General features: G+C 35.4%; 2 protein-coding genes across 2 annotated transcripts in view; both read left to right on the forward strand.

The window, feature by feature from the left end:
- LOC108722574 (tyrosine-protein kinase Drl) overlaps positions 1–5290 on the forward strand; it is a 37401-nt gene extending 32111 nt beyond the window's left edge. Inside the window, exon 3 of the mRNA XM_018447752.1 lies at positions 5192–5290. Within this exon, the coding sequence (XP_018303254.1) occupies positions 5192–5290 (99 nt within the window). The remainder of the gene's footprint in view (positions 1–5191) is intronic.
- A 15599-nt stretch (positions 5291–20889) lies between these two features.
- Positions 20890–46059, forward strand: LOC108722603 (tyrosine-protein kinase RYK-like). The gene is made up of 8 exons (XM_018447787.1): positions 20890–20932; positions 22094–22364; positions 29514–29688; positions 34495–34699; positions 42775–42931; positions 43617–43884; positions 44314–44500; positions 44996–46059. The coding sequence occupies exons 2-8, from the start codon at positions 22106–22108 to the stop codon at positions 45242–45244; spliced, it is 1500 nt and encodes a 499-aa protein (XP_018303289.1). The 5' UTR covers positions 20890–20932; positions 22094–22105; the 3' UTR covers positions 45245–46059.
- The last annotated feature ends 26030 nt before the right edge of the window (positions 46060–72089 follow it).

Raw genomic sequence — 72089 nt, forward strand, 5'->3', positions numbered from 1 at the left:
ATAGTTTTGCATTTGTCAAAAAAATTATTGCAAAAGTTATATCTTCATAAATGAATTACTATTATGATTTGTTTTATATAATATTCTAAAATCTTCAACGCAATATTTAATTTAATAAACATTTAAATAAAATCTTAAAAAGCAGGTATCTAAATGGCTACTAAATGAAAATTCACACGAATTTTATTGAAAAATGTGGTTTAATGGAAAATTGTGTCCCCGGATATTAATGTTATGACTCTGATCCGGATATTAATGTTATGACATCAAAACTAAATATCGTTAACGCATTAAGCTTCTGTTCAAATTCTCGTGAGAATCAGATCAATCCAATATTCGTCTAGGAACATATCCCATAACTACTAAATACCAATTTGCGATGTACTCGGCGGACGTTCGCTTTGTCGAATGACGCGTCCACGTACCATCGAATTCCGGCCACTTCCGTTAATTAATGAAATCCGAGCTGCGGCTCATTCATCACAGGCGATCGTACGCGTCCGCATCGGAACGGGCCGTATCTCGTCGCGAGCGTTCCGATATGTATGCATGGTGTAAACGACGCGCGTCCGTACGCCTTTATGGTGCGATGATGACGGCAATTTCGAATTAATTGCAAATTCACTGAGATCACGCTGGTTGGCTGACGCGGGGGTGATTAATGTCTCTGTGCTAATCCGGAGACCGGCTTAAAAAAAAAGGTCCATCCGCTGGTCGCCCTCCGTCTCGTTCTTCCGGCCATCACAGCGCTTACGTATGGTAAGTACTGTGGGATAACAATCTCGTGTTTCGGATAACAGGGAATATCACCCACGGGGACACCCGACACCCGTCTCTGCCGTCGTCGCGGTAGCCGTGACAAACGCACTCACCGCGGATTATACGACATAATCGCTGGAAACCCGAGCCCCCGACGAACGTGCGGTAATTTTCCTGAAATATTCACGGAAGATTTCGGTGTCGAAGAACGCCCGCGTTTGCGGCCGTGTAACGGGAGACAATGACAGAGGGACGGTTGTGTTGGATTTAACGATGGTAGATTACACCGTGACATTCTACCGTGCGGTGATTTCGGTAGACATTCAGATGAACTTTATAAACGAAATTGAATGGGACATCGCTTTTCCATTTTCCGTCAATATCTTGACAAGTTGAAACCAACTCGTTAAACAGTTAAAATTGTCCAATATTATTGAAGGATAATACAAGAAGTGTTGTGTTATGTCACAAAAATTAGATTTTCTAGATACAATTATTTGTTTGTTTAATTATAAATTTTTATTACCTTTTCTATTTTCTGAAATTCATTTCTAATATATTTATGAACAATAATATTAAAAATACGAAAGGCTCTTGCATGAATTAATCGATTAAATACGTTGATGTAAAAGGAATTGCCAAATGTGAGCCGACATCAGTTGTTCGTGTGTAGTCCAATGTGTATATTGAAAAAAATGTGATACAAACGTTTCAACCCTGGTATTGGGTCCTCTTTAGTGTAGAATATGTATTTAAAATAATTTCATGAAGTCAAATTAGATCAATATACTTATTAATATCTATATTATATATTTGTAATATATACACGCAGAAAAATATCATTTTGTTGCTAAGAAAAGTGATTATTCAATTTATATTCTTCCTTTTAAGTAACGATTATCTTTAACAAAGAATATCTTCTTGATAATACTCTTAAAATATACTTATTATGAAATTTTAGAAAAACTCATTATTATTATATATATTGTACTATCTATTTCTAACATAATATACACAAAATGTATTGCAAAACGACAAATATCTCATTTATATAAAAATCGCAACGTGTCTTTAGATCTGCCGCATGAGGCGTTCGGTGTTTCTGTGAAAAATATGTTCGATGGCGAAATATCTTTTTTATCGAATGCAGAAACCTTGTCAGGGAATATCCGTGCATATCTATGATATAAAATATTCAAAAAGGAATCCCATATGGAGTCATCGTATACTATAACGCTTTGCATTGTTGAAGCGAGAAAACGATGTAGACCGTTTATTGCCCCATAGGATTACTCAAGAGCCGATAAAAAATTTACTGGCATCCACACCGGATCTTCGCTAAAACACATAAACGTGTCTAGCAAAGTTTGTCATGTTAATCCTTACAGAATCCAGTATTAAATCAAACATATTCATTTGCAAGAAGTTATTCTCACGCATGTATATTGTTATTTGTTTAAATAGTATACAACAAATTTTTAATATTTAATATTTATACTTTAGCAATTACATTGCACAATTCTAAATTTTTTTACTGTGATAATTTATTTCGATGAAAACATATTGTTGCATAGTTATACAATATTACATAAATTATTTAAATTATATTTAAATTAGACAAGTTGAGTTTTCTTTTTCCTAACATTTATGTTATATCTATTGTTCGCTCGCTTGACGTTTCGAGAAAAAAGAGAGGAAACCACTTTTTTCTCGTAACTTTTTGTAATATAGAACAGCTTGATCGATAGAAAGTTAACTGATTTACGTTCGCGAATGAATAATAGCACGTTATAGAGTTAGGTAATATTCCATGGCATATCCTGTGAAGTGCATATTGTCGATTTAGTAAATCGTCTCGGAGCTCAACTTAACTTTTGCGAATGGAACGTGGAGTTTCGGAACTCTCGAATGTCCGCGAACAAGACGTTAAGGCCCGAAACGTGGGTCGCGTTTAAACTGGAAATTTTGTATATACTGCATAATACGACCTTATTATGTTAAGGTATACGGTAGACTGCGACGCTCGCGTGGGCTCCGCAGAGGGGTGAATGCATAATACAGTGCAACCCGGAATACTTGTTTGATAGTGTAGGTGGGGAGATTTGAGTTCGTATCCGATGGAAGAAGGAAGCAAAGTAAAGGAGTAGAGTTGTTGCTTGGTCGATTTAGTCCTGGAGCCCGGTACGGTATCGATATTCACGATTCGACAACGATCATATTTTTTCTTGACTGCGGTATTATTGTTGCAACAGGAAATAATAAAAATGCCTCTGGAAATGTCGTTTTCATTTGTATGAGCTTATGTATAGATCGGAACAATTGATATGCAATTATTTAATATTTTTCTAGTTTTATTTTGTTTTTATGCATAATTGCATACACATGAACAGTTATAAATATGAAATATATTTCGGAAAAAAATTTCATATTTATTATCAGTAGTACAGAAACTAAAAAACTATTAATAAATCGCGAAAGACCGTAATAATTGTGACAAGTAAGAATTACGTCTGATAATGTATTGCTTATTTTAAAGCTATATATTATCCGACAAATGTTAAATGTTGTACGCGATTAATAAAATTTCAAGAAAAAGAACAATTTCGTAAATGAAAAATAGCGTACGATATTTAAGAATTTTTTAATTATATTTAAAATATGTTGTTTTAACCCTCCGCCGGTAACTGAGGTCTTAAAAGTTTAAAGGTATCATCGACATTTTGATTGTGAATTTTTATAAATTTAAATTCTCAAAAAATAAATAAAATACAATCCGATTTCTATGATGATAAAAAGTCGTTATTCGAGCTTTGACAAATATATCAGAATTTATTCAGATTTTTATATAATCTAGAATAATATAAAAAAATTTGTTCTATTTCTCGACCATTATTGCTGATGAGAAAGAGTTAAAATTTATGTTGCCAGCGGAAGGTTAATGACACTGAAGAGTTTTTTAATGAATGCGAGACGTTCTGAACGTAGGAAACAGCTTATGCTCTCTTTTCAACGTTATATTATATAAATGGCATATTCGAATGCGCCGTATTCACAGCCGAATTTGTGAGAAAGAACTTTAGCAACGGGTTACTAGTGCAAGTAAGAAGGTAAGCCAAATGACGCGTATGTATTAATTTTCTCCCTCGCGCTTGGCGACGTTGGTAACGGCTTTCATCGTCAGATATACATGGCGTTGACGTTTTAATAATTTCATTCGCTGCGTCAAGAGCCCCATTTCCCCGGCGCCATCGCGAGGCATTTTCCGCGAGAGGATCGAATCTGCTCCCTTTCTCTTCGGGGTAGATTCAATTCTAACTTGCAGAATTGCATGTACCCGCCGGCGTCGACGACGACGACGACGGCGGCGATGGTGTTGCGGACCCGGCGTGACGCGAGGCAACGTAATTCCGTGCGATTCTTCGAGAAACTCGTTAATTCCTGCGAGAATAAGACTTTTCAATGGTGGTGGAGCGCGCGGAACGCGATGTCGTACGGAAAGTTCGTAATGGGGATGCACGTCGCGGAGGTGGGTAGATAAATAAGGTGAACCGATCAAGAGAGGGAGAGAAAATCACGCGTCGTCGAAGAGCTTCGAAATACCGCCTCTCAGGAGCGATGAGCTTGGCCAATGAAGCAACTCTGAGTTCCGAAACATTGAAGTTCTATTAGATTCATTAATCTTTAAGTAGGTAAGTGAAGTGCTCAGACAAACCTCAAAAATTTTATAGTTATATTTTTTAATATTATATACAGAGTTGAATTTACATTACTTGTAGCCTTACGAGATAGAGGAATATAAAAATAATGAACTTTAAGATTTCTGGGCAATACTTTTTATTTTTCTTTTTCAGAAGATTTTTAAGAGTGTGTAGGGATAGGTGGCCACCTATCTACTTAAAGGTTAAATTTATTAGATGAGATAAAATCAATATGATCGAATGATATCATTCACATAAGACTTTCTTCAACACGACATTTTTTTATTGAAGCATCATATTTACTTTTATTTAACCATGATTCGTTTTAAATTTAATTGTCAAGTAACTATAAGAATGCAATTCTTAATCTTCTTATTTTTTAGTTAAATATCCCTCATATTTTGTCGGAGCATGAAATGTACCGCTAAAAGAATTTAGCGCATAAATCATCGTTATCACTTCAACGATGCCTCGTTTATCGACAAAAGATTCGCTACGTCATTCGCCACACGTGAAGCACGCCGCCAATTTAAGCGCGAGAGCTCCGTCGAACGAAAACACGATAACGGCCCGATGTCCATCCCCGCGTCGAACGCCGCCGAAACCCATTGTCGCCGTTTTCCTCGCGCCTCATCTCACCCTCGTGAATTTGTTCTATCCAACGGCCCTGAGGATCCGACGGTAAAAGTTGCCTATAGAAAACTCTTGGATTTCGTCATTAATTTTCCCAGTAGATGCAGGAGGAAGGAGGCGGACGGGCTATAGTGAAGATAGTAGCGTCGGTGCTGCTGGCATTGAGCGATCATCTCATCTACTCGGAGAAAGTTAGATGAGGAAATTTGTCCTTGCGATAGGTTCACTCATAGTTCACAAACTTCGGTAGAAGGCCACGCTAGCTACATCGTATCCGGTATACGTGTGGACGTGCGTACGTGTGCGCGGGCACACCCATGTCCACACTCGCGTCAGTCATGTACGTGAGGCGCTTCCGTCACTGTGGCGACACCCGCTAGATCGAATCATCCCCCTGTCGTGGACCACCCAGCCATGGAGATTCCAGAGAGCGACTACCCGAGAAAAGGAATTGACTAAACCCCTTGAGAATTAATATCTCAGTGGGGAGCAAACGATCTAAGTGCTTCAATAACCGTCAGAACGGTTAAGGGTAGAAGATAAAATCATTCCCGTTCATGGTGGTGGCGTACAATCATTCGTAATAGTAACTAGTCGTTATATTTTTATTACATTATCCCTACAGTAAAAATACATCTCTATATATATTATATTATCAATTCTTGTTATTCGGATAAATACAAATTTAGTCATAGTTATTAATTTAAAAACTACGGTGAGACTCTATTAATACGATATTATTACCAGAATATAAAAAAAGTTTATACCGGTCATTTCACGTATCAATTTACGATATTATTGAAGTATTTATAATCCGTCTTTTTATTTTAAAATAGTCTTAAATAATGTCTCAAGATGCTAATACGGCTCTTTGCAAGGGGATAATCATTAGCTGAAATATTATCTCACAGATTACATGATTTCATATGATTTCATCTGATCACAATTTTTTTTCACTACACGTGAAGTTATTTGGTAAAATATACGATTTTATTTAATATTATACAATGATTTCTCGTGGTTGCATATGTAATTATCGGATTATACATAGAGATTTCGAATAAATATAATGAATCGAAGACTCTGTCCCACGATTACATTAAGTGGTTACCCCCTCGGCTCTTTGATGGATTCATGATATTTTAAGACTATCCTTAAATAAAGAATCGCCTATGAATACCAACCATCGACTCATCTTTTCGCACCGTTACTCTTAATCTTAAAATAAAATATGATGTAAAATAAATGAGACAATATGTAGAGGGTGCGTCATGATAAAAGTAAAGTATGAGAAACTCATCTAAAGATGCCCGCTCAAAAAGGCGCCTTCTGCTTTATAGAAAACTTGGGATCAAGCGCTCGTTTATCAAAACCGAGAATTACGGACATCTGTCCGCTTTGGAACCACGCCAAATTGAGCGAGCGTCCGCCTTTCACCGGCGGGCGAGTACTTGAGAATCGATAGAATATTACGTCCATACCTGCCTCAGTCTTCGTTTGATTAACGACGATTAAAACTATAAGGGATCCTCGCGTTAACGCGATTCAAGACGATCAGACTGATCCGAAGTCTCCCTTGATTTATATAATGAGTCTTTTAATTAAAACAATTCAGATAAATACTGAAGGTTGTTATAAACTGAATAATCATCCCTCGAAAAGAGAAATATTAATGTAGCAGACTAGATTTATATTTATAGTTGTATATCCTTTATTTATATCGTACATATTTCTTTACAAAAAATTTTTATGTTTAAGACAGATATTATAAATATTTGAAATACTTTTCCCATGAAAACTTTTATCCGCTTAATTAAATAGATACACTGAATTTCAAGAATAAGTAATTTTTAGATTAAGGTACATATTATTTAATTGATACGGTTTTTTTTTAAGAATACATAAAGATACATAAAGAATGCATATTCATGTCAAGATAATGAATAAATTACTGTGCACACAGTGCGTAACAAATCGCTCCCGCAAGAGTACTTTCGAAATGAACAAGTTATTACCACGGACGTGCAAATTCGATATGAAAATTTGATTCGGAGTGGACAATATGCGAGGTAGTTTACGCACGTGATCCCACGAGAGACGTCCCTTGACGGGCTGGCGGATATCGTGACGGCGTATACACGTAGGTAACGTAAATGTAATTATCGTTAGGTCTGCGGAGGCCAAGGATCTAATTACACGGTCGTCCAGATTCTGGGACTCAATGACGCGAGTCCATCGAGGCGTAAGCGCGTACGATGTGCGAGACGGGGGGATGAACGAGGGGTACGACTTAAGCGAACTGTACGAGGACGCGGGCTAGCAGAGGGCGGCCAGTGGATGCTTGTGTAAGGTAGAAGGTCGGGATCAGGGGCTCGTTTATCAACCTCGGGATTCCAGACGTCTGTCCCGTGTCCCACGGGATGAATTTATCGGTTTTATAATTAAGCGTGGCTCCGCAATACCGACGAGTAACTTGCACAATAATTTATATATCTGTATGCTAGCTTTTTCCCTCTTTTTCTTTCTCCCCCTCCTCTCTCTTTTCTCTGCCTACATTTTTCTTTTTTTTTCAGCGACGCGATCTCGAAATAGGTGGGCGTGCTTCGTTAACTCTCTTAATTCTCTTTCTTTCTCCCGCTTCTCTTTCGATACCATCTCTTTCGTTCCGAAACACTACGTGTTTCGCACGCAAACATTTTTCGGTCATCTAGTTGTTGTAGGGGATAACGAACGAGACGAGATAGTGAAAAGATCGCCGGTTGCGCGCGAAGAATTTAATTCTGGGTCGCTCATACTCCGATATCCAACGCGTTTAAATGGTCTAATACATAGGCGCCGACTTGCGAAAAATATTGGGGGGGCACCGAGAAATATTAGGGGGGAACACAACAATATCCACTTTTTTGTGGTGCTACTGATAAAAATAAATCGCTAAAATCTATCGAATTAGTGAAAATTTTAACGATTTATTTCCATCAAAGAACATCGCAAAAAAATGGATAATGTTGTGTAGTTGACATCCACTTCTTCAGAAAATTACTATAGTGCACAAGGTATTTTGCGGTTACAGGAAAAAGGCACTCATGTCCTCTCTCAGGTTTCTCTCTGGTACATGTATATGTGCAGGTACACTAGGGATTCCTTCTAGGGGCATGTTCGGATTCCCACTTGGGTGTTTCCAGGTTGTCATGTCATCCTTGTTGTTTAACAAATGTTAAACAAGGATGAAATGACATCCGAGGAGCACTCTAATGAAAATCAAAACACACCTCAACAAGCGACTCACAATCAGTACAACACAATAATCATCTCATCCTTGTTTAACATTGGCGAACAACAAGAATGTAATGATACACTGTGTCACACCGTGTCGTTACACCATCTCTTGTTGGAAGGCACTCTAGGACAGCAGACGACGTGCCAGAGCGAGCATCGCCACTTTTAATTCGCCGCGTCTCTCAATGTTATGTATAATCATATATATCGTGTGGTCGATATTTTCTCATAGTTTTGATCGCAGAAATTATTTGCAATTGTTAAAACACCGTTTGTTAAAAAACCAAAAGATAAAAATTATTGAGAAGGCATTGCCCCCCTCCCCCTGTAGTCGGCGCCTATGGTCTAATACTCGAATGGACGACTGGTTGAAGAGCGTTTTGATAAAGAAAATATATATCTACGAGAATGGTATAAAGTTTATTTTATAGTACATGAAATTTTACTCTGATTTTATTAAAGATAATTTAGCAAATAAGATACATTTTTAATAACACGAAAAAGAGGTTTTGTTGAAATATTTAAAAATGTAACTAAATACCGATCTGAAAATAATTTTGTTGGACCGAAATAATTACGTAGGATGCTCAAACTATAATGTCAAAACGTTTTGTATAATAATGTTTAAGTTTCCTACGTAATTATTTTGATGATCTAACAAAATTATTTTCAGATTTGTACGTAGCTAACTTTTTAGATACTTAAGCAAATTGTTCTTTTCTTTTGTGAACAGAATGTAAAACTATTAGTTAAAACAAAAGTATAGTTGCTCTACATAGCAAAATGTGATCTAACATTCAATATTCAATATATATATATATATAATATCCATTGGATGCATGTTTAAGCGACAGTAAATATATAGTGAATGTAACAAATATTCGTACAACGAAATTTTTTATAAAAAAAAGCTTTATTTGTAAAAGATCATTAATTAGCAATTTTATACAATGAATACTTTCTGTTCTAACATAAACAAACAAGCTTCGTAAATATTTTTTGAGCGTCCAAATAATAAAATTCTTAACTCTTGCTTATTTTTAAGATGATATTTCCTGTAATTAATACATATCTTTTTGGTATACCTAATTCTGAGAAACATACAATCTATTTTATTCTTTATGAATAAACTATTAATTACCCTGCAAAAAATAACCATCAATTAGGTCGAATCGACGTCGAATTGAAATATCGAAATTATCTTATCGATATCGATTCAACATCAATTCGATGAGCTATTTTTCGGATAATGTTTACTTTTTAAAAATAAGATTTTTTTAAAATATTTTTTCTCTGTACGAATACTTTTTGCATTCACTGTATTTATAATATAGTTATGTATGTGTAAATAAATACTATAAAACGTATGTCATTAGTATAGATACATTTGCTTCACAAATATTTTGAGTTTCGACTAAAGTGTGCATTTTTATTTACTAAAAACAGGCAAATGAAAAATTAAATATTCATAAGTGAGATTAGATACTTTGGTGAGCAATCTTAGCTCTAACTAGTACTCTATGTATGAAGTGAGTGATGGAAGCTTGATTTCATCACGAGATGAAACTGCGGCATCTCGTTAGTAAGCTCTTTCTTTTCTTCGCTCTTTTGTTGTTGTTGTTGTTGTTGTTGTAATTTTTCAATCTCGACAGGCACTAAAGCGACCTACTATATGATCATAGAGTATAAAATATTCGTCCGCGTGGAATTTCGTGGAATTCGATTCAATCGGCGGACGCGAATGCACGTTGCGGTCAATAATGAGAAGCTATGGACGCGCAAATGACGAGAATTAGAAACGCAATTTTCGAGCACGTCGAATATTTACATACGAGAATAATGACGGCATCGGCGAGTTCGTTATTTTGCAATGAACTTTCCTCATTTATAGTGTGCTTAATTTAAAACATTTCGCAAATAACGAGACGTATTCTCTGCATTCAATTTACATAGAGATTACTGCGCGATAGCGTGATAGCATCATTAGCGCTATCATACGTGAGAGAGACAGATTTATGTCTCTGCAACGGACACTTTATAAGAGTCCTGGGTTCCTAACATTTATCATATGAAATTGTTATAAAACTTAACATCTTCTGGCGAGTTGCCATCCGCGTGAGAAATGATAGGATCAAACAAAATAAAAGAAATCTGAATACTTTCTTTCTCAATCCTGAGATTTTTATTCTGAGATATATTTGAAAAAAAAAAAAGATTATAATGGTACATAAATTCGTCGTGTCAGAAGCCATTTTGCGGTGGCTCGTATATGGCGCTTTACGAATTATGCTCGGTACAGAGATGAACGATGATACGAATCCCATTGCATGCGAACTACTCTCAGCGATGTAGTAATTCGCATTGCAGCCACGGCTGTGAGACTCACAGTTGGACGTATTATGGCACGTCAGAAAGCCATGTGCCGGAGGTTTCTCTGCCGGTCGCAGGCCATAAACTAAATGACGAGCTTCGAGCTCTTGGGACTCGCACACTGCGAAACATACGAGAAGAGGACTGCAATGTTATTGTTGCTAGCCAACTCGCGCAGAGACGTTAGTGTAGGCTACAACGCGCTAACAAGCAGGTAATTACAACGAAACGATTGAGCCGTCACTGCCTGTACAGGAGAAATCCAGGTAGTTATCGCAACTGTTGAAATCCCGGAGTACCGTTCGCGGATTTGAGTTGGGAACGCCTTGAAAGAGAGGGATGGGCAATGAAAGACGGATGCGATATGCGAGGAGCCGCAGAAAGACGGATAGCAAGGAAGAGAGAAAGAGACTGGGAAAACGAGAGAACGCGAGATGGGGGAAGGAGGATACGAAGAGAAAGGCAAAGCGGAAAGGAGTGAGAGAGAATGGATACGAGCCTAGTATGGAGTTTGAGGCTTGTTTGAACAGGCTGCAGCTTCCAGAGAGGGTGGACTGGGGGTACTGGGGGGAGGGGGGTTGCTATGACGATCACGCCCCATCGAATTACGCGAAAATTGCCCTACGTACCCTCGACCCCTCATCCATCCCCCTTCCACCATCGGTACTCTCCCTCTCCCCGTCATACCTCATCCACCCTTCATCAGGACTTCAGTCATTCCAATCTCCTCTCCCGTCCCCTCGTCGCGTTGCGAATGTGAGTGAGGATAAACGGCTCGCCGAATTGTGCTTCTCGATGAACCTCCTCGAGCTTGCGATACCTTTCGTTGAGAGGAATGGCGCTTGAAGTAAGTGGAGTCTTAAGTCAATGTTAAGAGTAGACAGGTTTTTTCCACCTAGTGTTTGTCTTAATCACCATGTTACTGAAAATATGGTACACTTGGTTACTTAACGCAATCGATCTGCGATCTGTAATCGTCCACAGGAAGGACGATTTTGTTGAAATAAGTTAAAAATTTAACTAGATACACACACAAATCTGAAAATAATTTTTTATCAAACGTCCAAACTGGTTGCTAGAGTGTCAAAACTTTTTATCGCTCATCATGCTTGAGATTCCTACATATTAATTATTTTAATGATACAATAAAATTATTTTCAGCTCTATATCTAGCTGAATTTTTAAATACTTAAAAAAATCGTTCTTTTCATGTCGAAATATAATTACATCGTGGAACAGCTTAATCAAATATATTAAATTAATGATTTTAATAACAAGCTTTTTAGCTTAAATTTATATAAAATTATAAAATGTTAAAGAGAGTACGTATAGGTGTAACAATGAGTTTATGTAAATTCATGGCAGTTGGCATATCAGAAAGTTTATTTCGTTCGTAAGAACGGCGCAAATTTGGGAAAATAATTCGCAGAATCCGAACATCGATCGGCGGCACAGCCGCTCTCACCCGTCAAAGAAACTAATTTCTCCGTGCGGTTCAGATTTCCATTATCGTGCACGAGAGCGTTTTCATTTCCTTACAGAAGCGTCTGCCGTGTAAACAGCGCATAATGGAATATATTGGAGTCGAGAATATAGTTTGGAAGTGTATTGTGGAGGAGGGACTAAAACGCTCACCAATAATCGAAGTAAAGGATAAAATAACAAAATCTTCTGCATACAAATATCTAGCAATAATACTTATGTCAGTAATTATAGTATAATTGTTTATAAAATTATTACCAATTTTAAAGAAATCCTAATCAATATTTAATATATATATAATTATATAATTCACATTAAGTATATGTATAATTCACATTTGAATTATTTAAAAAGCAAATTAAGATCTAGCTTCGACCGGCATTAGGCCTTTATTTTATATTTTAGTGAGTTCACGCATCGGTTCTATGAGATTTAAATTTCAATACTTATATCATTTTGTATAAAATTTTGCAAAGAATATATAGCAGTTAGTTCAAATCTTCTTATATCGCTGTCAACTGCTATGAAAGCGTTAACAATATGTCAAAGGATTTATATTCTACTATAATAAGCCTGTCCAATTTGAGCCAAAACACAAAGCCATGACGCAAAAAAATGTAAGATTTCAGGGACTGTAAAGTGTTGATAAGCGTGATTGCTCAGACGTATATCGATACTTTACAGTCCCCGAAATCTTATCCATATTGATTTTTTTGCGTCGATGGTTTTGCATTTTGGCTCCGGAGCTGAAATTGGACAGGCCTGTTAACTATAATTTGCAGTGTAATATTTTATTATGCAATTAAGTAATACTTCGTAATTAATTTAATATTGTAACTACCGTTAAAGCGTTAACAATATTGAATAATTTCATTCATGCGACTTTGTAAATACGTCACGTCACAAATAGGGCACAATGGCAACGCCGTGAGCTAAATAATGGAAGCCTTACGCGCGCGTGATAGTAACCGTTCTCCAACTTCGACTCCTAATCGCTCGCAGACTTCGCGGGGCCATCGGATTCGGTTAGAACTTCGCAGCGAGCTGCTGTTCCGCGAAGTTCACGTCCGACCGGTAACCGCACCGTTAAGCCGCCCCGATCTCCGCCGAGATTTCCGTCGTGCAGATTTAAAAGGTCGTTACGTCTCCGCCGTGGTCGCTGATCGTATTTCTTTTTTGATCCGTTTGGCAATAAGCCGTCCGCGGGATTAAAAGATTACGACGTCCAATATCGGCGTAGAGGATTGGTCGGGTTCCGAATAAGCACGGGCATAGACGTTGCACGAGATTCCTGCGGGAATTCCGGCAATCCTTTACGTGACTACCTTCCGACCTCGTCCCTTGCTACGTGAGTACCAAGGGGAAGCAATGTTTTCGCATTAGGGATAAACTGCCTCACGTCCCGACGGTCGGTCGGCGAGCGAGTGTCGCCAAGCCGCTGCAATTTATACGCTCCTGGCGCCAATTAACTGGACTTCCGCGTAATAAAATTAGTCTCGTGCGATTTGACCCTGTCGTCGCGACGTGGTTAACTCCATGGAAGAGCACCGGAATATTGCGTTGGCGATCCCCGTGCGTTGCTGAACGAATTTTATAAAGTGGACAAAATAAGAATCTGTGGAAATAAAATATCTTACTTTTTGTCAGAGGATAGATATTGGCGAAATTAAATCATTATTCGATGATTTTCTTGTTCAAACATATTTACAGTAGTGTAACGCAGAAGCGTTATGAAGTGCAGGATAACAGAATGGGATGAGGATTGAAAAACCTCATTAAAACTTGTATTAAAAATTGTTCATTTATTTCAACTTATTCTAAAGATTTTCTTGATCACTAACAAATAGTCATTATATTATTCCGAGCCATTATATTAGAGGCATGTATTTGAAATACTTTTATTTAAAATACATTTGCAATACAAGGGTATTTTGTACTTTGTATTTCAGCAGAGTACATGAAAGTATTTTGTATTTAAATCGAAAGATTGAAAGTTTTTTATTTTATAATTCAAATAATAAGATTGATTGTTAACCTTAATATTTGAAATACAAAATACAAGACACAATTGTTTTACAAATACTATATTTTCTAATAAAAGTACTCGTATTTTAAATACATGCCCAGCCCCGATTATACTTTACTTGAGATATAAATTATTATTTCACATATGCATGATACACATTCATTTACTGTTCTTATTGTGTTATCATTACTGTAACTTTTCCTTTGACGTTTTCATGAATCATATTTCTCATTGTCTTTAATGCAAGTCAGAGAACGAGTGTAGAAAAGATACATGTACGTATAAAATCCACTACGTAAAATATTCCGTTAAAATTAAGAAATAAAGAATAACGCCATGAACACACTAGGGGAAAAATGGATAGGTAGCGAAAGTAAAGGAGTATGGAAGCAGACGGCACGTTATAGAGGCAAGAGATTCCATATTTCATAGAGATAACGAAGACAAGTGATGCCTGGGAATATGAAGCTCAAGAAAATGAATAAGGGACTGGCGCGGTGATATGTAGCGCGACAAAAGTGTCAAAATTATAATCGTACATAACGCATTTAATGTTATCATAAATTGTGCATTATGGCGGAATAGAAAAAACAAAGAAATAAGAGAAATAGAAATAAAAAGTAAAAATATCAATTTTAAAAGATTAGATTAAACTAATACGCTAGAAATATGTTGAATAAATACATGCTTTTAAATTACGTGAGAGCGCGTTAATTAAATACAGCTGTATTTATTTCTAGCAGCATCCAAGCAAATAATTTATTTTAGTAGTTACAAAAAGCACGTATCATTAACGACGAAGAAGAATAAAGGAAGGGGAGAACTGGCCCTAGGCACTAGCTGTGAGTTTATAAGGGAAAATGGATGCACGTGGACAGACAGCCCGCAGACGGGCAACGCTCGTGTACACATGCTAAGTGCATCGCGCCCTAGAGCGAGTATATTGCGTTAACACCGAGGGTGCAAACAGCCCTTGCTTCGCTTACACCCTTTGTACGACGTTCTTGTTCTCTTCGCGACTATACAGTCGGGCTAATTATTATTAAAGCGTTAAAACCGCTCGTTAAGTCGTCATTTACGTCGCGGTAGCATAGTTTCGAAGATTAATACAGAAATCATCTTTTGACAAAATTAAGCAAATTGCAAAGGACATGGAATTTTGCTAAAATAACTTCTATGTATAAATGATATTATTAAAGAGATGCTTCATAATGCAGTCTTTAAATTCCAAAATAGTTTTCGCAAAGAAATTTTAGGTATATAATAATATCATTCACATAATTATTTTACGATTAGAATTTTCAATCATAAAAGGAGAGCAAGTTGAGATGAAATGATCGAACTATATATACATCATGGAGTGAAAAGAAAGGAAAGCACAAAGAATCTTACTTCAAATTCTTTAATTATTTAATTCTTTAATCTACAGTCCTTCCGCAAATTTTTATTCATTCCCGCGTTTTACCGTTTCTTTGAATTTAAGAAAATACTCGTTTATTCGCAATAGGAGTATAAATCAATTATATATATACATGTCTTTTATATATGTCTGTTATCTTTAATTAATTTCATGTACTGGCAATGTCATTGCACCTCCCGGTACGTAAATGTTAACGGTTTCCGCGAAGGAGGTTTCTTCGCTCCGTTCTCCCTTGTTGTTAATTCATTTGCCTACGAAGCAACTAGTCTAGGGAGGGGCAGTCAAAGGCGGCTGGAATGAAGGTGATTAATTCATCGTGTCGTCGGAAGTGGCATTAAGACGCCTTCATATAAACGTTGTCCAAAAGGAAGTGGCACCGCCTCGCTTCACCTCTCGGGCAACCAGTCTATCTACGTATAAAAGCATTAACGGCTATATACGTATATATGCGATTGAGATATTATGGAGAGACTAAGCGTCCTTTGCGTGCCTCTAAAGAGCGACCTGCGAGTAGATGCCGAGAGGGATGTTAAGGGGTTTCCGTTCGCATGCACGCGATGCTCGACGTTGCCTGCGACTTATAGCTGCTTTTCGTATTCTTTCTATCAAAATTTTTAATTCCGTCCATATTTAACTTTTTTTTATTTCTAATTATTTAATTATAACTGTTTAGAATCAATAAGTGAATATTATGAATAAAATAAATCGATGGACGTCTCACTTCTCTCAAAAATTTTTCGACTTTTTCATTTTGTGATCGATCGAAGCTATGTTAGATTTTTTATTTTATTCGTTTGATGAAACAAAAAATGTGAGTCGCGTCTTGACATATTCCTGAAAGCAATTTGAAGATTCGTCTATGCGTTACCTATTGAGAAATTCTCGACATACCGCGAATCTCCTATGCTATTTCTGTCAAAGGCTCCGATTTAATTTCTTGTGGTTAAAGGCCATCGGTCAAAGAAAAGGGAACCGAATCAAAGCGTAAACTCGAAACTTTCGTCCATCGCAGTTCAAGTGCGAGGGTTTTCAACAGCGATACGGAGGGTGGACACGCAAAAAGACCAATGGCATTTCGTTATTGCACGCTGAAAGTAAGAAGGAAACCATAGAAGGAATCTCGTAAGGCATCGCTAACTTGTTATACGCTATGTTTTTTTCTCGAATGTTTCTCGACCTGTTTGTAGATATATTTTTGGAAACATTATTTAAATCTAATTCACATTTGCTCGCCATGATTTTTATAATTTATCTGATAAATAAAAATCTCGGTATTGATAAATATCGAGATTTTTATTTATCATAAGAGATTATAATAAGATAAATAAAAATCTCGATATTGTATAAATTATTGTATCTCGAATACCCGATGGGATATAAAATTTTATATTTTGCCGAGTATCCAAAATAATTTAATTAAAGAAGAAATTAACAAAATTTATTTTATTATAATAATATCGAGTTTTTTCTTTCAGATAAATTATAAAAAACATGAGTTAGCTTATTAAAATATTACATTTATAATTGCGATCTTATAAAATTTTATGATTTGATCAGATTTCATATGGATGAAAATTGTCATCATTGTCATGATCTGAAATGAATGAGATTTTAATTTATAATTTAGAACTGCATGATTAACGAAAAATACTGCTGCTCTACTGTATTTAAATTTAAAATGAAAGCAGATGCATTTATATATGGGAAACGACTCAAAAATGCGCTGTTTTAATCGACCGTTCGATACGATACGAGAGAAAATCGTACGAGTTCAATCGTGTAAAAGATCGATCGAAAAATTCCCATAAAAATTACACGATCGTTGCTTCGAGTGCTTAGCGACACGTGACTAATTTCGTGGCTTATGCACCAATGGATATCGGTTGGAGCCGTGTACTTTTAGTTATGCGGAAATGTATGCGACGTAACTACGTTTCAGTATATTTACTTAACGTGTTTTCTCCCAATTTAAAAATAATATTCGATACGTGCGTGCAGTAAATCCGCTATTATGATAATTGAAGTAACGTTGTTGCCCTCTAAAATCGGACGAATTTTCGATATGATCAAAGAACGAACGCTTTTAACAACAATAAATTGCTTGAACACAGATTAAAATCGAAAGTAGCTTATTTTAATTAAATTTATTTAAAATGAATAAAAAATTCAATTGATTTTATCTTTTTATTAAATGTAGAATTTTATATAGTTGCTAAAATTGTTATTTCAGCTTGCTTATATTCATCATTATATCGCATGAGTAATGGAAGTGTTTAATACTCTCTCTCTCTCTCTCTCTCTCTCTCTCTCTCTCTCTCTCGCTCTATACATTATATATAACTTTCAAACAAAACGTAGCAGCGCGTGTCAAGGATCGATAAGAAATATCATGTCTAAACTTATTAGAGCTCACGACATACGCTCGACTGATCCACGATATTGAAACCTATCTCGAAAATTCTGGCGCCACGATTAATCACCGAAGCCGCGATCGGCGGCGTTGACCCTTTTCTGTACGCTTCATGCCGCGTTTATCATCGTACTTTTCGCATGGCCGCACATTTTTCATCGCTCACGCGCATCCAGCCGAATCAACCAGCGGGCTCACTCACTGGAATAACACAAGGACGCGAATAATACGAGCCCAGAATAATTCCGGGGATAAATCAGCCTGCCTTCGTCCTTTAATATTCTCCCCGGTACTGTCCGATAATACAAAATCGCGGCATAATTTCGGTATAAATCGAGGGCGGGGGAGACCACGCGGATGGGCGGAAAACACTCTCGTCCCTTTAAAAGCCACGGGCGTTTCCTTCCTGGTGTCGGACGATAGGATTCCCCCGTGTTATACGACTTCCTTTTCATCGACAGCAACAATGGTGGTGGTGCACGTCGTCTCTCGTCGTCTCTTCAGAATCGAAGTTTGCTCTTTGTACACAGAAACACACGCGTACGCTCAGCTCACATGTGCACTCTTGTACACTCCCTTGCACGAGACACACGGAAAATACGGAAGAAGGTTGATGGATCGCAATTCACGCGATCTCTCGCGCTCATGGGCGTCGCAGAGAAGCACGATGGGATGCACTGCATCCCCTTCACTGTTTCAGACTGGAGGATCAAGTCAGCGTGAAAAATTTAACGGAGAAACTTGTAACCTATAGCCTTAGGAATGCAAACTACCTGATAAACTCATTAGGAAAGCACACCGAAGGGGTTGATGGTGAACCCCGCGAAGTCATTTTAATGAGTAAAGTACGGAAATTCATTGGGAAATAAAACATGTATGTCGAAAGTTAATATTGCTTATAGTATCTTACAATGTCTCTTTAATTGATAAATATAAGTAGAAAAGTTTCTAAGTTTCTTCTAAGAAAAGTTTTCTCATACGCCACTCTCGCTGAAACCATGTCGGCGCCCATGATTCTGTTCTTTCTGGATTCGAGAAGGGCGCACGACGAGAGAAGCAGACGCCTCTTGAGCAAACATTTTTACACTATTACGGGAATCCGAGACTAGATATTAAGCAAACGCTTACAGCTGCAGGAAATCACTCGACTCTCACCCTACGCTATTCTGTCATTCTTTCTCTCTCTTTCGAACGCTATTGAACGAGGATGATCAACGTCTGCGATTTATTCCGCGAATTTTCATCGAAAAACATGTAATACAGACGCCAGTATAAGTGACAATGCTAAATTCGATCGATATGACGCGGAATAAAATTCTCTTTTAAAAAATTGTATTGTATTTTCATACTGAAAAAAAAATGCTAAATTTTAATATTTGTTTGAATAATACTAACCAAATATTTACTGTAATTAATATTTACTGTAATTAAATGTAAATATATATATTTGGTAAGAACTATTGATTCAAGTATCATTTTTTTTGTTGAATATATATTTATTTATTGCAAATAAATGTTTCGTTAGTACTTTTTAAATAAATATTAATTAAAATTTATTATTTTTTTTTCAGTGCTGGACAAAGAATATATTTACTATTTTTTTGTTACTATTTTGTGAAATGTAGTAATGTTACAAAAGAAATATATTATTTCTCCTGTAATTAAATTAATTGATTACTACATGAGGAAGAAAAAGAAGAAAAAGAAATTTTATTACTTCAGCTTTATTGATTGCTACACGACTATTTTTATGATTTGTTTGAATTGACGTTATTGATACTTTCTGTTTTAATTCTACTCTTGCCTCGCCATAACTCTTGTCTCGCGTCATAAAATACATTTGCAGCACACCACAAATTAATCTAGATTTGTTTAGCGATATCGACCGTTTCTCTCTACCGGACGAGAGTTCGAAGAGCAATTCTGAGAGACGTGAACGCGTTTAGCCCGGACGCAGTTGATTTATCGTGGGAGAAAAGGGCGGCGCGGCAGTGAAAGAAAAGGGTAGCTTTTCGACGAGAGAACGAGGCACTTCTGTCAATTACTATCCGTCGCGTAGGTAGAACGGTGAAAACACGTTTTATTCCCTGGCAGGTCGTACGCGACGGATAGATGTCATCGCCACCCTCGAGAAGCGATTACGAGGCAAACGGCGTCCCGTCTCGGCAGCGTCCTCACCACCCTCGACAGCGCGTCCTCGATTCAACCGCATCGTCATTAAGTTACCGTCAATTAGAACAAATGCCAGGGCGAGAGCGTTCAGTATGAAAAAGCTCGCGTGCCTGTTGAAGAAAATCGGAAATGCCATTCGTCATTTGTCTACCCTTCCAAGAGAGCTTTAATTGCCCCCGCATTTACGACAGAAAGTTTGTTGAATAGATTCTTTAAAAAAAAGTTGTTACATGCACTGCAATTGATTCTATACAAAAAGTATCAAATTAATTACGTAAAAATAAATTCGCATTGATTGTTTACATTCGTTGGTACGTAAAAAAATTATTTAGCACAAATATCTAACTATAATTAAATTACAGTAATAGAATTTGTTAAAGATAACTCGAAGCTATAATTCTCTCACGATCTCTTTCTATCGCGGCATCAACGACTGTGAATAATTACTCGCGTGATACCTTTACAATCCTTGAATCAAAATAAATCGTCCACCGTAAATTGAGCCACTTTCTGTAATTAAAGGGAAAGGCCCGACTGTGTGTGAAATCTAAAAGATCTAAAAGTTATTTGACAGCCTTGATACAAACGGGAGGAGGGATATACGCGGTATCTTATGCACGGATATTCCACGGGGAGTGTCGTGACACGCGTGCACGGTCCATTCGTCTCGTTGACGATGTCCGCGTGTACGTGTGATTTACGAAGAATAGAAAAAATAATAATAAATACTAAGAGGGAGCGAGAAGAAAAAGAAAGAGAGGTACGCGATTTCTAGTACGCCATGGGGGTACGATAGGCAGGTGTCACGCCACCGCGACCCCCCAGTGCGACGATTACGACGATTACCGGAGAGTCGGCAGCTCGCGCGGGAGGGTGGAGTCGCCTTTCCGTTGACACCGCATCACGAAGCACTAACCAGGTTATTTATGCCACCTCGTAAAACTTGTGGCGTGTCTGAACACACTAGTCGCCACCACCCCGTCTCGTCCTTTCCTCGTCGCACGGGGACCAATCTCGAATGACAGAATGGGGGTGGTGCAGTCGTGCCTTCCAGGATCGCGACTGCCTGACGATGTGGACTAAGCTCGACTCGGGCTCAAAGGTTACGAGATAGGCGGCAGTAAATACGGATAGACCGACGTGTGGGATTTAATGTGAAATATCGCATGCCGACCGATACGGCGGCGATATATATTCATATATCTATAACGTTAATATGCGCAATCGTATATGCGGTGACCGCGAGAAGGGACTGCGAGTCTGGCATTTTCATGAGTTATGAGCGCCGCGCGCTATTTTTATTACGTGACGGCATATCGTCCGGTGGACGATAACCGGAATACTTTTCCAGTACGAAATATCGGTGCGCGAGAGAGAAGTTTGCGTTGAAACAACGAGCGTAAATGATTTTTTAAGAATTTGCCTATGTTAATTTTTTGAATTCTTTCGAGTGAAATCTCACGAGTGGCTTAATTTTCAATTTTTAAGAATGAGATTTCACTCTTCAGAGTAAGACTCTAAAAATTTTAAGTCCACTTTAAAGATCTATAATTTACGACCAAATTCGGAACAGAGTTCTATTTTGCGTGTCGTGTAACATAGAAAAAACATTTAAAAAGAAATAAAATTCACATGTATACAAAATATATATCAGGATACACATTTATATTTAGGATATGCGATACATAAAATTATAAGTAGAATTTTTCTTGAATTTGATCGCGAATTATGAATCGTCTGAAATGCATTTTAGAGAGAAGAATTATATCTACGAAGGGATGCAATGTACGCATATAAGATTCCTGTTTGCTGAATAGTCAAATTATTTGAGGGATCTTCTTTTTCAGTTACGATATTCGATGGAACTGGATTATGATGTGGTGGGCGTACCAGGTGGACCATCTTCTGGGATGATGGCGTTGCTACCACCGAGGGTAAACGTGTCTGCCCAAGGCGAGGTACCGGTCACTCTGCAAGTTTTCAGGATCAGATTACCGTGCTCGGGTGTCGTTAGCGCTGAAATTCCTTTAGCGCTTAGATTGAACGTCACGGCGCCGCCCGGCACTAGATACAACGACACCATCTTAGTCTTCAAGAGGAACAAGATCTGCTTGAAAGGTACGTGCAGGTGCATCTATCTATCGACACCAACTATCGGCGGTAGCATTCCGCGCGTGACGATTATGCGTGCTTGCAAACAATCGCTATGATAATTTTTAAAAATATTCACAAGGCTAATCGCGCTTTATTATTCTCGGACATGAGAAAAAGCGGGACCCTTATTTCATAATTCTTACTGCATGGAATTTTTTACCATAGTACGATCTGAAATCCTGCGTTTCTCATGGCAGCCGCGCATTAACCGACAACTAGATCCGGATCCTGGATATGATTTTTTTTTTCTATTGAAGGAACGCATTTTCTTCCGGTTGTTTTATTCAGAATCCATGAAAAGATCATAACGACGCGCGCTGTTTGTCTCACTTAAAATATGAAAATGCTAAAGTGTGAATTATTTAACTCTTCCGCTTAGTGGCGTTTTACTGGCGTAATTAACATTGTAACTCCTCTCTTCAATTCTGAATAATGTTTATGCGATTTTTTTTCCCTCCTTCCTCTTTCTCTCTCTCTCGCTCTTTCAGATTTATATTTATTTAATAACCGTAACCTCATCCCCCTTAATTAATCAATAAATTTTGTTATAATACAATATCCAAAATTGTATAAATTAAATAAATTTTTTAATAATTCATGAAACACGTTAATTAATGATTACAATATCACGCTGGCCTGGGGATTTCTGTGCCTTGTTATTTTCAATGGCGATATTGATCTACAGTGTATTATACGAAGATCCATTTCAAAGGGTAATTCTATTTAAGCTTTGTAATCTATTATATAACATACGTTACTCGTTTGTGAATGTCCTGCAATGCAAGCAGTTCGCGATGAAACTCGCTTTTGTTTATCTATACTTTAACGCCATTGCAGTGTGTTGATAATTATTTCGTTTACGTAATCTCGGATTTAATTAGCAGGTTCGCGAACCGGTTGAATATCTTCGTTACGACGAGACAGTTTCGACGCGGTCGCGATTAAAACAGAAACGCGCATTCATTTCGCGTCATGCGCAAACTCAATTTATCCACGCGATTTATAAACTCTGCTCTGAACTGATAACTTTGACGTCGTGATGTTAAACGTTTATAATGCGAATGAAAAGAATAACAATAACATTTTTCGGAATGCAAAATAAAGCAGCTGCAAGCTAATCACGTTGATATAACGATGTATTATTGAAAAGCAGTTCACATTCGGTTGTTGTTGATACGATATGAAATATGCGATGTTTTTATTAATATCATGGAGTACAATTGGTGATTACAATTTCAAAGTAGTAATTTATTTTGTAGCAAACGGCAATTAACTCGAAATATGTCGATTTTTGAGTCTTTCCTAAATAAATGTCATTTAATCGTATTATAAATGCAATTGCAAATTACGGTCGTTTAAGTAATTATGTTTAAATAATGAAATTATATATACTATGTATATGTTCAGTTTACGTTATGCGGGAGAAATGGAAATAACGGACCCGAGCGAGAGTACAAACGTAATTTCCGCGCCACTTCCGACAAGGGTGTTCGTAAGCTTGTACTCATGGTACTTCACAGGCAGCTCTCTCGTCTCCGCAAACCTCATGCGACCTCGAAAATGTATGTTTCCTGAAAAAACAAGCCACGCTGCAGCGATGAATGCAATCTGGCAAATAACCTTGATTTTCGTTTCTCTCACGCCATAATAGTTTGTCAATACTCCATACAGATTTTGTGTAATTATTAAAGCGAATTTTTCATGCAGCTTTCGAAAGAAGTTCCGCGTGATCTAAATTAGAATAATGGCGCAAGATAGTAGGTACTATTTTTTTACTTTTATTTTCTTTTTTAAATGTGAAGAAAACTAATATTGATTTCCGATAAAAAACGTGATAAAAGAGATATGAAAGAAATGCATTTTGAAATTGAAAATAATTTTTTGTATTTTATTTTATAAATTGTAAAAAGTATTGGATAGATATGGAACCAAAAATCAAATAGAGGTTTTTAAATTAATTACTTTTATTATTGTTATGTTACTACATTAATTATATATACGTTACATACGTTATCTTAAAACTTGGCGAACATTCAAGCAACTACACACCATAGTGTAATTGAATATTGCTCGTGTCGGAAAATACATGCATTTACGCGATACACAGAAAACAACCCGACGCCAGAGAATAGCGACAATAAAGAGAAAGAAACGAAGAGAAGAAAAAGAAATAGAAAAGAAAGAGCAAAGAAGAGAGAGAGAGAGAGAAAGCAGCGCAGATCCGGATCCGGTTACCGAAGCAGGCGACGGTACAACAAAAAGCAATCCGCCGAGTAAAATTGAATCTCGCCGGGGGTCGGTGTATTTAATGAAAGAGAAGAGAAGGCAGAGGATCCCACCCTCGCCGAAGATCAAGAGGGTCGGCCGCGTAGAAAAACGAAGTAGATGGACAGAGGTGCGCAGAAAGGCAGGAAGAAGGAAAATAAGTAAGCGCCTCCGCGGTGAGGACCTTAGTCGCGTCCCGAAGAGCAGATTTCCTGCTTTGTCGAATTTGCTTCTTCCTCGTTCGCTCCCGCATCGCCAAAGTACTATCCAAGCTCTGACGAGTCCTTTGGCGATCGTTTCGAGCTCGAGAGGTCCTGCTGCAATTTGAAAGCACCTCGAGATCACTCGAAAATAATCGAATTTTCTATATGGAGACTCTATACTCGATCTTCGTGTAGAATTCCATATATTGGAGAATCTGCTGTCACAAATCGAAAATAAAAGATTCAGTAATCCACACTGATTCTCTTAATCCTCAACTTCTAGCTACTTTAATATCTACAATTTTAGTCTTCGACGATTTCAATGGACTGAAAGCGTATTTAAGTTTTTTTTTTTCCATGTATTGGAACGACGATGTATATCGTTTTCAATACGTGACATTTTCTATTTTTCAGATTTTTATGCTGTTTTTAAATATTCAAATTATTTTACATCTCAAATATATTCGAAAAATGTTGACGTTTTGAATTATCGAGTATTTTTGCAAGTTTTGCAAGCGTGAGCGTGTACTATGTGAAAAAGTATCGAAAAAAAATTTCAAACGAAAGTGACGCTAGTAAAAAATTTTATCTGACGTAATCCTGGATTTACAATATTCAACATACGTGAGCGCAAAGTTTTCTTTATCTAAATTGTTCTTGATATTGAAGCGTTTTATTTCGCAGTATAAAATAAGCATATATATATATATATATATATACCAGAGCGCGGTGCACAAAAGACATAATTCTGTGATTTACGTAAGCCTCTCAGCATGACCAAATTTGTTTCTAAAGTCCACAGAGCTCGCGGCGAATAAGGGAATGCGATTCGTAGAGGGTCATCCTGTTAATCCTCCGGAGACTTAATTCTGGGCCTCCGTAAATCTCGGTTAAGGTCTGTTTGATGGTAGCAGATAGCATAGCTCGCCCGGATTTAATTGAGATACGCAGTCGCTCTTAACACGTCTTCCTGACTCCGTAGTCGCTCTTAAGTCCCGAAGTTTCGGAGGCGCGTCTCGCTTGCGCTAAGTTACGTCGATAGGTACTCCACCGTTCTTCGAGTGCTGTGAGCAACATGATCGATTACTTATCCTTGTTACGATAGCTTCGAACCATCGCATAAGATGAAGATTATGTTATCTGCTACATGATTTTTAGATGATATATTGCACAAGTGATACAAAAATCGTAATGTAGCTGGAACCAAAGAAGCAATCCTAATTCCTTGAGTTAAATAACATTTTATTATTTTTAACTTTTATATGTATGTCAAAATGTAAATCAATCCATTTCTGTGGTTGAATTGGTTATTGTTAGTTGTAAAATAAACAACATCCATATTAATGTATGCATTTAGTAAATAATAAATTAAATTGGGGAGTCAAATTCAATACATTTCTTCAGTTAAATTGTTCAACTCCATTGTTTTAATTGAATTACATATTGAGTAGGAACAATGACGATCTATAGAATTAATTAAAAATGATTTAAATTGGGTATAATTTGACGTTATAAATTTAGCAGTGTAAGCGATAAAAACGTAATGGGTACAGCAATATCATACAATAATATGTAATCTTACATAATAGATTACAAGTTGTAAGACAAAACCGAGTTGTAACTACAATGCGCGTTCAGAAAAGCTAGTAATATTACAGGAAGTATCAAGAAATATATATATTGCGAAATCTGACGTAGTTATATAATTTTAGAATTCTTTCGCAGAAATTGTGGAAATCTCTCAAAGATACTTGTTTGTATTTCGGACGCGTCGTAGCGTGTGAGAGGAACATTTTAGGAAGATGGAAGGACTCCGTGCAAAGGAACGATGCGAGTTTTGCCCCTGAGAAACTGCAGTACAGCCGCCGAAGACTGCTACGATTTATTTAACTTTTTCTTCCTGCTGCTTCCTGCGCACGTCTCATCGCGCTCGAGCAAACTCCTTCTCGTCTTGCTCGTCTTCGTAACTCGTGTTCGCGATGCTCTACTTCGACTATCACGCAACCTGCTCGGTTTACGTTATCTTGGCAAAGGCAAGAAGCCTGTTTCCTTCCTTTATGAAACGAGGAAATGAGCGAGGGAGAAAAAATAAGTTAAATGTTGTGCTTTATTGCAACCAGTAACGCATTTATTAAAAAACTGCGTTTACAATTTTTATAAAAGCGTGAAAAAGCAATGCAACAGTAAGACAAATAAAATGCAAATTGAAAAGAATATCTATTGCACAATTATTTAAACATTTGAACATCAGTTACTTCTACGATATCGTAAAGTAATTAAAAAGCATAGGAATTTAAAACATGTAATGTACAAATTCTCCAGCTGTATATGGACGGAATTATAATCGAAAGCTTCAATTAAAACAAAGATTTTTATGATAACAATGAAAGTTTCAAAGATGATATTTTTTGAAACGTGGTACATATTAATAATAATTCAATATAGCATCGATATATGATATAGCATCAATAAATAATCGATGTAATCCTTGACGGTTAACTGTTTTCTTATTTGTAGAAAGAAGAATTTCACGATAACTGTGTATTATGTCACGTCTTAATTTTCGAGGTGGAATTTTCTCACGCCGCAAGCAATGTGTATTTTTAATGCACTACGACCTACAGCTTAACGAACATTTCTGAGAGTACGTCGCAGCATTTTTTTTTTTTATTTCTGTAACCAACGTTACTTACTCGAATGAGATTGCTCTGCAACAAAAAGCTGCGGCTTTCAAATAACAATAGAGGAAAAATGTACGAGTGTTTGCTGTTAGGTCTTAAAAACATGTACTTAACTTTGATTATTGAAAGAATGCAATTAAAAAAAGTTCTGCGTTAACATTTCTCAAAATTTAAAGACATTTTACATTTCAACCTTCATTCAGCAAACGGAAGACAGCGAGAATACTATGACTTTCAAGTTAAGACTCGTAATTAAAGTTTCTATTAAATTGAAAGAGGAAAGTAACTAGGAATTTGTATAAAGAGATATGACAGTTCTGTGATGTCTTGTGTATAAGAAATAATTATTTACGCGCGAATTGTAAACGAGGAGAGAAATAGAATGTGATAATGGCGACCTTACTCGCTTATGGTATACGTAAGAAAATAAGTTGGCTGAGAATGAAGAGTTGTTTTAGATTTCAGGCAGGTAATGCCGATGAAGGAATGCATTTAGGGATTATACGACACTATAATCTCGGGGATGAGTTAAGAGTTGATGGAGTTTACTTAATTTTATCATGACGCTCCGAAAGGATGCGTCCCTTTCGTCGGCATATCCTAGTCGGGGCTGACGTGCTTGGTTCTTGAAAGCTTTTGAGCCCTCGCGCTAAAGTTCCTCCGTCTAGGCCACGTTATTTACCTTTATAAGAGACGACAAGGCGCCGCCCGTTCGATCCGAGTCTTTTCTTCTCGCAACGTGCACAAAAGGATAGAGAGAAAAGAAATATCAGAAAGCGAGGTACTGGCAGGAAAATGTAAACGCGTGATGCAACGAAGGAAAAGTCTCGACAAACTTGTCCTTTTAGACTTTCCCGCGAGAAACGAGAGAAACGCCAACTGAGTTTGACTAATTCGTCAAGATTTCTAATGAGACGTGTATTTTAATAAAGCAACATCACCATGAAAATTGCATCACAATGTAATTCGTGAAATCCGAGTGACGAGTAATGTAAAAATACTTGAAAAAATATTCTATGGATTTTACGGTCAAAATAAATTAAAAAATTCGGGGTTTTAGGTATAAAATAATAAAATATTAAATAGGAAGGATTTCAAATATATTACATTTAAATGTTATTTGTAGTTTAAGCAATTTGTGATAAAGAATAATAATCTAACGATAAGATGGTTTAATACTTATGGCACGTGGCCGTCATAGCGCGTGAGAAATCGCTATGCGAGATAAAAGTAAATTGAACGAAATTGCAATGGTGGCTATACTTGCCGGAAAATTCGTGGTTTGTGGGCAACGATTCGCCATCAAAGTGAGAGCTCTTTGAGCATTTTCCATACTTCGTTGATATTCCCGTTCAATAGTACTGCGATACGTATAAACAATGGCTCGATCAGTGTCCAAGGGTCTTCCCTCGATAGATTCGAATCTCGAGCACGTGGTTTGAGTGGAAATGCTCCAATTGACAAAATGGATTGCCGATACTATAATGGCGGTCATGCGAGTTTTGCAGATCGAATATGAATATAAAAACCTAACCGTTCAACGAAATGTGAAGAGGGTATACGCGAATTGCGTATCAATTATTTTTTTATTAAAAATAAAATTAAATTAAAGACAAATTAAATTACGTATTGACGTTGTTTATATCATATATATTATTTACTCGATATACTTCTTGTATATATAAGCTTGACGCTCGACACGCTGGAAAATTTATTTTCGGAAAAATGAAATCAATATTCTTTTTTTTTATAAATTGATTCAATTATCTTCAATTTATTTATACAATAATTGAAATTCGTTGAACGAAGCAATACTTCGTCCATTTTATTCTTATTAATAAAACTGCGTAAGATACAAAATACTGATAAAAAATATTTAATGATGTCTATATATAGACATCATTAAAAATAACTCAAATTGGGTATAAATTGACATTATAAACAGTATCGATTTATATTTACAGGTGTCGAGACTCCTCCCAGCAATGATTCGGTGCGTTTGGAACCCGATCCGCTGGCGAATGGTGCCGGTGCGCTCTACGTCGCTGCTACTTGTGCTTGCGCCTTAATTTTGGTCGTCGGCAGTGTTGCCAGCGCGTTATACATTCGCAACAGTAAGGCACGTGTTCAAGAATCACAGTAAGTAAAATTATATCAGTGAATATTATATTTGATAAGATTTAAGCAGCATTTAATAGAATACCGTGCATTTAATATTGTTGCATCTCCCATTTTCGCATTTAAACAGTCCAGATTAAAAAGATGGGGAAGTCTAAGAAATTCTAAAAGAATAAAAGATTTTTTAAATGTAAGCCAGCGGTGAATGGCTCAGTTCCGTAAATTCCTCGTCTTAATCTTTGCTTCGTTAGAATTAACAAAATGCACATTATTAAAAACGCGGTGGTAAAATAAGTAACGAGATAGTAATAAATTCGCAAAAATACATTACCAGTGAAAAGCGGTTTTTCGACGTCCGCGACAGAAAGAAAGCGACATAGCGGAATAACATGGACGCCATCCGGCTTCTCGTTCTGCCGCTTATTAAATTCACGTTTCTAAAGATCGCGCTCGGTCGCACACAAAAATAAATGCTCGAGGAAAAGATTTTCATTACGTAAGACGTCGACGTAAGACGTCGTAAATGCGGCTTTTCCACCTACCGCGGCGCTCTCATTTTTGGCGAAATCATTCGAGCGAAAAGTATCGCGGGCGCGAGTTTCGCGACGTCGTGAATTTTCTGCCGAGCATGAGAGATATACCCGACGCTACGACCGCAAAACCAGTCGAGGGGGTGCAAAGGGAGAGCGTCAGAAAGATTTCCGCACCCCCGCGGGAAATTCGCGTGGATAAGCTGGATAGGAGGAACTCGTCCGAATGAAATATCCTTTCAATAAGCCGCCAGTGATCCGTCGGTCGCTTGGCACGGCAGCCGACATTTTATTGCATAGCTATGTGCACCCCTTTTCTCGTATCCGGGATCTTCTGCGGGAGAGAATGTAAGGAGGATGTTAGAGGGGTCGAGAGGATCCGCTTTTACCTCTCTTCCCATATTCGTTGTTTTCTTTTTTGCTCGTCGACCGCTCTTTACCGCGTACATGCACAAGTCGAATCTCAAGTAGACTTAATGGTACCATTTTTTCAAATTAATAACGTATTCGATTTTCCTTCAGATTAAATTAATGTGTTTGTTCGATTTTTTTTTGAGATCACGTTGATTATTATAACACTGTTAAATAAAACTATATAGTGTCAATTTGACATTATATAACGTCAAATTGATACTATATATAGTGTCAAGTTTAATCATTGTTTTAGTATAAAATAATAATATATTGAGTAGGACCGTTGGCGACTTAAATTGGATTAAATTTGACACTATAGATTTAACAGTGCAATATTCGTAAAAATCCAGTCTTTGTTTCGTTACATTTTCATTCATATAGTCTTTTTCTTATTTTATACTTATATAGTATATATAGTATGAATTTTCATTACGATAAAATAGAATAACCTTTATGCGTGTTTCTAATTTTTTCCGTGTTTAAATACTTTAAATCCTTTTTCATCCTTTAATAGGATTGCCCCTCGTTTTCCCGTCTACTGATTGTCTTTGCCCGAATATATTGAGCCCTCTGAAAATCCTCATCATGAATTTTTCTCGTTAAACGAGCGGATCGCCATTCTAGCGCTATTCCCCTCATTAACGATGAATATTATGCGAAAACTTCTATCCGCCTCCCTTTAAAGTTCGATCATTACTTTCACTGTAATTATTTTATACTTTAGCACATCGAGTGTTCCATTCCAGTGCCTCTATTTCGAGGTGCATAACCGAGGAACTTGAATGAGATAGAAACCATGCTGCCAGGGAGTTAGGATAGAAACAAAGCTACTCTTGCTTCACTTTACTGCCATTTCCTTCCCTTCCCCTATTGTTTGTCTCAAAGAGGGAGAATTGTCTTTTACCCGGATATTTATTAGCTCTTTTGATGTTCTCCGTTGTGAATTTTTCTCGTTAAATGGTAAGGAGAGGGATTTGTTCTTTCTACGAACTTTGCTAGTATTGTTATACATTTATATCATATTTATATAAAATACTTATTGCATATCCTTTCTTTCATGATAATTAACATCATTATTTAAAAAATGTAATTATCATCGTAGAGAGAAAACTTTTCGATATACAGGTAAAGAAATAGAAAAGAATGTTTTTATTATACATAAATACTCGATAAAATTATAATTGTTTTTAAAGGACAAAAGGATCTGACTCTTATTGTTCTAATCGATCTCTATATCGGACTACGCGAAAACGCAATGCATAGGAAAATATATTACGTTGACTCCAGCGTTATTTTTCGCGAGATTGAAATATTATACACAGCGATCTGTCGCAGAATTGAAATCAATATCCCACCATGGCACTGACCGTAGCATACGAAAAAGAAAGCAACAGATGTTCGTTCGAACAAACAACACGCAATTGGTCGGTGCGTGATGCGAATGCGATCGAAAGCGATCATCCGTAACAATGTGATCTCGCATCGGAAGACATCAAATATTTATCGCATAGCAAAGTGGCCTTTATAAGGAATTCACGGGAGGGACGCACCCTTATTTTATATCATCTTTCGCTCTTCTTTCCTCCCATAGGCCAATTGTTTCTCCCAGAGTCCCGGGATATATTAGCTCTTTTGAGGCTCCCCACCCTGATAACACGCAAAGAAACGACGGGTCTTTGCTTTTCTTGATTTCTTTCTTTCTCTCTCTGCCTCTCTTTCTCCTAGCTCTCCTTACGTCTCTACGTTTCACGTACACCCTCGCCGGCGAATAAAACTGCAGATTTTACATCCGTACGCTCGAACGAACACGGCCACCCTCGTCTCTCGTAAGCCCTCCTTACTGTATCGAACTGCACGATGTACGAAAGGTGCCTTCGAGATTCGGCAAGCAGCGAAAAGTTTTCTCAGGAGTTACGCCACTCGCGAAACTCACGTCGAGACTTTGCTGCAGTCTTCCAACTTTTCGATTTCCTCCGATAAGATGTTTATTTTTTGTGCTTCGGTATTGACTCGATTAGCTTTTCCGTAATAAATATCAGATTCAGAATATACATCTACATACGTATAACATAAAGATATTCAAGATATTCGCGTACACCGTTATCTTTTACAGCTTATATTAAAAGTTAGCTCTGCTTCGAGCTGATAATATTGCGGTGAACACGTCATCGGTTTCGCCATAAATTTTCAATCGATGAAAATTTCAATGCAAATACTTGCTCGCGAGTTACAAAAGTGATATTACTTTCCGAACGACACTTTAACGTTTCTGTTCCTGGCGAGGCGAGGGCTCGCTTTCACAGGCACAGACGGATTCGTCGGAAGTCGATCTGGCCGCGAAACGTTTCCGTAAGGGTCGCGTAAAAATAAATGGGTACGAACGAGCGAACGGAGGATATTTGAAATCGATGGCTGTACGCGTTTTTCTGTCGTTCGTCTTTTTAGCGAATACGTTCGCCGGCAGATTTACATGCACAAAATGGCCAATAAATCTCTAAAAATATCCTCTTCTATTTCTCGCTGGTATTTTTCAGTCGTCATTCCATCTTTTCTTTTTTTCTTTTTCTTTTCTTCTGTGTGTTTCTGGAAACACACACATATGGTCCTTATTCTAATAAAACTGTCTGCATAAAAAATTCTTTTCTATTGCTAATATTATACATATTTAAGTCTACCATCTATTTTATTTTTTATATCTTATTTTATTTCATTTTATTTTAATTAATTTAAATGATATTTTTGTTTTTATAGAAATAATTAAAAGCTATTATATTTATATCTAAATAATCAACCCTGCATTATAAAAGAAAAGATAAGACAAAATGAATACAATTGAAAAAATAAATCAATAAAATAAAATAGAAATATAATATGAATTTAAATGTCAATCAATTAATCAAAAATATAAGAACAGTTCTTTAAGGTAAAATGGAATTGATATATGTCTTCTCGCAGAAGATCCGTTGACGGTACGAAAGAGAGAAAGACAGAGAAAGAGAGGATCATTTAGAGCTTTTCGAGAGCTCATCCGGGTCGAGATGTAAATCCTCCTAGCTAAAGATAGAGAGTGAATACTCGAGGAACTTCTTGTCGAAGATAATTCCTCGTTGACGGTTATGTAAGGGCGCAGAATGGAGTACTCTGAAATATGATAATGCACCGTTCTCCTTCCCACTTATGCCCTTCTATCTTTTGATGAGAGAAATGTATACGTCGGACTTTATAAAGTGACCGTCTATCTTATAAACGATGTTGTAATTTGAATTGCGTTTATCTCGACATATTGCTGCCTGAGTAGCCTCTCGGGGGAAAAGCTTGCTAAAAGAGCCTATTACGCGGTGATCCCCAGGCGAAATTAAAGCAGTTAAATTAGCGGTTACGGTGTAGATTTTGTGATCCTGTAACAATGAAACCTTATACACGTTTCTGAAGCATCGAATGTGTTATATTCAACAATACAATTATAACAGACTTGAATCGTACGTGGCATTTTTTTAAATGGGATAATTCTTACAATTATAACTGGACTCTATAAAATCATATAATTATTGTCGGATGGTTGAGTATAACGTAAAAGGAGATAATATTATGAATCTGAAAAATAATCTTAATTTTCCACTTGAAAACACATTACGAAGATCATCGACTAAAATAATCCTCTCGGCGACGCGACGACCAAAATTGAGGGCGAATTCCTGGATTTGTAGACTTTGCGCAGCGTTAAAATTTGTTTCAGCAAAATCGTCTCATTGTGGCGGAATCTGGAGTTTCCACAATTATACCAGCTCCCGCTTTTACGGGGCAACGCGTCTCGCGCCATTGTAACGATAATTAACCCGGGTGTAACAATCGTGCTGCTACAGAGATCCTTTCGTCCTTTCAGGAAAACTCTGCCCTGCTGCAGTTACTCCGCGGCCGACACCGGTGGCCTGGCCAGGAGTTCCGTTTTAGTTAGAGTCGACCCACGACCCGGAAGTGCGAATTCCGGAAGTTACGCTACTATCGCCGACCTCGAGCCGCTCTATGCAAGGCCATGCGGTTCCAGAGCTAGTTACTACGCGGCGAGCCACGTGACACATCTCAGCCAGGTATGCGATAATACGATTTGACAAGTAATAAGACAAATCGTCGGTTCGAAGCTATAAAACGTATACGAAATGTCAAAACTGTTATTTTCTTTTTATTATTTTTATTATACTTTTTATTATTCACATAAAATTATCGTCGTTATCTTTTAACATTATTTCATCATTATATATATTATCTTGTATAAATGAGACCTAGATTTTTAGTTTCGAAGCATTTTTTAATTAATCTAAAGCCAATTTCTTTTAAATCAATATGATCAGAATATCGATATTCTTTGAATATATTAAAATTCAAATGAGTTTTAGTTTGCTAGAGATTATAATTGAAGATTAACTAAAGATTCAATTCTTAAGATAATAAATAATAAATCACAAGGGTGCGATCACAAAACTTGAATAATTATTCAAAAATTTATGGTTTATCACTACCGTATATTATATTCCTTTCTCTTTCTTTTCGACAAAATATTAAAATTTTGTTTGTTATTTCTTTTCGCGCATACTCACGCTTCAAGATTTTTTTAATCGCAAGGAAACAGCCCGTGAAACAGACTCGACGACGGACGCGTAACTCGTATTGCGCATCAGGAAATCCGATTTTATCCCGGTCGTTCCTTCCACTTCACTATCGCGAACTCCGCGTCTGCCATCGACTACCGGAAGCGGAAGCAGCGCGAGACGACTCCTCCTCCTGTCTCATCCCGCATCCCGTCCTGTACCGTCTCGTCTCGTCCCGTATACACAACGAGTGCCGCGCCTCGCAACTTTATCGAATTTGCGGCCGAGCGAGCCGCTTTCCACGGACAACTTTGGCGCCCAACCCTTTCCAACCCTTCGGCTCTTTATTCAGCGATTCTAAACCCACCGACTTACAATTCTCATCCCTCCTTTCTGAGACATAAGGGAAAAGGTCTACGCGTGTAGTGCCTTTTTCGCTTCTCCTTCCATCTTTTGGAGCATGCTAGTCGATTTCTTTCGTTACAAGCGAACGAAATCTCTTTCTTTCCTTGCTTGCTTCTATCGTTGCTTTGACACAACTACTGATCGCGTCTTTGATCTCTTTCATATCTTTGAGTTCGCATTTGGGAAAACGAAATGTTTGGCGCATCAAGCGCTTCGTTGGTTCCGTTTCTTCAAGAAATGCCATATAATTCTTTTCGATAAAACTGGAGTTTTTAAAGGTTGTTGAAGGCTTCTGGCTAGTTATTTCGCGTTTGATTTATCAATATTAAATTAATCAAAATAGGAATGCACTTTATAAAAATTAGATTTATATATTTTATATTTTTCATATACTTAAGATACTATAATAAAAATTTCATAATTATGTTACAGACATCATGCGTCCATGAAAATATATATCATATCTTTGCGAAATTTATTATATTTATAAGACATGATTTTTATAGTCTACATAAAATAATATTTTCTGTTCAGTCAAAAAAGTACCTAGACAAATGGCTCATCGAAGAAACAAGCTGATAATTTATAGGACTATCTTTATGGGTAGATAAAGCAATTCACAGATAATTTTCGCCCGTAACGCGGCGTTTATATACACTGCGGCATTTACGAGCAAAACGCAAGTGGTAAAGGTCGATTTCAATAACCGACTACACACGCAATCGCTACGTGTCATAGTTCACCACTTCGTTTTAACTACCGTTTTGAAGCACGTGCTATTACCCGCCGCCATCCTCCAAAGAGTATCTTCCTGTAAAGTGCGCAGTCAAAGACTGGAACGAGGGTCGCGTGAAAATGTCGAATAAATATGAGATCGCGTTGCCGGAGCGCTGCTCGCGCTATTCTCCTTCGGAACAAGCGTTTTGCATTAATTTCCCCGGGAAAAGAACCGCTGGTTCTGGATACCACCTAGACTTTGTCGGGCGTGAAAGACAGAGAGAGGGAGAATGCATCTGCAGGCAGGTTACACACACACGCATGCACACACACGCGCGCGCGCGCGCGGTGGGGGGTTACAGCAGCCTCCAACGTTAACGACACTCGTCCTCCTCAGACGTGGTGCGTACCGAAAGGAGGAGGATGCGAGAGGGTGAGGTTCGGCAGCGAAGGAAACAGCAGAGAGAGAGAGAGAGAGCGGGAGGAGGAGAGAGAAGGAGTGGTTGGAAGTGGGTCCTGTGATTGTTTCGGCTTTGATCTTGGATCAATTTACCGGGTACACGCGCGTATGTGCCTGAACCCTCCACAGAGGCGACCTCAGGGTGCGCATACCGCCTACAGTTTACGCTCACGTACGTACGTCGAGCACGTACGCACGTACACCGACCGATTGATGTAGCCATGAACCTTCGTGAAAACCTTACCCTCTTCGCGTCCCCAGCCATCCCGGGGGCGTCTCACGAACCGACCGACCGACTGACGTAATCCAGCGACAGCGTCTTACCCCACCCTGTAAAACGATACGCTTGAGATCCCATTGCTGGGGAAGCCATTACCTGACGCTGTCTATCAGAGAAAACGATCTTCAGCACGAAGACAAACACACGTTCTCTTTCCTCCTGGATCTAACGTCGTGGATTTCCACGCGAGAGAGTCGGGCGCAACGAAATGGCGGAATGGCCTGACGATCCGGTATTTTCCACATGGCCTGCGCAGGGACACCAATACTCGGGGTTTTTTTTTCCTCGTAACAGTTGCGAGTACTTCCCTTGAGATAATCGCGATCGAGATAACCGGCCCGCGTGTTTGTGGTATTTTGTTTGATCTTCCCATTTTGTACTCGTAATAGCGAACAGTTATAATATTTATCTAATAACTTATTTCATCCTTTTTAATTCTTTATAGAACTAAAAAAGAATGAAAAGTTAATTAAACCAACATTAAAATTAATTACATTGATAAAAACGGGATTAAGATGCCAGTTAATTTATGATTAGGTTTAACCTAATAATAACATAAAATTTTTTTTTCTATCTATGATTAATCACTAAACTAATGGTTTTGTAGTGAATAACTTTCAAAGTTACCACTACAAAACCATTAATTTAGTGATTAATCGTAACTAGAAAATCACTTTTACAAATGAAATCAGTTTTTACATTATCAAGTTTGTAAGTCTAAACCACAAATTAACTAGATAATAAAAAACCGGGCCTAAGAAGTCTAATTCTCTACGTATAATTTGACTACTGCATTATTTTTCTACGAAGGAAGTTTTGTTCGAATTACATAGATCTATTCGTTGCTTGCACTTTTTGCATTCAACCTCTTCGTTTTTTTTCTTGAACGTCTGAATATATATTTATCTCATTTTAAATGCAAAAATTTGTGAGGACTTTAAACCACGCAAACAGACCTACTGTTTTAAAAATATTACAAAAAAAGATATAATACATAAATAAAAAAAATAAATTTCTAAAAGAATTTTATATTCAAAATTTTGTTTTCCTATTAACGCGTCCAACAGCTAAGTTGGTGTTGAATGCAACAGTTACCTTACAAAAAAAACTAGCATCTAACACTAGGCCTGTTCTTTTTGGCTGAACTTTTGCACCAGTTCATCTTTCTTCCTTTTCTCTCCAGGAGGAAAGAAGAGGAAGAAAGATGAACTGGCACAAAAGTTCAACCAAAAAGAACAAGCCTATTGTTAAATTTATGGTATCAAATTTAACCTAACGTGAGTCGCCGCTGCTTCTATTCAATCACGTTGTTATTTTAGACTAAAACAATGGTAATAGTTGACACTATACAGTGTCAATTTGACACTGTATAGTGTCAAACTTAACTATTACTTTGGTAAAAAATAACGATATATTTAGTAGGAGCAGTGGCGACTCACGTTAGATTAAATTTGACATTATAGATTTAACAGTGAACAGTTTATCTTGTAAACCAATTGAGGCAATGCCGTATACCATGACGGTAATAATCTTCAGCGAATTGAAGACATATAATCATTGAAGATAATAATAGAATTACAAAAGTTCAGACGTCGCGTCGGCAATTGGCGCCGTTGAGTTATCACTTACTTCATATATCGTGTTATATTAACGTTAACGGTCGCGTTATATTAGTTACGCGGGGTTACGTAAAAGCTGATTCTTCGATTTAATTAATTCTCGCGGAGTTCCGTTCCGTCGTGCCGAAGCGCCGCTTTAATCGAGGGAGATGGAAAACCGTATTATTAAATCGGCGGGGTCGAATTAAAAGTGCTGTGGGCATGTCGAGCATGGTAGTCTGAAAACGAAGCTTTTAGAGCGCCTTCAGCGGGTCGAACGAACGAACGAACGAACGAATGAGTGAACGAACGAACGTGATGTTTGACGAAAGCCTTTCAGTAAATAAATCAAATTGCTGCTCCGCGCTGGATGAGCTAAAAACGCTCTGTCCGTGGCGCTATATGGTCGATACTATGATTCTGATTCCGTAATGTAAATAGCGAAGTAATATCCATTACTAGATGGACGAAAAATTTCGGATAGTTGCCTGATCAAACGGCAAAACGTTTCTTCTATTTTTCTGCTTTGATAAATAAGTAATATGAAATGAAATATTCGATTTCAAATCGAAGTTATGATTTTTCTTTAATTTAAAACGTTGGCATGAATTGTTAACTTAATAATAATAATAATAACAACAACTTTAGTGGATGCAAATAATAAAAAGACATATTGAATAACACATACGTAAATATGATATAAATAAAGATATTAATTACAGACAAAAAGAGAGGCTGCAGCTAAATGGTGATTTGATTCCTAGTCTGAGTAATATTCAACAGCTTGATTAATAAATAAATTAATGTAAACAATAAGCAGAAGGTATTATAAACATTCGCAATATAAATATAAATTGTATATAATAGTTAGAAAACATATGAAGAATTGGAACAAAAGTAATATTATAATACAATAATCGGTTTATTTTGCTTGTATATTGATGTACTTCTCGGAACTACCAATATTAATTAATAGCGATCAATTTTTTGCTGAATGCAATGGTCATTTAATCATGCAACGTAATATTTGATTAAAAATTATTTCAAGTTTTAGATTAACCATGTTAAAGAATTACTAAAAAGAATACATATAAAAAAACTTTAATTCTTAATTCTAATCTAATTTATATTTATAGCTTCGTTACGCAACACAACGAATTCCATTCGCACCTTTAACACGTCGAGCGGTCCCCGCCCAGCAATTTCCACCTCGCTCATCACATTTTCATCGGAAAACGAAAAAAAAGCACACGCGAGCGCATACATAGGCATCCAAACCGCATGGGGAAAAAAGAAGAAAATATAACCGCGAGGGAAAGCGAAATAGACGAATCGCGATCCGTCCGCGTTCAGGCTTTCCCGTTGTTCGTGCGAAAACAACGTTCGCCAGACGCGCCGACACAATTCGCCTCTGCAATAATCACAGACCCCGATAAGCCGCGGAATTAGCCGCGGTGTTTGCATTTTCACCGAGCATCCCGCGCTATCCGGGAATTTCGTAAATAATTTCCGAGACCACTCCGGACCAATCCCCGGAATCAACCCCGGAACGGCGTTACCGACCATTCGAATTGCCGCCGCCGTCGCGCACCCCCTTTCTCGAATCCAATATATCGCCGGTAATTTCGCGGCGCGGTCGCATCGACGTGTTTCGAACTGGTTTTACGTCGTCTCCTTTCCTTTTTTTTCTCTTCATTTTTCCCCGCCATGTCTCCATCCTGTTTCTCCACCCGCCGCTCGTTTCCGTTTATACATGGGCGTGCGCGTGTGCGTACGTCTAAATGGAACGGGCGGGGGCCGAAGGCAAAACTCCGGAAAATTGAAATTAATGAATAGTCACCCCTCCCGTGCGCGCGTTCGCGTAGCTTTCTCGCGTTTTACGTCGACTCCGATGGAAATCCGCCTGGCGAACAAAGAGGACCGCGGGGCGATGCCATAACGACCCTCGGGGGGAGGATTCTTCCCTGCGCGTCCCCGGAGGACCCGCGCGAGGTCTCGTCGGCGTCACCTTACACACGACAAATGCCTTTTTAATGAATCCCCGACTGATGAGGTTCTTTTTTCAGAAGTTATGAATTATGCAGGCGCGCCAATGCGCAATTGAGATTTTAAACGACAGCAGGGCTGGGGTTGTTAACTACTAATATATATATAAGTAATCACGTAGTTTACTCATTTCACATCGAGAGATAACAATTGCATTTTTCATCCTTTGTCTTTTGCAATTTTTTTTGGAGAGAGAAACTATTCTTCATATTAACAAATCAAATAAGCAGAAAAGGTCTGTCGAGAGGCTAAATATTGTGCTGTCTGATAATATTTTTATGTATTATAAATTTTCAATCTATCTTTCAATTATATGAACTGTTATATAAAAATATTATCACCCAGTGGTCAAATTAGAAAAACATTCACCTTGGATAATCAGGAAATTTGAATCCTGGCTGAGATAACATTTTTTTAGATGGTTCCTCTGCCTACAAATTCCTTTTGCCTACAAATCGATTGCCTACGGCATCGTTATGCTACATCACTTTTGTCGATAGTTTGCGCACAAAAATTACTGCCTACAACTCGATTACCTACATGCACTTTTGCACACAAATATTATATAAAATTAAGATTAAGTTAAGTAAGAAAATAATATGTATTTTTAAAACAAAGAATTTGTGTTTAAAGCAGAGAATTTGTTTTAAAACAGAGAATTCGTGTTTTTAAGCCAGAAAATAATACATGTAGGCAATCGAGCTGTAGGCGATAATATATGTAGACAATCAAGCTGTAGACAACAATGTATATAGGCAATCGAACTGTAGGCAATAATACATGTAGGCAGTCGAGCAGTAGACAATAATACATGTAGGCAAATGTGACTTTGTTTCTGAAATTTTTATTTGTGCGCAAAAGTGCATGTTGGCAATCGAACTGTAGGCAATAATTTTTGTGCGCCAATGAATTGTCAGCAAAAGTGATGTACACAAACGATGCTGTAGGCAATCGATTTGTAGATAAACCGGATCCTCCCACATTTTTTGCAATAAGTTCTTTATAATGTTTTAAGATACTAGCTAATATAATAGCATTATTAGCAAATCGATGATCAATTTAATTTATAATTGCGTCTTAAATCCGACATTAATTGGCCCACAGTTCATAACTGAAAGATGTATTTAAAATTTACATAAAAATATATGTATTATTAAGCAGCAATAGTCTTAATCGTGTTTAGTGCTTTTTTTACTTATTCGATTTATTCATACAATGATCTTGTTTAATTTATTATTGCTTCTTCTTATTGTTATTGTTATTATTACCGAAAGTTCAAATTTTTATTTAGTAAATTCATCAGTAAAGGAGAAGAAATTTTCGAGGGTTTCGCTATCGCTCAGAGATCGTTTTATTTCTATGTTTTATGTATTTTTTTTCATAGAAACCGAAAATAATATAATCATTATAATACGCCAGACTTAAGGAAAAATTGGTATATCGAAATAAAATGAATAAAATCCTTATTCGTATCGTTATAAAATTACTGTCAGTTATGTTTCAATAATTTATTTATGAAATTAATTCCACATTGGATCAAATGCGAATAATATTGCACCACAAAACGTTAATTAGATTATATTTTTTATTATAACATTTGTCATCTCGCACTTCAAGCGTCATGCATTATTTGGAGTGGAGGAAACGGTACCGAGATGACAAATGTTATAATTAAAAATATAATCTAATTAACGTTTTGTGATGCAATATTATTTGCATTTGATCCAATTTGGAATTATTATAAATTCATAAATAAATTATTGAAATATAACTGACAGTGATTTTATAATATAACGATGCGATTAAGGATTTTATTCATTTTATTTCGATATACTAATTTTTCTTTAAGTCTAGTGTTATTATAATGATTATTTTCTTTCGGTTTCTATGAAGAAAAATACATAAGAAAACATAGAAATAAAACAATCTCCGAGCAGTATCGAAACCCTCGAAAATTTCTACCCTCCTTTATTTATTATACCTATGTATTTATAATATCCTCTTAACACATTTTTTTATTTTTATCGGATTGATGGCATTTCTTTAAAGGATACGTATTATGGATTTTTAGTCGACCGATCCGTGTGAGAAGGCCAGAGCACTCGCAGTCTCGAGATCGGCGTTATACTGTCGTACTCTCGTGCAGGAAGGGACTTTCGGTCGCGTATACAAAGGAACTTTGGAATTAGCTGGACGGGAGCAAGAAGTTATCATAAAAACAGTTACAGGTAAGACTTATTATTAGTTAAAAAATAATGTTAAATGATCATTCACAATGCAAGTCGCATTTATTGTGATTATAGATTTTTATAGGAATGCATTGTTTTGTTGGTTGAAATTTTCAATTTAGTGAAAAATAATTTAACGAAAATTTATAAAAAATTATAATTTCCTCATACATTTTTTTTAGAAAAAAATTATAATGCATCAAGAGAATATCTATTCAAGATAAGATAGAAAGTTATTATATCCACTATCGGCTATCCATGATTCTACATGGTTGAATTAATATTTAGTAAATATAAAATTAAATAATTACAACTCGATTTTTATGCGTTATTCTGTTGTATAATTCATTTACAAACGTTTATGAAGTGATTTTTATTTGGATACACACACATACACATACACACAAAGCTTTAACTTTTGCTTTAGCAAAGCAAAAGAGATAAGTCTACTTCATTGAAAAAACAATTATAAAATCACACGTTTATTTAAACAAAATAATTTCAACTACAATTTTGAACTCTAATTTTATTTATTTTAGTTAGTTATTGAATGCATTATCAATTGTTAAAAATAAATAGTTTTAGGACGAGAAAAATAGTTTTCCGATAAAACAAATCTTTCTGATTAACATGTGGTCGCTTTAATTAAACTATCACTGATACTCGATAATACTGTTTGTTTTAGAGGTAGCATCCGCTTACCAAGCTTCTCTTTTGGTGGTGGAAGGCTCGCAACTGGCTGGATTAGTTCATACAAACATCGCCTCTTTGGCGGCCGCTTGTCTGGACAGTTCATGTCCTTTGCTGGCTTATACAAGCACGCCTGGTGAGCTTAACCTGAAGGTCTACCTTACGGATGGAAATCACCATCCCGTGACTAGAGACTTGGTGCATGTTGGTGCGCAGGTTGCTCGAGCTGGCGCGTTTCTTCATGGGCGAGGTCTACTGCACAGGTAAATTGGCCTGTAAAATATCATCTACGTCTCTATATAAAATCAGTAACAAATAAATTTTATCGCGTGTTATCACAAATTATCACATTCTTTTCTAGTTCAAGCGTAAGTAATTTTTTAGCTTAAAATAAAAACATAATAGTTTGTTATTTAACAAATTTCTCACAGAATAATATAAATTATTATATCACAACTAAACTTATTTTTATATAATTAATAATTATATTATTAAATCAGGCGTAAATTTGGTTAAAATCTATCTATCTATTTTATTTGAATAAATAATAAAATAGATTATTAGTTGCGATTATCAGAGCTACCATTAAAGATAATGTTATGATTCCTCGCGGTATACATACAAGATTGTCTACACATAGCTCTTACCGAAATGTCAACGATAATTTTCATTGTAAAATCGATAATTTCTAGGGATATTGCTGCCAGAAATTGCATAATCGAACCAGGTAGTCTTCGTGTGAGACTAGCTGACGCTGCCCTGGCTCGGGATCTCTTCCCTCAGGACTATCATTGTCTCGGTGATAACGAGAACCGACCCATACGCTGGATGGCCCTAGAGAGTCTCCAGCGTAACGAATACAGTACGGCAACCGACGTGGTACGATTCCAATTTATATACGCAGACAAATCGAAACTGTGTTGCTTTTTTTCGAAAAAATATCTTGGCAAATCTTAATAAGTATATTTAAACATATTTCTATGGACTAATATATAATTAGATTTTCTAAAGAGTAAAATGTTTCTAAAGAGACTTATGGATTAAAAGTTGAGATTAAAAAGTTATAGATTTAAAATGAATCGTAAGTGACGCTTCTTCGTATTTTGTTGATTTATTTAAATAAACGGTTTTGTTTTTAATCTTAATAGAATCATAGATTGTTTTGTATTTATTATAATTTTATATATTATAAAATTACGCTTTAAGATATATAAAGAATTACAAAAAATGCGTATTAAAACAGAATTTATGTTCCGAATAATTAAAAAATAGAAGTTGTATGCCATCGTAGTACATTAAATCATTCTAAACAAAAATTAAATCATTTTACACAAAAAGATAATCCTCTAATGAGGTATTTTCTTTGCTTCCAAGTGGGCCTTCGGGGTATTCCTATGGGAATTGGCGACACTGGGTCAACAGCCGTACGTAGAAGTAGACCCATTCGAGATGATGGCGTGTCTCCGAGACGGATATCGGCTCGCTCAACCGAGACCTTGTCCCGATGAGCTCTTCGCCTGTATGGAAGCCTGCTGGCTCAGTCCCCCCAGGGATCGACCAACTATGCCGCAGCTGCTCGCCTATTTGCAAGATTTCCACGATGCGCTGGGTGGATTTATTTAAATCGTCTGTCCGCGAACTGACTTGGCCTCGTTCGAAAAATGAGCGCGTCGTCGTTGACTCAAATTTAACGATTGCACACAGCTGATTAAAATCTTTTAGAATCGTATCGTAAGTTGCGAATGGTCGAATGGAAAAAACTACTGCGGTCCGAAATGCCCATTTCATAACGCGGAAAGTACGTCCAATAAGTTCGCAATCAAATTGAAAGTTCGAAGGAAGAATAGAATCAAAGTCGCATGGAATTGAATGTCGCTGCCCATTTGCAACACACTGCCCTTATCAATAAATATATCCGATGCAATTTAAATTGTTGTAACTATGATGCGTACTGATAATTATATTTACTGATAATCATATACTTACCCCAGTTGATCATGAATCAAAGTAGAATATCGTCGTCCTTTAATTGGCGAAAGGAGTCGCATAAAAATCGACACGGACACATCCGTCCATAGTAGTTAAACGCACGTATATGAATTTTCAAATCTCGTATTTGAGCGATTCACCCAAAATGCCAATTAATATTATGCGGAAGAGCCTTATCTTCGAAATGCGGAAACAGATCTTTTTTTTTTAGTTCCTGAGTTAAGAAAACAAATACAAACTGCCAATTCATAGTGAAATAATGAAGAAATTAAAGAAGTTAAATGCGCGATATGAAGAAGCCATCAAATATGTAGGTGATTTTTTGTACAAGACTTATTCAAATTAATATTTATTATAACATGGATTCAAAAATCACATATAACAAACACGTAGCTAATTTCTGTGGATGATATTTCACAGGTAACTTGCTAACAATAGCGATTGTTCCTAATATATATCCTCCCTCCTTTCAAGAAAATTTCATTTCACTTGGTTAATTTCATTTGAAAATGTATTTTACAAAGATCTTATAATTCATAGATGTGCGTCTTTTACCTGCGCCAACCATACAGTCTGGGTGCAAAATGCGCCTGCGGCGCGGCTATTCTTTATCCTTTCGACGCTGTTAGAACACAGGATTCAGGCGACTGAATAGAAATTCTATCGCTCCTTCCATCTGTATTAATTAGCGTCTGTAAAGACCGCTGTCTTAACGCACATAAATTTAGAATTACTTAATTTAATTTAATAAGTGGAGAAAAGATATGTGCATTCAGTTCAGTGTGGTAGCTTCTTGGCTTCTTCAGTGAAAATTTCACGAGAATTGAAATGAGAAAAATGGTTGAGACAAAATAAATTTATAAAATTATTGTAAGGAAATGCATATTGCAAGAGTATACGCTTTTTAAATTCGTGTTAACGTACATCTAGGAAATAAAAAATGTGGGAGCGAAAGTAAAATGTAAAAGATTGATAAATCTTTTTTAAGCATTCGCGCTATGGGAAAATTGTGTGTTTGATATTAAAATATTATAAAATATTACAGATCAAAATTATTACATGGAAAATTCTAATATCCTCTAGTGACAGGATAATTTTATATTCTTGAGACTATGACAATATTAATATACTAATAAAATTATGTAATGTGTTGATATACACGTACATGTACACGCATTCGTTACATAAGACGGCTGTAAATGTGCAAGATCGGTTAATTAGGTCAGACTGTTTCATTCATTCTCCGCTTTACGAGCGTTTGCGCCACAATCAGACTTGCATGTTTTTCCGTCAAACCACGCAAGTTTTCCGCTACGAAAATTATTTTTACGAACGTCACATAAACCGTTCAAGAAAGGCTCACGCGTATACATGACCCGATCAGGCCGCTCGATCATTATTCATTAACAATCGCAATTGCGCAATCTCGAATAATCGTGACCGGAACGACGGAGAGTGCAAAAGCAAAGCTCCGAACGCTTAAGAATTCCATTGTTGTATATGATCTTCGATGAACATGCTCTGTTCCGTAAATGGGCGGTCGAACTGTACGTACTTTGTAGTTAGGTATCTATTAGTTACACTGCGAAAAGCCATTTCGAATTCCTGTTGACTCGCGCCGACAACAAGCTCGAATCTTGCAAAATCGATGCTGGATCTTAATGTCAGGTCTCGGGAAAATGGCCCCGCGCACAAAATTATCTCAATTCCTACCTCGACGCTCGATCCTTTCGATTGCACCGCCAACTCGCAATGATCTCTCGTTTTGACAAAGTCCTATGACGTGTTAAGTAATCGAACAATAATATTCATTAAAAGTAAAAGCAGAAATGCTTAGTTCGATAGGATTATTTGTCGAAAAATAATGCTACGGTTCCAGAACATCTTCGCAAATTGTTGTCGTCATTATTGACATCTGTCTACAACTAACATTGCGAATGTACGCTGACATAACTAACTTTTATATACAATAATAGATATTGATTAAAGCTAGAACTGAAATTACTTATACATTTTATTCGGTATGCAAAAAAATATACGCGTCTACATTTTATATTTTAGATTGCTAAATGGTGATCACATTGCTAAAGGATGATTTATATCTTTTTAATTGATTTTAAGAAATATTTCATCATTAAATCGATATTTAACATTTCTCCGTTTGAATTTTTGTAAGATGTTATTTTATTGTTTGTTGTAAATAAAATTACCACAGATGTCAGCGACGAACACGGTGAAAGGTTTCGCCGTGACATTTCCATCGTAGAAAGACATTACCGAAGGAAATGGAGTTAGAACCTGCTAGCCGGCTGCTTCTCGATTAAAAGATATAATTAACACGTTTACTTTTACGTTATAAAAAATAATAAGAATCTTTATATTAATTACTTTATTTCATTTACACTATATAAAGCTATATGCCTAAATACTATTTTTACTGCCGAAGTTTTAATGTGCAAGGTGAATCTTTCTGCTATATCATTGTTACAGTCATTAAAACATTATACTACATTATATACATTATACGAGTACATAATGTTGACAAAGCTCGTAATTGTATTAGTATATAATGTTGACAAAGCACGTAATTATATCAGTTCAATTGCGCTTATTCCATATCTTTTCTGTTGTAAGCGCAATTGCGCAAGTACCTAACAGCTAAACTAGTAAGGTGTACGAACGACACGAGGGACTAGAAAACACGTTTATCGATGTATTAAACATGCAATACTGATCTCACAGGATAAAATTAAACTGTACAGGAGAGTCATATTGCAGCATGTGTACCAGGATATCCTAGATTCACCTTTCCTTTTAATGGCAGATTCTTTTAAGGTTAGATAAGAAAATACGACGTCAATTAATATCGAACGTTAAATTTCCATTTCGTTTTAATATTAAATATTTCTTTCATTAGGTTCTGAACTTCTAGTAAATTAATTTTGAAACCGATTATTACCTATTTACATTTTCGAAGTTTATAGTTCTGTTAAAAGGCAAGACGACAGATACTTAATTTTTTTATAATAAAACTCCAATGACTGTTAAATAATATGCATTAAGAGCGGAAGCTGAAACGTTTAAATTACTCCATGGGATTGTTTGTTGAGAGAAAATGCGATAGTTACAGAATATACAGAGTGATTCGTATAAAGTGATCGATGTAATTATTAGCGAAATTTGAAGATATAAAAAAGTAGTTTTATACTAACGTATTCAGTATAAAAGGGGACATTATGTAGTGGAAAGGATTATTTTATGGGTGGAAGCGTTGGAGACGCTTTTAAGGTCAACTTCGTTCTTTAAAATGTAGCTATATGAAATTTTTTACATAACATGATTTCTCTAATTATTCTACATATAAATAGAGATAGAGGTATTAAAAAACCAATCATTTACGAGATATATTATACTTTATTCTGGCACATATTGACATAAAATGTTAAATAACTCGTAAACTATTAATTTTTTGACAATCGTATCTTAATACTTTTATGAACAAAATAAAGAAACGAATTAGTTGGTGTAAAGAAAACACATAGTTGCTTTAAAAAAATATGTGAGCAAAATGGATAATTTTTTAAATAAGCAATTATGTGTTTTCTTTACACCAAATAATTCATTTCATTATTCTATTCATAAAAGTACGTGGATGATTCCAGTCAAATCGGGACTTTTATTCTTATATTCATAAGACTTTGACTTAAACCATCCACGTATTAAAATATAATTATTAAGAAAAGAGTAATTTACGAGAGTTATTTAACATTTTGTATTAATATGTGCCAGAATAAAGTATAACATATCTCGCAAACTATTGGTTTTCTAATACCTTTATCTTAATACCTTTATATGCAGAATAATTAAAGAGGAGTCATATTGCGTAACAAAATTTACTATAGTTTAATTCATAAAATTCTATTTTAAAAAATGAAATTGACTTTGAAATGTCCCCAATGCCTCCATCCATAAAATAATTGTTTCCACTATATGATGTTACCCTTTTTACTGAACACACTGAAGAAACTACTTGTTCATATATCTTCAAATTTTACTAATAATTAAATCGGTCACTTTATACGAATCACTCCGTATTCGTAAACTCGCGATGTCCCGCATTCATTAAAATTATTTATTCGTATCTGTCCGCGTTTGTTTTTTTAATCTAGATCCGGCTTTATATCCAGCGAGTAACAGGTGCAAATCGAACGAGCGAAGATTACACATTTGCGGCGCGAGGCATACGTAAGACACTTTTAAATGTACTCGATGTATACTAAATGTCGCATGTTCCTGACCACGACCAGAAACTTTATCGCACTCGTCTTTTACTCGTCGTTTCCTGCCCCTTCCCTCTAATCTGCTCTGTCAATTTATCGTGCAAACGTTACGGGAACGACTCACGACTCGTCTCGTACTGCTGCCAGGCGCATCTACTAATTATCGATATTGCTATTTAATAACTACCGCTCGCTACTATTTATTGCAACGCTCTAAAGTCGTGCGTTTCAAGAAATCGTCGGATTCTATAATGTATTCGTGAATGTCTTTGAATGGAGGAACAGGGTAGGCTGTAACTGCACACTTTTTCGCTATCGCTGTATAATGGAATCGCTGCTCGTTTCCGTGCGATCGTACGTATATATTCTCTTTTCTCATAATCACTATTCCTTCCCTGTTAAGAAAGAAAATCCGGTGGCGCTGAGGATGCGGTCGTTTCCGCTTTAATATCATGTCCTCGCCTTGAGGAATAAAAAACTCCTCTTCGGACGACAGTTCCAGTCATTGTAAATATTTGTAGCGAATAACAGCGGTGCGCAACGCGTGAAAGAAAGAAAATGAGAGAAAGAGAGTGAGTGAGAAAGAGAGAAAGAAAGAGAGAGAGTTGATTTGTGCAGATTCTATTATTTCTTACGACAATTTACGGCATTATTTTTCAACGGAAAGTGAAATATACGTGTTAAAAAAATATTAATCCTTCACGAGGTTTCATGTTATTCCTCTTCGTTTTTTAGCTGATAATTTTTGAAAGAATTAAGGGGATCCTAAAGCCGTCTCTGTGTGTGTATTATCAATTCAATAGGACTTATACACATACGAATTATGTGTCATTGACATATCACTACACACTATTACATCAATATTGCACGTACATTATATACGTATAAATTTTCTAACTAATATAAAATTATATTAGAGAGGTATATAAGTCTATAATTCTAAGAGAGAGAGAGAGAGAGAGAGAGAGAGAATGCAACATTTTTTTGTTCATGTAATTCCTAGTCCAAACCAAGATTGTTTTATGTGTACAAAGTACAAAACTTGTATATGAACAAATATTGTTGCGAGTTGACGTCAGAAGCCGATAACAAAACTATAATTTTCCAACTTTTTTCCGTTTTTAACACAAGGTCGATCAGTTTGGACTACAATATCGCTTATACTTTAACTGTGGAGGAGGATTTTTAAATCTGTATATAGAAAAATACTTATTTGAGGAATAATCGGTAAAACAGACGGCTTTAGGATCCTCTTAAGCAAGATTGGCAAAAATAAAGTCATAGATCATACTTATCTTAATTTATCCTGTAATTTATTTAATTGCGTTAGTTGCATAACTACAAATTTTCTAACTATAATTATAATTATATATTTAATTATGTAATTTAAAAAATTACATTACATACAATTTCTTAATTTGGCTAATTGTAATTATAAAAAATAATTTTTTATTTATTTATAACGAAATTAGAAATAATTTAAAAAGGCTTATTAAGATTATTATTATAATTTAAAACTAATTTAAAATAAATTTTGCTTTTAGTATTTATTTTAATTCTTATTTCATAATTATTTCTCAACAAAAATAAAATATTTATATAAAAAAAAAACTAATACACTTGAATGTTAAAAGATACTATCTAAAGAAAAAAGATGAAGTGAGAAAAGGGCGCGCGTCACATACGCTTCATGTTTCGTATGTATGCCACATAACGCAAAGGTATCAAATAACAAGACTCGAGAGAGGAGAGAGAGGTAGGAAACCCTTTCTAAAATCGCGGGTGCTGACTGGAGACGGATCGAGGGTCCGGTGAACGCGGCACGGGGGCACACTCAGGGCACGGCGGAGGGGCACGCACTATTTCTTAATCCAAGCGAGAGAGAAACGGGAGAGTCGACCAGCCGACCAACGAAAATGAAAGTGACGGAGAAAGTCAGGGCATTGTTACGAAGCGTAAAGCCCGCGGTGCGACGACGTTATGCCACGGCTCACGGATCGCGGGATTTCGATCCGCGTGGGCTCTCGCACGACAAACAGATATCCGCGTATATGGTATTCCATCAAACCGTATAGGACTATAGGTAATGGAATCCTTCGAAAATGTTTTCTCACCGAAGACGCGGAAGAAAGTCAAGACGCGTTGCGACCTTCTTAATTAGATCATTAGATATTGGTTAAATCATATAATTAATCTTGGATTAATCAAATCATTTAATCAAATTTATCATATCGAGAAATTTATTACAGTAGTGATTTTGCCACTAAATAACTTTGACGCGACTTCCACATTTTTGAGAGAGAAAAATATGTTCGTTTTTAGAGAGATACAAAGAGTGTATCTCTCTAAAGTCCGATCTACAATGTGCTCTTTGTTTCTTATTTCTTGCTTTTTTACCTCTTACCTTTTTCTCTCTTTGCGAACATTTTATCGACAATTGTGTTTCTTGTTGCTTCAAAGTTCGTTAACTTTTATTTTAGACGTCAGAAAACAATAAAAGGGGATAATAGACAAAAAGACAAGATATAAGAAGTGATAAAATGTAAGAAATAGGAAGCAAAGAGCACATTGTAGATTAGATTTTACTTCGCGTTAATAACCATCATAACTACAGAATGACTATAAAATATTTTAGTGTGAATAAGCAAAAAAATAGATGAAGTTCAAATGACGAATTCCTGCATACTTCACACGTATATATTTATATTCCTTAAATGTTAAAATATCCCATTCTCTTTTTTTAAACATGTGATATTCCAACAGTTCGACTTCGAGACAAATAAAATTATAATTCGACGCGAATCTGTAAAAAATTTACACGATTATTTCCAGCCACGTTTGTAGGAGTATGCCGACAGCGTTTATTTCTGGGATTTCTGGGTCATCACGTCGGTTTGTTCAGTATTCTCGTTGCATTATCTATCGCGAGCAAACGTTTGAAGGGCCTTCTCGGTTGCACAATTTTCGAGTGGGAGTTCCACACATGGCGCGTATATTAAGTACACCATGGCTTTCTCTCTATCAAAACAGATAGCCGTTCCTCGTTTGATCGCACATACAGTATCATGGTATCTCAAATGTAACATTGCTTACATACAATCGATATGTTTGACAACTGGCAATTCTTGTCGCATGTCAAAATGGTGATAGAGCAACGATAAATAGTAGAGAAGGTGATATTATGGTCCCCATTCACATTTTATACAATAATTTAATTATTAATAATCGATATTTAAACTTTACAATTACATTCGTTAATATTTTGTTCAATTGATTCTAAACTCAAAGTTTTACAAAACATTTATTATTTTATTTAAGACATATTATTTATAAAAATATAACGACACTATATAATGACTCGAAAAGAAACAAAAGGATGGTAACGTGACCTTTTCTACAAAAAATATAAGATTTTAAAAATTAGTTTTAAAAAACACCGTATTTAGTTACAAAATCAACAAAAAAATAAAATATTGCAGAATGTATTACACATTCTGCAATATTTTTGCATTACACGACATTTTTTTGCATCAACCTAATATATACATTACCGAAGAAATACATATATATTTCTTCTATATATAGGCTGCTCATAAAAATTTATATACTTGTAACATAATAATATACATATATTGAATAATTATTTTGAAATGAAAAACCTCAAAAAAGAGAAGCCGTCAATAATCATATTTAAAGGGTCATTAAAATGTCATTATTGTTTAACTTTGCATAATTCAAAACGTATACAGCTAAATAAAATGTTAAATAACAAACAGTATACTTAAAATGTATATATATTCGTGTGATAATACGATCAAGTTTAAGAAGAATGAGGAAATATGTATGATTGATAAATGTAAAATATGTAAAATGTACCTTTAAAACGTTTCGAGATGCTTGAGAATAAAAATGCACTATAATAAATGCTGAGTATTATATATTGGCATATTAGTATTATGATATAACAGTGAGCTACTGAACAAATAATTCCGAAAGTAATCACTAGAATTCGCCACTTAATAATGGAGATATTAAGAGAGCCATTATACCTACACTGACCATAATACCACCTTCTCCTCTAATAATTATTATCGTCTAACGCGTGCAGACAGTAACCACTCTTTATCTTGTTAAATCTAACGTAAAACATCACAAAGAACGCACAAACAATGAGTCAAAATTTCTCTAGCCTTTTATTATTATTTTAATTTATAGATAAATATCTATTACTGTAAAAATTTGTAATTGTAAAAAATTAATGATGCAGATCTGATACAATTTAAGAGGTATTACGTCCGCTTTGTGAATAATGTGAATATTCGGCAGGGTGAAAGGCCGAACGACGTCCCCACTCTCATTACGCCACCATGGATCATTGGTGGCATTACGATATCACAAAACTTTCTCTTTGACTTAATAAATATTGACAATAGATATTAGCTTTAATGTCGTAATATTAACAGGTGACGGTGCGTAATATCCTCGCTCGATTCATTAATCCACAGCACGCAAATGCATATTTTGTGTGTGTTAGTACTAATGTTCCGAATTAAAGTAATAAATCAATTTATAGTCTAAAAAAAAAAATAAAAAGAAAAGAATATTATATTAATTTTTTAAATTAAATTATCTTTTTAAGTCCTATAATTGGGTACTCATTAGTTCCAAAATATCAGATTGAGAGAGATTTTTTTATGCAAATATATTATATTAATTTCAAGATAAAAAAAACATGCTTCTTATTTTTTCTAACTTTTAATTGTCTTTCTCTACGAAAAGATTCGACAAGCGTATGATGTTACTGAAGAATTATCGTGTTATATGACGGAATTATATGTACATACAAATCGATCTTTAATGCATATTGATAAATGCGCAGAAATTACGGGATTACGTTAAGTATTACGCGCGTTATGACAGTATTCTCATCAAGGTGAATAATGCCAGTTTTACAATCTCTCGTACAATCGACAGTCGTTGTGGAAAATTAATTTTATGAACGGAAAAAGAAAAGGAAAGAATTATCGATGCTTCACCAACGCGCCGCAGCCGCACGGCGCACGATCGCACTGACATAAGAGGCGCCGACGAAAGTGCGGCGTTACATAATTCGAGCACGGGACACTCGTCCTCGCGTCCGGTTGGTAGGAAACAAACGTTAAATGCCTGGTGGGGACAAAAAGATAGCAGTCGGACAAGAAGCTAATTACATTATTTTGTTGTAACAGAGGAAACGTTTTCACACAGCCGGTCTTTTGTGTTCCTCAAATAGAAATCGATCGTTGTGTGACATTACGACTTCGGTGAATATTAAACGATTCGAGAAGCACGTGCTAAATTAGGGTAATTCTGATAACAAATTGTCAGGTTTCAAAAGATATTAGTTTTGTTATATTAATGGTAAAAATAGTATAATTTGAAGATAGCTTTCCTGGAAAATTTTTGAAATTTAAAAAAATCTAAAAGTAAATTAGACATTTTAGTGCCTGAAAATGTTATTTTATTTTAATACCGAAGACCAATAAAAATGTTTATTAAGAATATATATGTGTATAACAATATTTATCTTTCCTGTTTAATACGAAATAACTATTATGCAATTTTAAAAAATTATAGTACGCTTAACGAAATTATTTTATAAAGTCTTTTAATCAAAGTTGAAATTTTCTCTTTGGATTGTATCATCGTGTATTATGTATAATACATTACTTTACACTGTGTTTATGAAATTATATTGTTTTAATACTGTAAAGGCTGCAGCACAGATTTTTGCATAACGCATAATGCATAGTACATAACAGAATCAACCAATCAAAATTCTTCTTTTCCGTGAAATGGGAGGAAAAGGAGGATTCTGATTGGTTGATTCGTTCATGCACTATGCGTTATGCGTTATGCAAAAGTCTGTGCTGCGGCCTTTAGAATATGCGAAAAATCGTGATCGCTTCATTGTTTTTATTATAAAATATCGTGCATTTAGCGATGAGTTCACGGATAATGCATCGCGACCAGGCGCGGTGATGCAACTTTTTGTCCCGCTGGTCTTCATCTTAAATAGCAATTATCGTGCTTTCCAGTTAGACCGAGTAAAACAATCGGACTTCGACAGCTACATAAACCGTCGTGCGATCTAACCGGTCTTTCATCCGAGTCGGAAAAACTGGTTCCCCGACCGGAGCTGGAGATCCGAATCGCAATGAACAAGCAGGCCAAAGACGCGTACATGGTTTATCGGCGTCGATATGGCATCGGTACCATTGAAGATAAAATCGAAATCAATGAACCGCGTGAGAGTACGTGTAAGGCGTAGGAATACAATGTTATGAAGTTCACTCAGTTAGTGCTCTATCGCTCGATCTATAGCCGAAAGCAAAGATCAAAGTCTAAAGATATTATGATCTTCTAAATTGAAAAAAACATTTAAAATTAACATTAAGAGATGAAGTAGGCATTAAGAAGTCGACGCAGAAAGTGATACATATTTTCTTTAGTACATTTAATTTTAACAAAAGTATTTGAACGGTTCGGCTCTAGTTTGAGCCTCCACCAGCATACAATAAAAGAATTAAATTATAATTTAAGATAAATGTCCCAGTGATTGGACGTTTAAGTGTAGGTTGTCACAAATAATATAATTTATAATATTAAAAAGGTTTGTATAAATATTTGTAAATAAGAATTAAAAACAGGAGTCAACACGCAAGTTGTTAGTAATGCGGAGTTATTCAATAAAGGTTTAATCTAGAACGTTTCGACTCTCGGTTTGAGTCATCTTCAGCTAATATTCGGAATTAAAATTAATCAAGTAAAACAAACTTACGCATTGTACAAACAGTATCTACATCGCCAAAATCTGCTGAAGTATAGCAGTCAGTGTTCAAACAAGTTTGAATATGAAGCCCTGAGCAATCGTCCAACGCAGTTGCATAACTGAGTTGAGATAATTCTTTAGCTTATATCTCCAACATGTTCACAAATCTTTTATCACATATCATAAATTCGAGGTATAAACTTATAAAACATTGCACAGTTTAGAAGGCATTTTGTCATGAATGATAAATATTTGTATTCATTTGAAAACTTAAGATTCTCTTGAACAAAGAAAAGTTATTTGAACCCACTTATAACAATTATTAATTGAAATATTTAAACAAATAATAGAACGCGTCAATGTCTCATCAGTGACCGGACAGCTGAAATAGATTATGGCTCAATGTCCAAATGTAACCCTGCAGGATACGCAATAAACTGTTTCTATCATTTTTGACAAAAATAAAATATTAATATAAAGATCAATTTGAATTAGTTGTCTTTTGTCATTAAATATCAATTTAAAAATGAATTTGTTAACGATTCGCCATCATTTTGCCAAATCATAGACGCAAGCTCTTCTTTAATAAATTTTTTTAATACAAAAATATTTTGTTTGATCTATATTTTTTTACCAATTAATTATCAAGTACAGAAACTTTTAACAATAACTATTATTTTCATTCGTAACTGTTAATGAATAATAAATATTTTTCAATGTGGATACTGTCGGATACTGTGTATGTGATCGGATACGAACGTGTCCGATCATTTTCCTTAATCGTAGAACACCTACGTGTCATCCGCATCTTACTTAATAAAATTAATTTCTTAGTGCGTCATGCCGTGATCCGGGATAAGCCATTTCGGATTTTCAAAACCAAAAGTGTGATCGTTGTTGTCCCAACTTAGTTGCAATTACTATCATTTAAAATATCAATGATAGAAGGAATCAAATAATAATTGTAAATATGTTTGCATTCTCTCTCTCTTTCTTTTTCTCTATTTCTTTCTGTTAGTCAATAAAGTATTACATAAAGAAAACAAAATTGTAGAGCTTTATCTAAGAAATGATTAGCTATCTTTCGATAAAAAGAAAATAGGTACAGTTTTATTGGAGAAAGTTATACAACAACGTTATATAACGGCGATAATGCGTCCTTATGTGATCTTTGATAAAGATTTGAAGGCTGAGGAGTAATCGTGAAGCTAATCGTAAAGAGACGCAGGACAGTAGTCGCGATCGAGCGAACGGTCGGGTTAGTGAAACACTTGGAAAGGCGGCTCAAGGCTCAGCTAGCCTTGGACGCGTTAGATTGCCTAATATTCAGGCTTCGAGCAATGCTGCGTGTCGCTGCCATGGGGCAAAAATACACGTGAAACCGCGCGATAGAAGCACGCGGCTTTATCGTTCGCGCGCGACTGCACCGAAAGCGGATGGTAAAAATTTATTGGTTTCCTGCTGTCATAAAACCGTAGAAGCACTAACTTTTATTAGCACAGTAGGCTTTTTCAAAAATTAAATCATGCTTTACGAAATCCGATGGAATTCACGAAGTTTTATCGAAATTTTATACGAAAACAGTATTTAGTATTGAAACAGATATGTACTAATATATTCTTGATGATTTACATTTAAAAATAAAAAAGAAATGGAAATTAAAGTGCTTTCATATTCAATATGAAATTTATTCTTCAATAAATTTTATTTTAAATGTAAATCTACTTTAATGAACTTAAGTTCATTAATCACTAATCATTTATAGCACGTTCAACGACGTCCTTTTTTGTGACATGCGATAAAAAAATTTAAACGTATTTAAATCGATCACTTAGTATGCTTCGGCTTTTCAGGCTATTCTTATCAATGTTGAATCTTATTGGCAAGTTCTCTTACATAAAAGACCGAAAGTTTTGTTAGACTTTAGAAACGCGCTTACGAAATTTTATTTTCGGTGGTCACGTCGACTTTTCATGAAGGATGCTCAGATGATTATAATGACCTACGATTCACAATGGCAGACGAAAAAAAAAGTCCCTGGCCGGTTTACTTTCTAAGACCAGGGACTGTTTAACCAATCACCCATTACGTCGCCGTGGAAGGGTTTGCGAAACCCTCCGCCTATACTTGTTCCTTCTCCGGCATAGCACCACGTCGTCTATTGACGTCAGAGAAAAAGATGCGCATGAAAGCGTATCACGAAATTATGAAAAATGTAAAAATATTTCGAAACATCTTACACATATAATGTACAACCAGCAATTTCTTATTATCAAAGAAGCTACTTCTGTGTCTTTAAACAAGTTGGTATATACTAGTATGTGTCAAACGTGATCGTTAACAATATTACAGTGGAAAGAGAATGCTGGTAAGAGTGCTAACTGAAATTATTACTGATAAGAATTACGTGCGTCTGTCTATCAATATTCAAAAGTAATGAAAATAGAAAATTTCGCCAAAGATCAACGCTGGTTTATCGCTTATCGGAAATTTGCGTATTCGCACGTGACTCTTCGAAGGAATAACAAAATCCTTAAAATGCCTTTTCATGCTGACTCATTTTTAGCGTCAAAACACGTCATCAAAATTGACACTTATATTCATTAGCTTTTATCACGTGATTTATTTTGACGTTAAAAGCGTCGAACGTCAAAACGACGGATCACGTGATCAAAATTAACAAATATCAGGCGTTAATTTTGATCACGTGACCTGTTTTGACGCTAAAAATGAACATCGAGCGTCAACATGAAAAGGCACTTTTACATATTTCCAAAAGGCACGTAAAGTAAAATACGCTCGCGCGCACAGTGCACACGTGTGCGCACCTTCACGCGCTCATTCGCGTCGGTTATGACATAACGACGTAATGCATGCGTTTAAAGGAGACCATCGAAGAGACGTGAGCCGTCTTGCGGGGGAAAGCACTGCTCACTTTCACCGTTCGCAGGCTTTACATTGTAACACGCGTGCACCACGCCGGCCCGTGTGCCTCCGTAGGCATACAACCGCCTTTCGCATCCTACCGTTTAATATAGTACCAGACGGGCTCTCGCAACGAGGACCTGCATCGGTGTTACATAACTACCGTCGGAAGACACTTTGTCCTCAAAGTTTTTTTTTACAACCGCGCATCGCGACTGAAAGCAGCAAGAACGCGAATCATCTCCATAAAAATGAAGAAAACAGTTACAAATTTACTAGTTATCTTTGGGACATTACCAATTGTCTCAATATTAAAAGGTTTGTTAATATTGTCAGTCCTATAAAATGTAAACGTTACGTTTTACATAATAATTATTATAAAAAAGTAAGTAATATATATTAGAATTAACATTATTCTGTATTTGAAGATCTTAGGAAAATAATCGTCTCTATATATTTCATATCGACTATATATTATACTGATTGCCTGTATCTTTTTCTTCAGACAAACAGTAATGGTCATATAATTAATACTATTGTATAAAAGATGCGTTATATACATAAGAGTATATTACGATAGTAATAATTAATTATTTATCTGCATTTCTTCGAGTCGCGTAATGTAAATGTAAATAACATATCATAAAAAACCTAATTACTTTTTTCAACTGATCGCATATGGTCAATCTTCTTAACTCACCGAGATAACCTCGAAACATCTTGATCACATTTCTGGCTCAGTATAAGCAATCGTGATCGTCAAATTAGAGAGAGAGAGAGAGAGAGAGAGAGAGAGAGAGAGAGAGAAGGAAAATCATATTCAATTTACAGATAGATAAAAATAGAGCGAGCTAAATTTGTTTGTGTGTAATCATAAGGCTTATTACTTCTTATTGGTTTACTTATTTTATCTGCGAGTAAACAAAAAATACTCTACATCATATTTTCTTGTGAAATATGTTTTCAAAATTATACGTTGTTATTTAATTATAGAATATATATAGGATGTCATCTCTATATATATATAGGATGTCCGGTAAAGATCGTAACAAGCTTAATGATTCTTGATATCATTTTGAGACAAAAATTCTAATACCAAAATATCTAAGCTATAATATAATTTTTTAATTATAAGCAATTCGAAGTTACCGAATAATGCTTAAAGTTCACGTATTCAGGGGTAATTAACATTTTTTGTTGTACCACACCTGAACGCATGAATTAAAGTTTACGTCTAAAAGTGTATGATACGTTGGCTTTAAATGCTTACAATCAAAAACTATTACAGCCTCGAAATTTTGGTATTAGGATTTTCGTTTCAAAATTCTATAAGATTGTCAAGTAAATGATAATCTTATATATAACAAAAATATTATAAAATATTAACTTAAAAAAATATATAGAGAACAAAAAGTAATCTTTTATCAGGAAACTTTTATTGAATGAAATTAAAAAATTGTATATAAAAAATTATTTAAGACAAAATATTTTTATTATGTAAAAAATATGATTTATTATAAATGTCTTCTATACACTAATATCTCTTTTTAATTTACTTTACAGGTAATCTTCTGTTTAAAAGAGACAAGGATTTTCTATGTGTGTGTGTTCTATTCTCAGCTCTTAGGTTCTCCACCTTAAATTTGAACGAAATCCAATTATCTTCACGAGCAGGTTGCTCTCTTACTCTCTTTTTTTAAATATTCGTTCCTATTCAATCTTTTCATTCGCGACTACGATGTTGAGTAAAAGTACGGGGCCTAATGGTACACTCCTTCATAAGGTACCGCGTATCCTCGGCGCGATACGTAAAGTAAGGCGGGCACTTTCGAATTGCATAACCGCGGCCCGCGCCTTCATTCGGTTATGTCAGAAGAAAGCTGCCGAGAGCTGCCTGTCTGGGAAACGTAGGTATGGTTGTAAGTATACATCACGTACACATGTGCACACACACGGAGCTCTGCGTCTGCTTCTCTTTAAACGATATAAATAAACGCACCAGTTTCTTGGCTGACGGAGCTCCCGAACACCTTACTCATCGAAAGGCGAGGGCACGTCTCCCTCGCATGAATATTATACATTCCAGAATCCAAATTGAATAAATTACCGATACTATTACCCAAGCAACATTTCGACGTCGTATGGACGTCCAAACTAAATCCCGTAAATGTCTTTCGTACGTACAATGTACCGCCCAAAGACGTCTAATAGACGTCGTTAGTACGTCCAATCTCGAATGGCACAGATAATTCGGAAATTATTCACCTTTTCTGATCAATAAATTGTTGAAAACAAATAGAAGAACACCGAACGGTTGTTGAGCTCTAAGATAAATGTATATAAAGTTATTTGATAGTTCTTGATCCTCGGACTTTGCTGACGACGACTGTTCACGCACTGCTTGAAAATTAAACATATATTAGCAACGTATCTTGGACATCCCTAAAATATCTGTAAATAACTTCATTATAGGATGTCCAAGCAATGTCCTTAAAACGTATTTTAGGCGTCTAACATACAGTGACATAAATTGGACTTTTCAGGACATATTTCGGACGTCGAAGGATGTCCAAGAACGTCCAATTGTTGCTTGTGTAGATATACATAAAAAAACAAAATTTTGTCTAAGTTTCTTAGTATTTGTAAAGATTCATAATTACGATAAATTCATTCGTCAACGAATTTTACTCATACAAATGGCTAAATGTTATTATTTAATCTTTAATTTTCTACATTTATTTTCACATTAATACTTTAAATTTCTGTAAACGTTTATATATTATATTTCATTAATTTTTATTAATTTTATTAATAAATGAGTTAATAATGAGTCGAATAAACCTGTATTTGTTTTTGACAGTTAATTCAAATATGAGAAGCAATGATATTCATTGACAATGCTCATTTATTGAGAAGTGAGTAAAAGACGAATAGTTTCCGTTGGATAACAAGTAAAGCAAAATATAACATATCTCTTCAAAATTTTATTCATAATCAGGTTCATAAAAAGTATATTTAATTTTTAAGATAATATTAAATGGAATTAAAAAATTAATATTCGAACACAACCCGAATACATAAAACAGATTCGATATATCTTTTGACCTCAACCTGTCGATTCGTGTCGCATTTATCTCCCGTAGAGAGACAATGCAATATCCTTTTTGTCAGATTACCAACAAAAAGATTTTTTGACAATGCCATAATATTATATTACAACTTAACGTCTCACAATAATTTTAAGGTCATCTAACAATAACTTTGTCGAATTAATACTCTTCCTCACTGTCCTTCCTTTTTACTCTATTTTGACTTATGATTTGTTAAAGTGGGGGATAGACTTCTTTATTCTATTTTTCTGTACAAGTTTGTCATTTTTTTGTATAAACAGAATACAAGCAAGTAATGTCAATTTATTTTAAGAATAATTGTCATATATATCATTGGATTGAAAAAAAAAATGGATGAAAAAGTGCCATATACATCATTGGACAAAAAAATACGATTTCAATTTCAACGTTCACGTACGACAAAAACTAACTTGTAATTTCATTGGATGTATTCAGTACCATGAACGTTCAATGAGCAATTGTAGTACTGAATGCATCCATTGTCGAATAGTCACCTTTCGATGAAAGATAAACTGTGTTATAAACTGTTATTTTAAATTTTTTTGAAGTTTTTTCCTACTTCTATAACGGTTTTTCTATTACTAATATTACATTGAACTGACTTTCAATTCTTAGTACTGCGCAGAAAATCGGCAGTTAATCTTTCAACGTAATCATATAAAATAGTAGGTATGTAAAAAGAGAACTTCATTAATTTTTAATTTCCTTAAGAAGTATAGATGAATATTTTATCAATATTTCCGATTATAAATTTAAATATGCATTTTGAAATATATAAATTTATAAATATAGAATTAATATACATTAGAGAGCGCCAATGATCGGCCAAAGTTAGATGTTATGAATACAATATAATTATATTCTTAATTTTTTAAATTTTAATTATCTCAGATATGACTGTGCGCCGAAACATTCGGACATTAACCACAATCGATCTGAGACCCTAAATAATATAAATATGATGAGAAGCCGAAACATTTGGAAATTCCTATATATGAAATAATACCCCCTAAATTAATTTGGTAAAGAACTTATTGCGAAAAATATTACCTCAGCCAAGATTCGAACCTGGAACCTTTCAACTTTCCGGGGCGAGAGTCTTAACCAGCTCGATCACTGAAGCTTCGAGAATATTCTTCGCAATAATTGACATGTATAGTGAGAGAACGTGTAACTAGGAAATATTATTAACAATATAGAATTATTAATATATAGAATTATTAATTACATTTTTTATCTTAATTCATAGAAAAACATTTATAATGTGAGCACTTGTAAATATTTGAATAATTTATATTCCTTTTTATTCATATATTTGTATATATATTTTGCAAGTATGGTTTCTCATAATATTTACTAAATGCTTTAGTGTTTGTCTGCATGATTTGAAATGGTAAAACGTGATTTAAGTATAACATGTTAAGTTGAATCAGTGTAAATAGCTTTGACACCACAAAAAACCCATATTTAAGTCAGAAAAGTATATGTTATATTGTACAAACTGTTGATTGGCCCTAAGATAATAGCGCAACGCATTATTTTTTACATTAATTACTGAGTCGCTTATGGGTTAACACGTGCACGTGCCATATGATAATAGCACGAACCTAGTAAAATGTTGCCTTATCATTAGCGTCACTGTCGTAATAGCAAGACACCATTTATGGCGTGCAACAATTCCTCATGACGTTAGTGCTTTATCATTTACAGCCAAACTCCTTAATCACATTTTGTTAGAATGTAATACATTGTACCGTGCTCGACATTTTCCAATTTTTGTAGGAACATTACATAATGCAAACAACGTTCGTTACAGAATTGCAAAGTATTATATAAACAATATTTATAACTTGAATATAATCGACTCCGGTAATTAAATTAATATAATTTTAATTAAAATTTTGCTCAAATAATTTTAATTCGATTGTATTGAATCTCTGATTCAATTAAGTTTCTCATAAATTATAAAGACACTAAAAAATAAGTTTCAATTTTAAGGTTTTCTGCTTTGATAATATTACGTAATACATCGCAAACTTTAAACAATTTTTGAGATTTGTTTTGTTGAAAGAATTTATTGTTATAGAAAAACAAATTGATATGCTACACTTGCTACAATGTGCCAATATAATATAATTGGTATATTTTCATGAAAATGACCAACCTTAACGTGACTATATCCAGTCGCATAACTTAGCAATGTTACATATGAAAATGTCTTAGCTAATGTTGCACAAATGCGCTACAATTTGTTGCTTATGTAAAATGCAATTGTGTATGCATGACGAAGCAATGACAAACTACTGCACACATTTTAGAAAGCGCTTAAAGTCATTGTGCACAAAATATCTATGTCGATATTGCCATATTATAAAGAGGTCATCTTAGAGATAGCGTAAAAGCAACATTGTGAATCTTATCGCTACCATTAAATTTCTGAACTATAATTTGCATAAAGTAGAACGGCCTTGAGTTCGGCACGTGTAGCTTATAAAACATAAATGGAAAATTTTTGTCGTTTTTTCACTCCTCTCTGCAAAGTATCCTTACGAAGAAAAGCGGACGATACGTATGTTTCTACACTGTTAAATCTATAGTGTCAAATTTAACCTACCGTGAGTCGCCACTGCTCCTACTCAATCATGTCGTTATTTTATACTAAAACAATGGTTATATTTGACACTATAGTGTTAATTTGATATTGTATAGAGTCAAATTGACACGGTATAGTGTCAAATTTAACTATCATTTTGATAAAAAATAACGATATATTTAGTAGGAGCAGTGGCGACTCACGGTAGGTTATATTTGACACTATAAATTTAACAGTGTAATACATGTGCCTTTTTTTATATTCGGCAAAACGTGTGCAAAATAGCTACTTGCAATTAACTTCTTCATATTCGATATTTGGCATATTATATTATTTTTAATGGAAAAAACTAAAATTTACTTAAATTTTTGCAGATTCGTACATTTAAATCAATTATTTCATCAAATTTGCTTTAAAGTTGCGCTAAAGCTAAAAAAATATATAATCTAATATAGAGTGGTATGCGAATTGTAGGTTGCAATCCTTTGAGATATTAGATAAAAGTTATGGCGATTGCAAAGTTTCTTTCGCTTTTAATATGTATTAATATACAATTTATTTTAATATATAAAAACTATGTTAAAATATAAAAAAGTCAAATTTTATATATACATAAATTAAGGAAATTAATTTTTTAGTTATAATTATCTTTATATTAGTCTTTATTTATATGAATATTTAAAAAATTAATGGATTATGTCAAATTTTTGTCTTATAGAGAAGGAACAAAATTTGTTCATTACTGATTTAATATATTTATGATACTTGACAAAATTAAAATTTGCATTTCTGAAGCTCGGTTTCACTAATTAAATCCTACTGATTCTAAATGAAACTCGTTTCTTAAGCAAACCGTTTCCCCTCAATTCAACGTTGTTCTTCGCAGCACATATAGTATCCCTTGGCACGGCCATATACGGGTGAAAAATGATAATTTTACGACGAAACAGACCGCCGTCACAGTGTTTCACGATTGTACCAACCTGTAAGATCACGCGCCGCTTGATTACGAGACACATTACCAGCACGATAGCTTAGGTGCGTGCATTATGCGTGTGCGCGTGGCGCACAATATAAGCGTGCTCACAATTGTCACGGAAATAGGTCGTCAAGTGCTAAGACCATGGTTGTAAGTAAATGTATGCTGAGAGAGAAAAAGAATCACACACTTTGCCTGCTTTTCAGTTGAGTCAGGCATTGGGATACTTTAAGCCCATTCTACAATTGCGTAAACGATCTTAATCGTAAGAATTGACCAATCACCATCCTTATATTTTAACCCCCCCTATTTTCCTCATCTTTGACTGTGATTGATTAATTCTTACAACTACAACCCTTAAAACTACGTTTCTTACGCAATTGTATAACAGCATGGGCTTTATTCGCTCCCAACGTTTCAATGACTGTTCCAGAAATATTTCGTCTGCTTAATCAATTAAGCCGAATTCATACCTACTGTTTAATTCTGATGAATTTGCATGAATCAACTAAGAAATAATACTTACAAGAAACGAAAGTTGATCTCTAATTCAATGCAACTCAATTTTGGAAACATGACTCTTTAAATTTCACTTAACATAATAGACATAATTCTTTCAAAATCGTATTATTTATATAATAACATAATTATAAATTTTTTTTAGCACATAAATACTGCAGTGAATTTAATTTTTATATACAGATGAAATGCTCTCTTAAATCACTTCCAGATAAATGTTTGATCGGTTTGTATATTTCATCATAAATAATAATTTAGTTTGAATGATTTTTTAAAAATCGATTGCATTAGAAAATATTTTCCTTTGTAAAGATTCAAATTTACAAACTCAATGTAATAGGCATAATGATTTATTAACTGCATAACATGATACAATAAGTATATCAATACAGTTATAAAATAAAGCGGGATAATTTTGATGGGTTAACAGAAATTTGTAAATTGCGTAAAAGATTGAGGTCGCATATTGTACGCAATAATGTATATTTTGTATGTTTCATTGAATACACTATGCAATCTTAATCTTTCATACAATTTACAAATTTCTGTTAACCTATTTAAATTACTCCACTTTACCCCATTAATTTTATAAAACATAAAGGAAAAAAGTATTTTTATAAAAGGAAAATTTCCATTGTAAATTATGAAAAAGATCAGTGAAAAGTTTTGTGTTTCCTAAATCTATATTTTTTAGTTGTTTTACTATGTTCACGAATTAACAAATTCAATAAGCGCAACTCGCACGCGCAAGCCACCGCTCTCGTGGTCGTTAGAAGCGACGAATGCTGTCGGAATAAAAGTACGTGAGACTATCATGCTGCGCCTGAAGTGGGTCAGAGAGCTGACTGGGCCGATGTTGAAAAGAATCGAGGGACGAAATGGGTCAGCGCCGGAAACGTGATGTCGAAACGAATGGCGCGTCTAGCCGCGCGCTTTCTTCGCGACCTTCCTCCTTGTCTATAAATACACTTACGTGCGTGCCTATACACGCACACGAGAGAAAACGCGTGTATAGTACGCGCGAGCTTACGCGAGCGTGAGATGTTTCTTACTGGGAAATAGGTCGGCGACAAACGCAAGAATTACGTGCTTTCGGCAGCCGAGGTACCGGCAAAACTTCCGCACGATAAAGACCACTATGTATGAAATTTAGAGTTCACATATGCTTCTGAAGTCCAATTTAGAGCGGATGTAGATAGCCTGAAAGTAGTTCCCTTTAAAATGAAAAGCCTAGCTGTGAAGAAACGTTTTATGTTTTATTATTTTCATATTAGTATTTTATTAATATTATCATTTATATATGGCTTTGACTGAATGTATCATTATAGAAAATTAATCGTTATAGAAAATAAATGAGAATTACTGTTATTTAAGGTTACTTTGTTACAATTGGACAATAAAATTTATCAGAATAGTGAAAAATAGAATACATAGAAATATAAATAAAAAAATAAAGAAATGGCTTTATTATAAAACAAAAAATAAACAGGAGCATATAAGCTATTTCTCATAATCGCAAGGTCTTTTTCGCGCAACAAATAGATCCAAATTTTATTATAATTAAATATATAGGTATGCTTTGATCATAATTAGGTCACCATCAGAATGAACTTATAGAAATTCCCTAATAATATAAATTAATTTAAGAACAATGAAATATTAAACAAGATCAATGATCGAGCCAATGATTGACAAATTACAATATTTATTTAACCGAACATACAATTTAAAATCTATGTAAAAATATAAAAGATCTTATTACACCTCCTTTGAGATGACATCAGCGTTTCAACAATTAATACGTAAGGTCTCTTCATTGCGAATATCATCCACGCATTTCTTGTAATACAATATATAATACATCCGAAAATGTCTCACCGAATTTAATGAACATTTTATCATCTAACGTATAATTGAAGAAGGACCGGTAGTCCCGAAACGTCTTATTAATTTTATATTTGATTTTATGTTTTATGATCTTTCATATTTTTATATTTTTACATAGATTTTAAATTGTATGTTCGATTAAATAAGTATTGTAATTTGTCAACCATCTTTGGCTCGATCATTGACCTTGTTTAATATTTCATTGTTTTTACATTAACATGAGCGTCTTTATAAATAAATTAATCTATCGCAATGTGTCTACTTTATTAAAATGATCCATTAACATATGAGTATCCGCGCTGATTTAAAAGACACATGTACAACATACTTTTCTAATGTAGTTGGAAGTTGATTTCTGTGTTACATTGTCTAGCATCGATAATCCGTCATCGCCCAAAAAACTTTATATTAGATAACACTTTCTTACGAAAGTGATCAACACATCACAGGAATCCCTATTTCTATAAAAACTATAATCGAAAATGTCATTCAGTACTACACTGTTAAATCTATAGTGTCAAATTAAACTTAACGTGAATCGCCACTGTTCCTAATTTGACACTATACCGTGTCAATTTAACACTATATAGTGTCAAATTGACACGATATAGTATCAAATTTAACTATCGTTTTGGTAAAAAAATAACGATATATTTAGTAGAAGCAGTGGCTTCTCACGTTAGGTTAAATTTGACACTATAGATTTAACAGTGTATAGAATTAAATAAAATAAACATAGAAATATACTTCTTTTGCACTGGAATTTTGGTGTAAACTAAGTTTTTTTTTCTTTGGTATATATTTTCTAAGAGAAATTTATATCTATGAATCTGTGTGTTTCTATTGCATAGAGTCACATTCGATTGTTTCTTCAATCTCTAAAAAAAATGTAAGGAATTTTCATAACGCATCCGCGAATAAGCTCGATAGCGTTTAAAAACAATCTAAGAGTTCTCATTTAGAAAGTTATAATACCGTCACACATCACGCTGAAAATTTTACATTTTTATTAACTAGGAGCGACATTGTTTCTCTCCCCTTGATACGCAACGAATATCGTTACACAACGCTGGGTGATATTATTAGTGACCCGCCTGGATGATTGCTCGGCAGCTGCCTTTGCCAAACGGTCAAACAGTCTAGGCGCTTTCTTCCCGACCTTCCTCATCTATAAATACGCGTGTGAGCTTACGCGAGTGCGTTTATGCAATTGTACGACGAGAAATAGGTCAGGCCAATGTGATCTTGTTTCATTTTTTCTCAATCGACGACATTTTTCCGAATTCTTGACGAAGACTGATACGTTTCACTGGCGATCGTTTTCTACAAGTACGCAATATTGAAATATTATAGCTTTAAATCAAGATAAATGTTAGATTATAGGGAGGTATCTCTATACATTCTACAAATACTTTCCCACACATTTAGATTCTTGAAATATTTTACTTTCTGCATCACCTAAGATTATTAATATATTTGATTTTTTAAATAATTTTTTTCTGTTCTTTTCTCTTTAAAGAAGAAATTAATTTTGAATTGCTCTTGCTCTAATTCTTAGAAATTGTGATATTAATAATAATAATAATAATGAGAATGTTGATAGTGAAATATTGTTTCTTATATCTTAAATATATGTAAAAAACCGTATATACTCATTAAAATCATTATAGGCTAAAGTTATCGTAACGTTTGAAATGCTATTATTGAAGAAATAGTTCATATATTAACAAAAAAAAATTTCCACTAGTATCAATAAATGATTGGTCAAGTATTGATAAAGAAGTCATTTGATGAGAAAACAGATCGACGGAGGTCTACGGGCCGAGGAAAATTGGGGTCGCAACGTGCTTTCTTCTTGGCCTTCCACCTTCCTTGACTTCTACTTATACTTCATCTTCGTCGTTTCTATAAATAGTTGCTTGCACGCGCTTACGCTTGTGCACGTCGACTGCGTGAACCGAGGGACACGCGTTTTCACGCACTGTGCACGATTGCGACAGACCGCCTGATTATATGGCAGGGCCGTATATGTACAGTGTTCGTGAGAGAAAACGCTTCTTCCTTATTTCCGTCACCTTATTTCTTCGCCCTTATCTCTTGGAGTTTTAGAATGTAGCAACAAGTAAACACCATAAAAAATACTCGGATAATATACCACGATCTGCTTCGTCTTCATTTACACAGCGAAATAGATTTCCAATCTCTGGAGTATTTTGCATGAAGGAAATAACAAATAATGTTTAATTTCTTAGTCCTTGGACTTCTATCCACAAGCAGCCTCTCCCTCTCTCTCTCTCTACACGTTTTCTAAAAATGGGCTCTTTAATTGCAACTGATGCTATCGGTAGCAAAGTTACGATAGCAAGCGTTCAATAACAGTTCTTACAGTAATCCTAGTTAATCCTATACGAGGGTGCAGTCGTCATTATGTCACTACGAGATCGACAAGGCGCGAGAACTTCGAGGCCGACCTTAACTCTCGTCTTGAAACGAGAACATCATTTCTAAATGCGTCGTGCGCGACACTCTTTGGGCCGTGTTAGCGTTACTGCGAGCAACAACAAAATACGGTAAAAAGTGATCTCTAGCAAGCCTGTTTTTTTTTTAACTCAACCTGATCGATCCATAAAATGTCTTTTTATACCGTAAGCCATGTTTTTGTTTTTATAAACTAAAATAAATTTACATACAAAGATAGTTACGGACAATTCGAATCTTGATGTAAAAAATATCATAGTTAAATATACTTCAATCGTCAAGAAGATATCAAACTTTGTGAAGATTATCGCTTAGAATTATGTGCAAATAGAAAGAGCATATCTACAATAGTTATTTACATACAATTAGCCATATTAGGAATATTTTATATTCATTCGCATCGTTCGCGTTAAAATTATGCTCCATAATCTTTTTCCTTATCTCGGGAGTGATCATCAGCAAAATGCCTAAGCCGAAGTTAGCGCTAGCCGCAAGTATATAATAAGTGTGGCTACTATTATTTCGACACGGCTCCCCGCGACCGACCCTTCCCTTTTCTTCGCGCAGTGCAGACTCCGCTTGCCCGCTTATGTAATTTTCTCAACTGCCAGAGTACCGTGAGTGCCGACGAAACGAAATTGAAAGTAAAGTAAAGTAACCAAACGTTCCCTATGGCACAGTGTTCCAAGCCATCATTGAAAGACACGGTGAGAAGCACGAGTAAAAGGAGACTAGACATGGCGTGGAAGCTCGGCAAAGGTTGGTTTGGTTGTTAAGGTGGGAAGTGAGAAGGTGGAAGGCTTCCTGCCCTCCTCATCGGGAAGTAGTCGCAAAGGAAACGGCACTCTCTTTTTACCGGGCACGAACAAATATAAC

Source organism: Mycetomoellerius zeteki, unplaced genomic scaffold, assembly GCF_001594055.1.
Source record: "Mycetomoellerius zeteki isolate Tzet28-1 unplaced genomic scaffold, Tzet1.0 scaffold211, whole genome shotgun sequence".
Lineage (NCBI taxonomy): Eukaryota > Metazoa > Arthropoda > Insecta > Hymenoptera > Formicidae > Mycetomoellerius > Mycetomoellerius zeteki.

Coding starts and splice junctions, on each gene's coding strand:
- LOC108722603 (XM_018447787.1), top strand. CDS start 22,106: ATGGAACTGGATTATGATGTGGTGGGCGTACCAGGTGGACCATCTTCT. Junction 43,885..44,313: donor GGGCGAGGTCTACTGCACAG/GTAAATTGGCCT, acceptor GATAATTTCTAG/GGATATTGCTGCCAGAAATT. Junction 44,501..44,995: donor ACAGTACGGCAACCGACGTG/GTACGATTCCAA, acceptor TTTGCTTCCAAG/TGGGCCTTCGGGGTATTCCT.